We start from the raw sequence: 72,089 nt of genomic DNA on the forward strand, positions 1-72,089 counted from the left end.
CAGAATCGACTTAGTGCCAGGAGCTACCCCCGTAGCCAAATCTCCTTATCGTCTAGCGCTGGCCGAGATGCAGGAACTTTCCAGTCAACTTAACAAACTTCTCAAGAAGGGATTCATTAGGCCAAGTTTCTCACCATGGGGAGCACCGGTCTTGTTCGTCAAGAAGAAAGATTGATCGTTTCGCATGTGCATCGACTATAGAGAACTCAACAAGCTTACCATTAAAAATCGTTATCCTTTGCCCCGCATTGACGATTTATTTGATCAACTTCAAGGAGCCAACTACTTCTCGAAGATAGATCTACGATCCGGATATCACCAACTACGAGTGTTAGAGGAGGATGTTCCCAAAACAGCCTTCCGAACTCGTTATGGGCACTACGAGTTTGTAGTGATGTCGTTCGGATTAACCAACGCGCCCGCAGTATTCATGGATCTGATGAATAGGGTGTGTCGTCCTTACTTGAATCAGTTTGTTATTGTCTTCATAGATGACATACTTATCTACTCTCGAAGTAAGGAGGAACATAGTCAACATCTCCGTAGAGTCTTAGAAACATTGCGATCGGAGAAGCTTTATGCGAAGTTCTCCAAGTGCAAATTTTGGATCCGATGAGTTGAATTTTTGGGCCATGTTGTTAGCGAAGAAGGAATACACATGGACCCTTCCAAAATCAAGGTCATTGAGAACTGGTCAGCACTGAAGACACCTACAGAAATTCGTCAATTTCTAGTTCTAGCTGGCTACTATCGCAGGTTCATTCAGAACTTCTCCCGCATAGCGAAACCTCTTACAACACTGACCCAGAAGGGCGTAGCCTTTGACTAGGAGGAGAAACAAGAAAGAGCGTTCCAAACGCTCAAGCGAGCCTTGTGCACTGCACCAATACTATCCCTCCCCGAAGGGATAGAAGACTTCGTTGTCTATTGCGATGCATCAAATCAAGGACTCAGATGTGTTCTGATGCAACGAGGTAAAGTCATAGCCTATGCCTCGAGACAACTGAAGACACATGAGGTTAACTACACCACCCATGATCTTGAGCTAGGAGCAGTTGTGTTTGCTCTGAAGATCTGAGACACTACCTGTATGGTACAAAAAGCATGATCTTTACAGACCACAAGAGTCTACAACACATTTTCGACCAGAATGAGCTCAACATGAGACAACGACGGTGGGTCGAGCTACTCAGTGATTACGAGTGCGATATTCGTTATCATCCGGGTAAAGCCAATGTAGTAGCCGACGCCCTAAGTCGGAAAGAATATGCTGGTCGTAGAGTCAAATCTTTGACTCTAACTATCCATTCACACTTGTCCACGCAAATTAAGGAGGCTCAGCTCGACGCTTTGAAACCTGAAAACATGGCGGGTGAATCCCTTAGAGGGATGGATAAGAACTTGGAAGTCAAGAGTGGCGGAGCCTTATACCTCATGGATCGGATCTGGACACCGAAACACGGTGGCTTCATAGACTTGGTCATGACCGAAGCTCACAACACTTGGTATTCCGTCCACCCGGGTTCAGATAAGATGTATCTGGATCTTAAGAAGTTATACTGGTGGCCTAACATGAAAACAGATATTGCTAGCTTCGTAAGTAAATGCCTTACTTGCGCGAAGGTGAAGGTAGAATACCAGAAACCCTCCGGTCTCCTACAACAACCGGAGATACCATAATGGAAGTGGGAGCGGATCACTATGGGCTTCATAACCAAGTTTCCCAAGACGACGGGTGGACTTGATTCCATATGGGTCATCGTCGATAGACTGACCAAGTCTACACACTTCCTGTCGATCAACGAAACAAACAAGATGGAGAAACTTACAAGAACTTACATTAGGGAAATTGTAAGACTGCACGGTGTTCCTATATCCATTATCTCAGAAAGAGATAGTATCGAGGTTCTGGCAGTCGTCACAAAGTTATCTAGGAACTAGGCTGGACATGAGTACAACCTACCATCCACAGACCGACGGGCAAAGTGAGAGAACTATCCAAACCTTAGAAGATATATTGCGTGCCTGTGTGATTGACTTTGGAAAAGCTTGGGATACCCATTTACCCCTCGTCGAATTTTCCTACAACAATAGTTATCACACGAGCATAAAGGCAGCTCCATTCTAGTCCCTCTATGGCCGAAAGTGCAGATCCTCTCTATGCTGGGCTGAGGTGGGTGATACCCAGTTAGCTAAGGGACGAGTTCCCGAAAGCACTCTCACGGGTCCGGAGATCATTCGGGAAACGACAGAGAAGATCGTTCAAATCCGTGAACGATTGAAAGCCTCTAGAGACTGACAGAAAAGCTACGCTGACAAGCGAAGGAAACCGTTGGAATTCCAGGTGGGCGACCGAGTTCTACTGAAGGTCTCACCCTAGAAGGGCTTGATACGCTTTGGAAAGCGTGGGAAGCTCAATCCAAGATACATAGGGCCTTTCGAGATTCTCACGAGAATCGGCTCTGCAACTTACAAACTTAACCTACCCCAGGAACTCAGTAACGTACATCCTACCTTCCACGTCTCGAACTTGAAAAAGTGTCTGTCCGACGAGACTCTTGTTAATACACTCGACGAGATCGAGATCAATGAGAGCCTCAACTTCATGGAGGAACCAGTAGAGATCATGGACCGAGAGGTCAAGCAAACAAAGCAGAGCCGTATCCCGATAGTGAAGGTTCGCTGGAACGCAAAGCGTGGACCTGAATTCACTTGGGAACGAGAGGATCAGATGAAACTGAAATACCTTCATCTTTTCGCTTAATTATGTGTAATTTCTGATTTGCTTAAATTCTAATTTCGGGACGAAATTCCTTCTAACGGGGGGATGATGTGACAACCCAAATTATATTCTGTACAAACAATATCACTTCAATAGAAGTTATAACAGGCACAGTAAATTTTCAGACTTTTTCGTATAAGTTTGAGTAATTCAGGGTTTACACTTCAGGAGATATCAGGAGAGTGGATGCACTAGGGTTTTGTGCAACACTGTTATTCCAACACTCTATTATATTAGAGATCATTCTGAGAATAAAATATTTTCTGCCAAAAATCTCAGGACTATAAATAGAAATCTGAACCATATTCATTCATTAGTTACATTTCCATCTAGAGAAAAGCCATTTTCTCTCTCAAGGATCTTCGGGTTTTTATCCTAAATCGTGAGTACCTCTCTCTAGTAGTGTTATATAGCTCTTAATGTGTTTATAACACAGATTAGATAGCTAAACAACTAGATTTAGGAGTTTACTCCCCAAGGTGTTCTTGGGCGATAAACTCCCGAAACAATGCCTAGCCTTTCCCCCGTGATATGTTACTACCTTAGGCTTGTATATAGGTGTAATTGGGACAAGAAAAAATCAATGAAACGCCAAAGTTTGGGTGTTCACGGCCCAAGAAGATCTTGGACCGTGAACTCCAAAAACATGGACCAAAGAGTGCTTTTGGTACTCCTAAAGTCTAGGACAATTACCTAGGTTTACTTCCACTTGAATCAAGGACTTTAACACATCAAAAACCCCTATTTTTGGGAGATTACGGCCCTAAGATTGTGCTTGGGTCGTGAACATCAAACTAGGGCACCAAAGTGTGCCTAAGGCCTTCGTTTGCTTTAGGTAAAAGTCTAGAACCTATCCTACATGTGTATGAGACTAGAAAGCATCAAAAACACCCTTCCATGTGAGTTTACGGCAGTAAAATCCAAAGGAATTGGCCTTGGGGCCGTAAACTCCTCAAAGGAGTGTATCTATGCCCTAAACCCTTCCATGAATTAACCCACCAAGTTGGAATGCTTCTAGGAATCATTTAGCACCTCAAAACAACAAAGGACATTAAGCTTAGGAGCTCACAGCCATAAACTCAAGAGTTTACGACTGTAAACTCCTTGTGTGATGTTATATGGAGAGTAAACTCATGTATAGGGTTCTTTGGAACCCTAAACCCAAGTGCCTTGTCCCACAATAACTTAGATGCAATCCTTAGGGCTTATAACACTTATATAAAGTGTTTATTATGTTCTAGGATGTCTTAACATTATCAATTAGTAATTTAAGACTAATTGGTTACATATATGTGTGATTATATGTTCATTAGGATCATAGTGAAAGTATAAGTCCTCACTTGACACCTAACAATCCTACACCATTCAGTTCATCCAAACCACCACCTACAGGTGAGTTCATACCCCTTAATCAATGTTTTAAATGATTTAAAATGCTTTAGTGGGGGGGGGGGGGGGGGAATATAAGTAGAAAACATTATGTTATTAAATCAATCTTATGTATTTTATAACTGTGTTTTCACCCAGTAGATTCCACGTACTTCAAAATGTGACACATGAAATGGTTTTCTATCTTAAAATACCTTGATAACAAAAGTATTAGTTTTGAAATGTTTATGACATTAAGTCACTCTTAATTATTGTTCAAAACTCTTAGATATCTTACAAAACCATTAATTTTACCTTCTTGAACAAAACTATACTTATACACTTATATTCATATATATGTTTGAGATTATAGTTTTCATCCTTCATTTAGTTTCCTACACTCTTGGGTAGCAAGGGTGTATAAACCTACATGAACAACCAATTACCTTTCAGTTAACTATCATAGGGATAGTTAGAAGATATCAACATTATTCCTATTACAAGGAATCACACAAGAGTCAGTTCATTCATGAGTCTATACCAGTTCATTATCTGATACATGAGTACGTTTACATATGCTTACATGATACATGAATACCTTACATTAGTACCTTTACGTAGATACATTTACCTGTGTATACTTACATGAATACTTGTATCTCGATTTGCGAGGATGATTTATTAGTACCTTCTGTATAAATTTTCCCGCCTATCCCTAGTACCTCGGGATATCTAGACGGGACCTTATCCCTAGTACCTCGGGATATCTAGACGGGACCCTATCCCCAGTACCTCGGGATATTTAGACGGGACTATCCATTTCGAATCCCAGCTGATTAGCACCAGTGGGTGATGAACATCTACGGATGTCTAAGGTTATTACTTATACTAGGAGTACCTGTACGGGACTAACCCTTCCTCCGCCTTGCTGCTGCTATAGAGGACAATTGGACAATCTTCGGATGTTCATTAGGTTATATATGTCGTGTTAGCCCTAGTACCTCGGGATAACATTTACATATGTCGTGTTAGCCCCAGTACCTCGGGATAACACCTACTTTAGTACATTTTCCTATTTACTTTATTTTGTGATAGGTTATACATTTCGCTTTACGTGATGGCGTGTTAGCCCTAGTACCTTGGGATAACACTTACATTAGTACTTTTTCCTATTTACTTTATTTTGTGATATATTCACATAAACGAAGAGTTAGACTAAGTACTTTTAGTATTAGTCAATAGAAAGGAAAAACTATCATTTTACTTACAAAACATCCGGGTCTTGGTTGAAGACTACATTTACTAATAATAGAAAATAAGGGATTTTCTAGGGCTTTTCATACTTATATCAACATTTTCATTTAAAGGTTTACATGGCTTTCGTAACAGCTTTTCAAAGCAAGACAATGACACTTAAATACTTATGAATTCACCAGCTTTAAGCTGATACTCGCTTTCAAAATAACTTGTATTCTCAGGTCATTAGTTGACAGGTACGGTGGCCAGGTTTTGAGAAGACGGAGCACAGACCAGTCTCGTCTTTTATTTTGATTGTATATTTTTGGTGTCTTATTACATAAAGAACACACATGTATTAAAACTTTAGTTATAATGCAGTGGATGATGTTGTTGCTTGTTTACTATTTTACACTGTTGTGATATTGTACATGACGTCCTCCACCCCGGAACGTTTCCACCGTTCTTGGTTTTGGGGTGTGACAGATAAGCACCACCCGAGGTTATCAGTCAGATGAGCACAGACGAGTTGGATGTTGGGATTCGTGAGATCCTGCATGATGAGGTTACTGTTATGTTCCGGGCCAAGTTGTCGGAACTGTTTGGGTCGATCAAGACCGCTATGGTCGAGTATTTTGATGAGCGCTATGCAGCTCTTACAGAGACGGCTGCCGCGGCGGCTACAACGCCTGTAGCAGCGGCAGAGGGAGGAGCCAATAGAGGTTTTCAGTATCGGGATTTCAATAAAATGAATCCCCCTAATTTTGATGGAGTTTAGGATCCGATTGTTGCTATGCGATGGTTGTCCGATGTGGAGGGATGTTTCTTCACATGTTCATGCCCTGCTGATCAGAGGGTGAGGTGTGCCCTGAACCTGTTGAGGCTCGGGGTGAAGGATTGGTGGAGGTTGACTACGGGGTCATATTCGGATGCGCAGTGGGCTGCGGTTTCTTGGGATCAGTTTCGAGAGATGTTCAACACTCATTATGTTCCACGAGTTGAGAGAGAGAGGCTGGCTCAGGAGTTCCTGGAGCTGAAGCAGGATTCAGAGTCGATGACGGAGATCACTAGAATGTTCACTGAGAGGGCGGTGTTTTGCCCAGAGTTTGCTTCGGAGCATGCTCAGATGTCTCAATATCTAAGTATGCTCAAGAGGGATATCAGGCAGTTTGTGTCTACGCAGAGGTGCGAGACCTTGCTGGAGTTGCAGGAGACCGCTCGACGGCGTGAGTTGGAGATTGAGTTGCAGTTGAGAGAGCAGAGGCAGGCCCCGGCGCAGTCGCAACCGGCGCCGAAACGGTCCAAGACCGTTGATTCTATGTTGGGAGATCAGAGCAGCCGCACTTGTGGGAAGTGTGGGAAGGGTCACACCGGAGTTTGTAGGCCCGGTGATGCGTGCCGCAAGTGTGGGAGAGAGGGGCATTATGCGAGGGATTGCCGTCAGTCAGCCCCAGTTCAGGATATGAGGATTTGTTATCAGTGCCATCAGGTTGGTCACATGAGGGCTAACTGTCCACAACTTACTGCAGGACCGGTGCAGGCTCCAGCACCAGCCACTTTGAGGATTACGGGTGGAGGTCAGGGTGGAGCAGAGCCCCCGAGGGCTCAGGGGCGTGCCTTTTAGCTTATAGCAGAGGAGGTCAGGGCAGAGCCGGATTCAGCTGCGGGTATGTTTCCTTCTTGATATCTTGTTATCTTATGGTTGTTATGGAGTATTATATCTGGTAATCTTGTTTGCTTAATTCATGGTATTGTATTCGTTCGGTCTTTCGGGTTTATGGTATTATTGAGGGGTCGGTAGTTAGGGGATTGGAATCAGTTAGCATCCAAGGAAATTGATGGTCAGCATTTGGTTGTATGGTCATGTTGTCGGGTATATCAATTGTGTTTTGAGAAGTGTTCAGCAGGGAGTCGAACTCCCTTAGAGTTCGAGATGTGCGATGTCATAACGTGTTTTTGTGGAGGTTGCTCTTTTAAAACCAGTTCAAGTATAAGAGAATTTATTGAGTAAGTGATACCGGTTGGGTCATCAGTGGTTGGTAGTCAGTGCTCTAAGTGGGTAGAATTGGAAAATTCTCAGGAGGATCGACAGGTATTTGAGGTTGATTAGCTGTTTGGGATTCAGCATTGTTTCAGTCAGCCAAGAGTGTGGGTTGGCATGAGTAAGTAACAGATGAGTGGGGCAGGATACAGACCAAGGTTGGGCCTAGGGATAGGCCGGGATTCGAGTATAAGGAATGGAATTAGAGTTCGGAACCCAAGTGGGCTAGAACAGTATGTACGGGAGAGATTTCCAAAAGGAATGGTTCAAGGTGACGTAAGACAGTTTCGAGCGGTCCGGACAGACTGAAGGCTTATGGGCGTACCAATAAAGCCGAAGGCTTGGGGAACGGTCCAGATAGGCTGAAGGCCTAGGAGGGTGGTCCAGACATGCTGAAGGTTCCGAGAGTGGTCCAGATAGGCTGAAGGCCTGGTAAGGCGGTCCAGCCATGCTGAAGACTCTGTATGGGTTAGTGGATCGGTTCGAGGAGAGTGAGAAAAGGCGTCACCATGGGATGATAATTAATATGGTCTGGCCCCAAGTATTGATCATGTTAGTGGAAGGCAGTGCATGGACCCGAGAGTCCTTGCAAGCAGAATCAGAGTTTATGGAAGTTCGAGAATAGCAGTTACTCTATATGGATAATGTAGAGTGAAGTTAGCTCAGTGGCACGTGCAGGTGCAGTAAGGGTTGTTGAGTGGATTTCCTGGAAGGAAAGGCATGTAGCTCCGGAAGGAGCGTGGGTACTCCAAAAAGGGAGGAAGTGGAGTAAGTGGATTATCGGCAGTACTTCATCTATTGGTAGTAAGTACTGGTATGGTACCAGTGGTATGGGAACACATCCGGGTTGGGTGTCTGTTGAGGTTGCGGAAGGATTTCCGGTAGTGTACAACCAGAAGAGTTCGGAGGGGATGCAAGGATGGAGCCTTGGATTTTCCAGTATGCTTGTGATCAGGAAGTTATGTATGTAGCGGTAATTCTTCATGGGGATGTGTGAAGGTATCGGCAGTGTGTTGGGTTTCCAGCCCGAGGATGTTAGAGCAGGTTCGGCATGCATATATGTCTGCAAGGGAGAGCTCATGGGAGTTGCTTAGGAGCTGAAGGATGTGTCATCCTGTCAGATCGGAAAGAAACGAGTTGGTTTTAGAAAGGAAAGCGAGATGAGTCCCAAAAGTGAATTTGATAAAGATTATGCTAGTCGAGGAAAGGGATAACAGCTTGGTACCGGGACAGGACCCGGTGGTCCAGGGTGATGTCTAGATTTGTAAGGGTCAAGTGATTGTTGTGAGTTGGGGCGATGGAAGTATCATCGGGCGATCATTGGTTAATGAGGGTTGTTATCAGGGAAAGAAGCCGGTGGCCGGCTTGAATCAGTTGTCGAAACTCTAGGAGAGAAGAGCTGGACTTTATAGAGGTTCGATAGCAGCGATCGGAGGAACCTGGGTCGGTCGATACCAGGAGATGCATTGTGGGGGTATTATCGGGAATTGTGAGCTGCAGCAGTGTCACACCCCAAAACCAAGAACGACGGAAACATTCTGGGGCGGAGGACGTCATGTATAGTATCACAACAATGAAAAGTAGTAAACAAGCAACAACATCATCCATTGCATTAATAATATAATTATTATACAAGTGTGTTCTGTCAAATTTTGATAAACACTAAAGCATAAATCAAAATGAAAGATGAGTCTTCAACGAGCTCCATCTTCCCTAATCCTTGCATCGGTGCCTGTCTATGATGACCTGAGGATACAAGTAATTTTGAAAGCGAGTATCAGCTTTGAAGCTGGTGAGATCATAAGTATTTTAGTGTCTTAATTTGTATGTAATTTAATTGTAAGTATTGAAAATGTATACAAACTGTAAATGTAAAAATGTTTGTAAAACAACTGTAAACGTTTGAAAAACCCTAGAAATCCCTATGATTCCTACTATTATATGAAGTGTGTCTTCTACCAAGACCTAACTGTTCTCAATGTAGTCTTCTACCAAGACTTAACTGTTCTAAATGTTCGTTTCATGTAAAAGTGTATAATTTTCCCAAGTGTAACTATCATTAACAAAATATAGTTTTTACATCAAATGTTTAAGTGAAATGATCACTAAATATATGTACAGGGAAAATTAATGTAGTACTAAAATGTAGCGCTATAAGAACTACTGTTGTACTAACTACCTTAAACCGGATTTATATTAAGGCATCATGTGATTAATTGTACCATACTATCGACTGGTAACAACGATATAAGAATGGTCGTAAAACGGAATGACGTTTGGCACCTGCAGACCTGCAGGTCCGGCTGTAGCTAGCAGCAAGGTGTAGGATAGTCAATCCAGTATAGATCTATTCGCAAACTCACGCTCTCCCTTCAAGAGACTCTGGCTACAACTCGGGCCATGTCATTTAAGTCATGCTTCGATTCATATCACAATAATTAACGTATTCATGTATATGTAATGTAATGAACTGTTCTAGTATAGTTGTATGTGTTCTCCTTCTAGTATAGTTGTATATGTTCTTCCTCTAGTATAGTTGTATATGTTCTTCCTCTAGTATAGTTGTATATGTACTCATAGTAATGAAATGTTCTAGCTGTAATGTATGTGCTCTCTATCTAGCAAGTATTGACTCATGAATGAACTGACTAATTATATGATATCGCGTTCTAGTAATAGTTCTAGTATCTTCCTAAACCACTCCAATGGTAGTTTACTAGTAATCTAACTGGTAAGTATAAACATGGATGTATACCCATGCTACCTAAGGGCATTGGATGAACTGGAAGGGCCTTTATGACTATATATGTACATATGTTATATAACTAATATTGAAACGACCTTCCGACAAGTACCCGATATCCCACCAGACCACATCTCAAGCGCGAAAAGGAAATAGGGTGGATAGCCTTCCTAAGTTTTTAAACATTTATTATATAACTATACATATAGAGGCATGCAATTTATAATATAAAAGCATAAATAAGTTTTGTAAAACCTTTAAACATATAAAACATTTAAGAAAATCATTTGAAGAACCTGTTTGGTAAAGCGGTTACTGTGTAGTAAATCATTTGAATGTTGCATATTAATCACATTTGATTGATATAATAACTAGCATAATTCTACTTATTAATCACATGTGATTGATATAATAACTAGCAGGATTCTACTTGTATCCCCCCATAAAACATTTAAAAGTAGTTTAAAACATTATTTAAGGGGTATGAACTCACCTGCAGTAAGTGACTGGAATTGAACGGACTGTTATCGTAAGGAAGGATCGGACAAGTGCTTGGTGTCAAGTGAAGACTTTAGACACACACAATGATCCTAATTACATATGAAGACATATGTATATAAATAATTAGTGATTAAAACACTAATTATACAAGTATAAACATTTTAACGCGAGGAAAACACTTTTGGTCAAGTGCTAGGAGGCTAATGGGTTGCAACAAAGGAGTGCAAGGCCCCTAATGGGAGTTTATGATCTAATGACCATATGCTTTGGAGTTTACGGCCCAGGGGAGTAAGCTCCTGGCTGTAAACTCTCCACAAGGTCTCTAAATGAAGCCTATCAATTAAACAACTAGTTTGGTGAATTGTTTCAAGGCTAAATCAAGTGTTTGGGTGACATTTGCCCCCTTTATAGGGGTTTACGGCCCTGGGACCATATCCCATGGAGATTACGGCCATAATCTCCTTTGGAGGAAGGTTTATGGTGCTTTCAAACCTCTAATTTAACAAGTAATGCATCAAGGCAATTGTTCAAGGCTTTAGGGGGATTTATGGCACCATTTGGCACCATTTAATGGAGTTCACAGCCCTGGAACATCTTGGGCTGTGAACACTTTTTTCTTGGTGTTTTAATGGTGTTTTCTTGCTCCAAACACACTAGGGTACTTGTCCTAATTCAAGCCTAAGCCTTAGGAAGTGTTTCAAGGCATTTTGACACCTAAACATGGAGTTCACGGCCCAAGAACCTCCTTGGCCATGAACTCACTTTCATCATTGATTTTAATTGCTTTTGGTTTCCTAAACATGCAATGGTGGGTTCTAGTTCGAGTTCTAAAGCTTTGAGGGTCATTGGGACACTTTTGGCCCTTAAAATGGAGTTTACTCCCCAAGTGTTCTTGGGCGGTAAACTCCCAAATCTTGGTGTCTTGTTCCGATTTTGATGTTTTCTAGTCATATACACACTAGCATACAAGTCTAAGGTAGTTACAAATCACAGGGAAAGGACTAGGTAGCATTTAAGCCACATCTTGGAGTTTACTCTCCAAGAACGTTCTTGGGCGGTAAACTCCCGAATCTCACAGATTTGATATGTAATTGATGTTTCTAAACACAATCTAAGCTATATAACATAACTAGATCGAAGTACTCACGATTTGGGATAAAAACCCGGAGATCCGTGAGAGAGAATTTTGGCTTTTCTCTAATTGGAAATGTAAATAATGAATTATTTGGTTCAGTTTTCTATATATAGTCCTGAGATATTTTTGGCAGAAAATATTTTTATTCCCGAAATGAACTCTACTATCCTAGAGTATTGGAATAATAGTGTTGCACTAAACCCTAGTGCATCCACTCTCCTGATATCTCCTTAAGTGTAAATCTTGAAAAACTGCCAAACTTATACTTGAAGTCTGGAATTTCACTGTAACTGTTCTAACTTCTATTGGATTGATATGGTTTGTTCAGAATGGAAATTTCGGGTTGTCACAAGCAGGCTTCGAGGACGAAGCCTAATTTAAGTGGGGGAGAATTGTAACACCCCGAGTTAAGAAGTGCAAGTTCTGGGTTCTTAGTGTAAATGAGGAAGGTCGACTCGACGAGTCGATAGACAGACTCGGTGAGTCGAGTCGCGTTTCTGGCCACGCGTTAAGTGACCAACTCGGCAATTCGGAGGCTGGACTCCGCGAGTTGGTGCTGGAATGAGAAAAACCCTAATCCGGAGTTTGTGCCATATATAAAGAACATAATACCCTCTCTTCAGCCTCTCTGCATTCCCTTTGAGTCCCAAAAACCCTAATAGCCGTGAGTGAGAGCTTGGAGAGTGTTTGGAGCTTTGAGAAGTGAATTTGGTGAAGGAGACTTGAAGAGCAAGAGGCAACCATCAAGGATTTCGTGTGGATCCAGAACCCACTCCAGTTTAGGACACATTTGTGAGGTATTAAGCTGTTACCTTGACCTTTTCTTCTAGAATCATTCATATGTGGAGGCTAGGGTTTTCCTTGGTTAAAGGAGATGTTAAAGAAGCTAGATCTGAAGCTGAAACTTCAGATCTAAACCTCTTTTGAGTCCTAAGTGCATAAAGTTTCAGTCCTTGGATGATTGGTGAAGCCCTTTTTGTCTAAAACCCAAGCCCTAGTATGTTTTGAGTTTATATCTCCTTGATATCACGTAAAGTTTGCAACTTTATGTAAGGGATAGCTTGAAGAAGGATAGATATATGGATTTGAGCCCCAGTATAGCTTAGAAAGCCATTGCATGGGTTAAGAGCTGGAGATACTCGGCGAGTCGCATAGGTGGACTCGGCGAGTTGGATGAAGATAGGCAAGAACTTGACGAGTTGGAAGAACAACTCAACGAGTATGTTGAATGTTGCCTTGGACTCGACGAGTTTGTTCTTGGACTCGGCGAGTCTGGTCCTGAAGTCCTGACCTTTTTGGTTGAGCTGTGAATCTGTGAGTCGAGGGACGACTCGGTGAGTTGAGCGAGGAAGGACTCAGAGTTTGTTGGACTCGGTGAGTCTTGGGGTGACCCGACGAGTTGAGTCGTGGATTGGGAGTTTCTGAGTATAGGGACTCGACGAGTCAGCAGGTTGACTCGGCGAGTAGAGTCAGTCAGGAAGGTTGACTTTGACTTTGACTTTGACCAAGGGTTGACCAATTGACTTCCAGGGGTATTTTTGTAATTATTTGTATTTATTGAGTTCAGTCTTTTGGTATTGATCAGTGGTGGAGTTCGTGTCGGAGGTTGGAGCAGCGTGATCTTATCTTTTCAGTCAGCAGTTGCGAGGTGAGTTATCCTCACTATATCAACAGGGTCTAAGGCACCAAGATCGGCCCTTTATTGGATGGAAATCCGGGTAGTGGTTTGTTATCTTATTGCTTTATTATGTTTGCATCCTGGTAGTTAGGATGGTGTATGTTAGAGACCTGGTAGGGTCGGTATCCTGGTTTATAGGATGATGCTATGCTAGTGACCGGTTAGGTCGGAATCCTGGTAGGGATGTGCTATGTATGTGATCTGCTAAGATCGGTTTGATTAGTTGTGAATTGATATATGATTATATGTTTATGTGCAAATGGTTGTTGGACTGGGGTTGGGTTGAGGCAGCTCCTGCTTTGTGCTGTAGGCCAACATACCCAGGGCGGACCGGTTATCCCGAAGGCCCAGTGAGCGGTCTAGATAGACTGTAGGCCCCAAGAGGGCGGACTAGACGTGCCAAGGCTCGGGGAGTGGACCAGGCCGACTGAAGGCCCGGTGCCGGCGGACCAGTCATACTGTAGACTCAAAGAGTGGACCATGTGAATTGAAGGCCCGGTGCGGGCGGACCAATCACATTGTAGACTCGATGTACATGGCTAGACTTGGAGGGTGGACCGGGTGGACTGTAGGCCCGGTGCGGGGGACCAGTCACACAGTAGACCCGAAGTGCATGGTTGTTCTGTTCTGTCATGTTGTGATATGTTATGTGAATGGTATATGTGGTTGGTATTTTGGGGGTATCTCACTAAGCTTTCAGGCTTACAGTTGTGGTTTAATGTTTCAGGTACTTCAGGAGACCGTGGCAAGGCAAAGGTGTGATCTTACCGCTTCTCATGTCTATGTTTTATGATATGGTTCTGGGAATACTCTGAATATAAATGTATTGAAAACCTTTTTGTAATAACTTGATGATATTGGGTTGTTTTTGAAAAGTTTAAATTGGTTGGAATTTTTAGAGCATTACAATTTAGGTGCGATTAGGGCTCGAAAACCCTCAAGTGGAGCAACAATGATAGGATACCTGCAAATCGAAATTTAGATGACATGAATAGTGTACCTCTCCTCCTAAACCTAATATTGTCGGCGGCTTCAACCTCTCATTGTCATTCTTACGTAGTAGCAGCAGCATCAAGATAACAGAGGTGGTCGATGGTGGAGACCAAGAGCAGCTCTATGGTGGCAGGAGGCTGCCCGACAGCCTATCTGCTGCTTCCTTTTTGCTTATGTCGGCAGTGATCGTCGGAGGGGAAGAGGGAAGAGGTAAGGCAGCAAATTGGAGGGTTGCTTGGGGGTTGTTGTGTCACTGGAAGAAGAAGGGATAAAGGGTTGTGAAATGGTGGTACACGATGGCAGAAGGTGGCAGTGGGGTGACGAGTGGTGGCTGCCACGTTTTCCTTTGTGTTTCTTGGAAGAAAAAGGACGAGAAAAAGGATGGAAAGGAGTGAAGAAGGTCTGAGGTATGTTGGTGGAGTGGTTTTCGATCCAGTGAGAGAGAGAGAGAGAGAGAGAGAGAGAGAGAGATTTCATTTTTATTTTTTTATTTTGTTATAAAAAATTATAAAAATAAAATAGAAAATGAAATTTATATTTTTTATTTTTTCTTTTAATCAAAATAAATATTTAAATAATAAAAAACTGAAAAAGAAAAAATAATGGCAAAATAGTCATTATGAAAAGGTTTATAAAAAACTGGACCAAACTCGCAGCAAAATAAAAACTTTGGACCTGTGGTAGTCAAATTTTTTTTGGACCAAAGTGACAATTTTGAGCAAACCACAGGGACCATTTGTACGGTTTTGTCTTTTATTTTCGGTAAAGGTTTTCCAAAGCTTTAAGGTGTAACTAAAATAAAAAAGATTAAGGATATAAGAGTAAACGTTGGATTCATTAATAATTAAATAGCTTTAGTCATTTATCTAATTAACTTTTGTTATTTTCATATGCATATATAATGATCAAATTATGAATTTCTTTTTTCCTTTCTTCTTTTTACCAATTTATACCGAATCCCCCAAATTTGCACTATAGTAAAACCAATGATAATAATGTAAATAAGCCATCACCATTCATGGTAATGGTAAATAAACCTATAAAAACTAGTAAAATCAAAAAGATATTGGTGGGTGGTTGTGATTGTGTTGTCGCGCCGCTACCAAATATCATCCCGAAGTAGTCATCGTCATCATGGCCGCTGTTCTCACCATTATTCCTGCTTTCACCGCCGGTAGTGATGGGACCATCACCATATGACACAGTTCCAACGTCATCCCTATATGACACAGAGTTATTAAAAATATAATAAAATGGTACTTTCGTTAAAGAACATATATAAAAAATAGCATATGAAAACTATATGCTATATTGGTATGTAGCAAAGAATATATGTATAAATGGTTAATATATAACTTATTTTGGCAGAATTGTTATCTTTTTAGTATTTGACATATACAATGTTTAATCGCTCGTGTCCAATGTGAAACACAATATGATGTTCTTTTTTTATTGTAGCCTTTAAGATGATGCCATTGGGGACCCGTAAAGCAAAGGGTATATATCCCTTTTCGAAGGAAAAAAAGACACTAGATAATAGATACCCTTTTTGTTTAACTTCCAACACATTCTTTTAATGTTACCTTCCGAAGATGGAAACAGGGACATTTTGGACATTATAATAGTGGGTCGCTTGATTATTTTTAAAATATGATACAATAATACGAATAAAAAGGCCATAACAACTTAATGATATTAATAAAATTTTGTTTTATATAACAATAATCATATAATCAAATAGAATAATCGAATAGGCCAAAAGTGGGTGAAAATAATCAAAATAGAATTATTCTCCTAACCACTAGCTAGGCAAAGGCAATTGATACTTTGTGGTGGTAGGGGACGTTTTGAATTGAAATTACCATAATGACCATGTGAACTGAAAATAGAATTCCTGTGGTTTTTAAAGGCAATTAATAGAGTTCCTGTGGTTTTTAAAGGCAACTAATATTGTGTGGTGGTAACTGAAAATAGAGTTCCTACGGTTTTTAAAATATCAAAAACGTAAGTTGCACTATAACTTTGAAAATAGTTAATATGGTTGTATTTATAGTTTAAAAACGTTGTATAATTGGTCTTTTCGGCTAACTCCGTTAGAAATCAATATTTGAGTCTAGAAAAATGACCAAAATGCCCTTTTAAGTTAAGAAAATTTGTCAAAAAAAAAATATTTTTCATAAACCATACAAGATATATACCTCATACCACCGAAGACACCCGCATTCATAGTGAGTTGGTCTACAAGGAAGGCGGACTTAGGGTCAGTACTAGTCGCTTTAGCATACATAGTGCTGAAGGCATCGCCCGAGGGTACAAAAAATGCACCATTTTCCATCAAGTCACCATCTGTCCTCCAGTTCCACCCCACCCACTTCTTTTCGCTTGCTTCCACTCGTTTTGTAACCTATGATGTACATTTTGTATAAAAACAAACATATGTTAGTTTACATCAACAAAATCCATACATTTTATAATAGTTGATTTACTATTTAATTTTCAAAACCCTAAATATTGAAGCTAAACCATAACATGACTATCTAAGATGAGAACGATGACAAGTTTCGCTTTCTACCGTCTCAATACAACATTATTCTTTTAAATGACATTTTTGGGTAGCATATTTAGTTATTGGATAGTATATTGGTAGACATTGAAGATTATATGAGTCTTAGTAGTTCTAATATGCAAGTTTCAGTTTCATTGTGGATTGAGCTTTTACATCGTGATTCTTTCATAGTTATAATATAAATGATTTATTTCTCACATAATATTTTTTTTGAAAAAATTAATGTTTTAGTGACTTGTTAATTACCCCACGACCAAGCTTCCCCAAAATAGAAGTACACCACAAGTCAAATATAGGATTTGGTTGATCTTTAAATACATAAGTTCTTTTGCCTTGCTTGTTAACATAAATTTGAACCCTTGATTCTTTTCTTTTGCTTGCAACACCAAGTCTACACTTGCCAAAAATGGAAACTATGACACGTTTTATGGCAAATGTTTCTAGAAATAGGAAAACAACATTCTGACATGGACCTTAAGAACACGAATTTAATGCAAGTCTACGTGAGATAGTTGATAAGTGTCTCCAAAAAGGCAAAAACATTCATCTAACGTTTTTTTTACCAAGTAAAAAAAAACCTATTAACAATTGTAACTTTTTATTCACCTAAAAAGAAAAACAGCACAAAACAAAACAAGTATATAACTTTTGACACATGATGATTGGTGAAAATTGAGTTGCAAATTTACCTCTTTTGCGTTAGGATCCGGTGGCGCAATATAGCGGTTACCCTGACTATTGATCGTAGGATTCGCACTTCCACCAATGGCGTACATCTTCCATTCGGTGAAATCATTGTTTACCACATGAAAATATCCATGTCGACATCTTGGCATTCTTTGTATCAACCCTTTCCCAAAATGATTAAACGCAAATGTAACCTATAAATAGAAAAAAAACACACACACACATAAACACCAAGAACACACTACATTAATCAAGATTAAAGTTCATTGAACCTGACATGAACGTAAACATGAAATTAAAGTATTTAAATTATTTCACCTGCATCCCTTTATCCGGCAAGTATGCATCGTCGTGACCCATGAGCATAACTTCGTTATGATGAGTGAAATAACTGTTTGAAATAGTAATGGCGGTGGACCCAAGAATTGCATCAATCAAGCCGTCTGTACAATGAGAAAGAGAACAGTGATCGATCCATATGTTTCTTGAACCGGAAATTGAAATCCCGTCGCCGTCGGATAATCCTCTCCGGCCGACATGCGTTGGACTTGACCTTATGTCGGCGTTCCCGGAGGGTTTACAGTCGAAGACGCGTATATTGTGGATGATGACGTTGGTGACGTACTGGAGGGTGATACAACCGCCGCCGGTGATTGCGACGTTGACGCCACGGCCGTCGATGGTTTTGTAGCTGTTGAAGATGAGTTCGTGTTTGAGTTTGATGAGCATGCTGGATGCAAAGATGATCCATAGGGGTTCGGATAGTAAGACGCCGTATCGGAGGGTTCCCGGAGTTGGGTTGATGACGTCGTTGTCGGAGGAGTCGGTGACGATGTAATATTGGCCGCCTTTTCCGCCTAATGCAAACCGGCCGAACCCAATGCCGCAGTCGGCTAGGCGTTGCCGGTCGTTTCCCCAGTTCGGATCGCACTTCCAGCAATCGTCGATTGGGTTTCCGGTGAGACAGCCGCCGCCGATGTCCAGCATTTCTCTTCTATATATCGATACATTTACTCTCCTATGTCGAGGAAAACAAAAAAGAATCAAACTTTAGATCAGAAAGAGATAGAAAATTTTCGTTAAATTTTAATCAAACTTAAAGTAAGATTAACAGGGAAGAAGGTGTGCATTTCTCAAGACTTCCATTGACGTTTCTTGAAAAGGAAAGACACCCAGAAGATTAAACGTCGTAACGAACAAAATCCATATGGGAATTTGTGCAAATCAAGCTCCAATTCAACAACTCATAAAGTAAAGATAAAAAAGATTGCTTTTTTAAGTGCAAATGAAAATATTGATAATATTTCCACTTTCCCCCGACTGCCATTAACGTTTCTTGAAAACGAAAGATACCCACAACACTAAATGATGTAATGAGCAAATCCCAGATGGGAATTCCATTGAATTTTCTGTCCGAAGCTCAAACTGAAGAAATAAAGTCTTGTTTTTGTCTAAAAATGGAGAAAATGAAATCCGGTTGGGATTTGCAGGTTTTTTATTTTTTATTTTTTTATTTACCTCTGTACTTCTTGAACAACAGCTTCAGGATTAGGGTGTTGATAAGGAAGTGTGAGGTTAAGAGTGGCCCTGATGATAGATAAGAGAGAAGTTAAAAGGCAAAACAATAGAATGTTGGTGTTTGGAAGATGCATTTTGTGAAATTAATGGGATGGAAGAGGGGTTTAAACTCTTAATGTTTGAAACATAAGAGTAGGCTTCAACCACAATCTTCCTCTGTTTTAGAGGGAAAGAAGGTGCAAATCATGAAAAAATAAGATTCTTTCATTCATATGATAAAATAATAATGATGATGTGATTGAAATTTTGTATTTGAATAATTGCAATTTGGTGGTTAAGTGAAATGGGTTAGGGGGCGGAAATTGGTTATTGAATAATTGAAGGGGAAGTAAAGAGAGGGGCGTTTCGCAAGTTTTTGTTTTCCTCAATAACTTTACATTCCAATCTTGTTTATAAATCATTCTATTTACAAATAAACAAGAAACCCAACCAGATAATTCCATATATCCACTTACAAAAATAAGAGATAAAAAGAAAAGAAATTTATGAGGGAAAAAAGGGGCAAAAAAGTTGTCTTTTGGGTGATCAATGGAATTTTTGGAATTTGGGATGGGATGTGGGGGTTGTGGTCTTGTAGATATGCCAGAGAGTTGATGTTCAAGTTATTTGTATTATTAGGGTTTTCTCCTTTTCTATTTTGAATATATATGCATTATGTGTTTAAATATCTTCATGGTGGCTGATATGTAGGGTTGCTTGTTAGCTAGCTTTGATTAGATCTCAATTGTTTGAAGTTTGAACAATATAGAAACTATATAATTTATAGATATGTTTGATTAAAAATATAATATTCTTTCTTAATAAATGAAGGTTTTTTTTAATATAAATCTTTTATTAGTTTTGACACTTGTCATTTTGTGGTATTTTTGAAATAAATATTATCTATTTATCAATTTTTGATTTGTTTTAATTTTTAAAATTAAAGTCATATACTTATATATATAAAGTATTAAATATCATATATATGATATTAAATTACAATAAATACGTTTTATTCTTTTCTTATTTTACAAGTGATACATTAAAAAATATTTTCTATTTATACTTTAATTTAGTGTTTAATCTTTTTTTTAAATCAACATGTGTAATACACGGATATCACACCTAGTTTATAACTGATAACAAGAAATTATAGCTTTTATTTGGAGTCGGAAGTTATAAATTTTTTATAAAAATGCTAAACAAAAGTAATATAAAATTTTAAAAAGTATAAAATTATATAAAAGGATATATGAATAATAGATACATGGTTTACTACTAATTTTATTATCATACATGTTATTTCATATTTGAAATAGCTTTTACTTTTTTTATTGCATATTGAAAAGCTTTAAACTTGCATTTCTAAACAATTTTTTTCTTTTAGTTATATGTGTCTTGTTAAAAGCCTAAAAGCTCAACCATTTTTAATTTGGTCAAGAAGTTTGGCATTTAACTGTAAGCTAGATTATAATCTGCATTAAACACGGGGAACACATAAAAAACATACAAATGTCTATAGATATCACATAATAATTAATTTTTTTATGGCTATTGGTATTATTGAAATGTGTAGAAGATACATTGAAATCGATAAATATCTACAATCATTGAAGGACCTCTTTGTAGACAACTTGAAACGACCCCATAAATACCACCCAAAAATTTCGATTTTTATTATAACAAAACCACAAGACTGAGTATCACATAATAAAACCATATGCTGCGTGTTTCGAAAATCATAATAAAATACTGTGGGAAAAACTGTATCACAACTGTTATCCAAACATATCAAGAAAACTAAATCAACTCCCAGGACAAGACTGAAGCTGTGGTGTGTGCGATGCCATCATCCCGAGCTCTTCCCTTTGCTTGCGGAAGTACCTGAAACCAAAACTGAAACTGTAAGCACGAAGCTTAGTGAGCTCCCCCAAACTACCATATACCATACAATACATATAAAGCACATACTGGGCCTTGCCCACTGCATCAGACCGAAGTCTGGAACTAGCTGCATCGGACCGAAGTCCGGAACTGTCTGGGACCTTGTCCCCTGCATCGGACCAGAGCCCGGAACTAACTGCATCGGACTGAAGTCCGTAACTGACTGCATCGGACCGAAGTCCGGAACTAGCTGCATCGGACCGAAATCTGGAATTGATTGGGACCTTGTCCCCTGCATCGGACCGAAGTCCGGAACTGGCTGATCATGGGATAGCATAACACATATCAACTATTATAATCATATATACTGCATACTGCATCGGAACAGAGTCCGGAACACATAACACAAACATGCTTGAATCACAAAGACATCAAGCATTCTAGCTACTGCATCGGACCAAAGTCCGGGACTACTGCTAACTAAACGGGTCGGCATTGTGGCCGTAGACCCGTTCCTACTAAAAGGAGACTCACCTCGTGAACTGGCTGCTGCGTGAATGGCTCTGGAAGCTAACTGGTGCTGCTCCGGTATCTCCCCGGCTACAAGTCCATAAACACACTCAATCAAATACTAAACATTGCACTGGGTAAAACAACTCTTTTACCCTTGGTCAAAATCAATTCTCTCGGTCAAAGTCAACCCACAGTTGACCTGACTCGCCGAGTTGGGCCACCAACTCGCCGAGTCTTTAGTCTCACTTCTCAACCCTACTTGTGGCTACTCGTCGAGTTTGGCATCGACTCGACGAGTACCCTCTTGATCCAAGAACTCAGACAATCTTCATTCGACTCGTCGAGTCATATGAACAACTCGACGAGTTGTTCTTGAGCTTAAGAAGATTGCCTTGGACTCGCCGAGTTGTATGAACAACTCGTCGAGTCCCTCCATTACTGAGTCTGACCTCGAAATCGCTGAGTCCACTCTACTACTCACTGGCTTCCACTCGTCATCACTCCAAAGGGGAAAAAAACGGGGACTCGCGACTCGACTCGCCGAGTCGTTCTTCCGACTCGTCGAGTTGCTTGCATGCAGCAACTCAAAACTCGATTCTGCTTGAATCCAGTGTATAAAACTTATAGATCTGGACTCCCTTAACTCGATTAGCACGTAAAGATTCTATCTTTACGTGCCCATATGCATCCATGAAGCTAAAATGGCTCAAAAAGCATAATAAAGGCTAGATCTAGGGTTTTCATGCAAGGTAACTTCAAAAAGGCAACAGATCTGGGCTCTACAACTCCTAAATGAACAGATCTAAGGATATCTCGACATAGTAGGGTATCCATACAATCATAAGGCTTGAGGAAAGCATCAAACTAGATCTAGAAGAGTTCTAATGGAGGTTAAAAGCATAAAATAGGAGGGAATCCGAAGAATACCTCAAAGAACTCTGATTTTCCCTTGGACCTTTGCTCTACACCTCTTGTCCTTGCTCCTTTCTTCTTCTCCTTCTTCAAGCCTTCAAAATTTAACACAAGAACACTTAGATCACTCAAGGATGGATTAGGGTTTTCTCATAGCTTTCTGAGGGTGAAGGAGGCGAGATTGGGGGCTATAAGGTGGTTTAAATAGTGAACAACCCGGGTATTTAGGGTTTCTTCCAGGCAGGCAGACTCGCCGAGTCCCGAATATGGACTCGCCGAGTCGCCGACTAACACGTGCTCGAAAATCCCGTCCCTACTCGGCGAGTCAGGCTATGAACTCGCCGAGTCCCTCTTGCAAACTTCTAATTAAATACTATGGAATCATCGTACCGGAAACGGGTCGTTACACAATATTTATTGTTTTATTAGTTGAACGACCTTCTGCATCATATATGAGTACCTTAAAACATTTTTTACTTGTGACATGTGAAACAGCTACGTATAATTGACCATGAGTGAAAACGGGTCTACACAAGTATAATCCAACATTTGATAATGACTGTCCTTGACTTTTTTTAATGGTCATAGCGAAACAAACAACTATAGGAAATTGCCTCCGCTGAAAACGGGATAGAATTTTTTTTATCAGACAGGGTTAACTTCATACAAGGTATATAAGTAGTCTCATTGAAAAATCTGCTAGATATGATTTGGGCTTCAATGACGTGTCTTCCAAGCCTTACGATCTATAATATAGTACCATTGCATAATCCTTTGGTTTGATCGATATTACGAAGTAACATGACTGGAACATCTTTTTTTAGTATAAGTTTCGGAATTCCGGAAGCCTTAAAACCATTCAAGACATCTGGAGAGTATAACGATCCCTCAATAAAAATCTTGTACCTCAGTTTCACATAAAGAATCTGAACTCATATACGTTTTCCCTTCATCTTTCATCAATTCTAACATGTAGTCGTTGATAGCACCGACTTCTTCATTTGTAGGGACCAAAATAGCTTTATCTTGAAAATACGATGGATCATCAAGATGGTTCTGAAAGGATAAATAAATGGTGGATACAATTGAATGAATATGGTCACACGTAGAGGGAACGATAACATCTTCTGGAAATTCAACTTCAACTTCACCATCATTATGGCCACCAATAGTACCTTAACCAATTTTAAGAATCCATTCAGCAATTGATTTTGTCTCTTTGAAATCATTATTAGCACTGCCGACCTGAAGCATCATGTTTACATTCAAACGTAAAACTATACATTCACGCCATAATCTTGATGAATGTAATGATGCCTAAACAATATGTGAACGATTTCCTCTTTGTATTACTGGAAGAATACGTCGAAAGTCGCCTCAAAATACAATGGTCTTGCCTTCAAACGGTTTATTCTCGTCCGATGAAAGGATAATGTCTCTAAGTGTCCTATCAACTGCTTCGAAACAATAACAGTGCATCATCGAGACTTCATCACATATGATAAGTTTAGCTTTATTCAACACTTCAGCTACATCGTTAGCTGGCATAATAGAACAAAATGAATCCTCATTCAAGTTTATTGGTATATGATATTTTGAATGGGTTGTCCTACCACCAGAGAGCAAGAGTGCTGCAATTCCGCTTAAAGCAATGTTGATAACAATTCCACCTTTAGATCTAATAGCAGCAGACAATGCCTTCCAAACAAATATTTTTCTCGTTCCTCCATAACCATACAGGAAAAAGGCACCACCTTTTTTGTTGTTAACAACATTGATAATTGTATCATAAACCTTTTTTGGCTCGACATTCAACTTGGAATGCAGTTGTTGATGTTCGACTTAAAGACTAGACGAATCATAATTAAGCACATCTTGAATTAACATATTGCAAAAATCTTGAATTTATTTGTGATCAGGTAATGGCATATTGAGTATTTGCTTAAGACTCAGTACATAACTCAATAAAAATTTCTCAATGTATGACAACGTAAGGTGGAAAATTGCTTTCGGTTTTCGCTTTAAGCATGAAAATAAAAAAAATATGAAGTTGTTTATTTGTAGTAACAATTAATTTTAGAACATTTTTTTTGTGTAAATGAGTTAAATTATTTGAAAATGTACCTCTTACGCCGATTTCTTGTTCACGAATGTGAACCACATCATCAGAAAGATAATTATAGGTCTCTTTAAAAACATGATGAGGTCGGATAGACTGTCTGATGTAATCAACATAACAAATAGAGACCTGCAGAATGAAGCAATGGCACAATGATGTGTTTTTTGTATAGAAAATATGTACTCTCTATGATCGTCCAATAAACCAAGAGCATAGCAAACATCTTTGTAAGATTCATAAACGGTCCCGTTAACTGTCCTAAAACATATCATAAATAACATTAAAATCATATTATTTTTAAAACAGAGGAAAAACAAATAAACATATATAATAATTATAATTCGTATATTATATAAATTATTTAAATGATATAATATAAATGTATATAAAAAATGATGTATGAATAGTTTATGTGACTTAAACTTGATTTATATAAACTTCAATGTTGCATTATATTTAATGCAATTTGTTTAGCGATATTATGTATTAAAACATATAACATATATTTCATATAAAAGAAGCAATTTATACATAATTAAATATACATATGAATAAAAATTGAATTTTTATACCTGTTGTCCAAAGAGACCGTTTTTCACGACATTGTTTCCATTGTTGCGTCTTCTGTAAACCGGATAACCATCGTCATCAATATACGTATAATCTTTATAGTCTTTCAGAAATCCTTTAGAACATTAACCTTTTTTCATACATGACATAACTAGAAATTCATTGTCGTATGGTCCATGTATCGTGTTGTCACAAACAATTTGATACAATTTTTGTTTAAGCTCCTTGTGTCACACCCCGAACCAGACGAAGGAAACGTCTGAGGGCTCGTGTGACTTAAATTGAATATCATCACAATGAATATACATGAAACATAACATAAACTTCACCATGCATTAATATATTACAACTGACATTGTTCACATCAAGTACATTATCTAAATATTACATATTCATATCATAAATTGTTTGAAAGTTTTCAAAAGCATAACACCCTAACATACTTGGTACTACTCCTCAACTTACTTGTTACCTAAGAATACAAGTTATTTTGAAAAACGTCAACATATGGAATGTTGGTAAGTTCATAAGTGTAGATGTAAAATTGTAAAAGTCGAATATAGTGTTTTGTATAGTTTCACATTTTATGTTATTTTACTAAGTCATCTTTATGCGAAGTGAAATGTCTAGACTTAGTATATTTTTTGTACACTCATGTTCCCTATAAATAGGGACTGAGGTTAGAAGTAGAGAGGGACTTTCGTAACAGATATCTCTTTTCTGCTTATTTTGTAATCAGTCTTTATCAATATGAGATCTGATTAATATTTACTCTTCGTGTTCTAAATCTTCAATTACTCAAATCAAACTTTACTTTCTCAAATCTCGATAACAATTCTCATCAATTGGTATCAGAGCAGGATTCAAACTGCTTCGATCTGATTTTCGTGTTAGAATCATTTGCTTTTTGAGTTGCAACTTTACTCAAAATTTTCCGCGCATTTTGGTTTTAAAATCACATTTGATCTTCAGATTTGAATTGATTCTGTATTTGAATTGTTAAGTCGAGTAATCGATTAGTGTTTTGTGATCAATTCAATTGATCAAATTCTGTATTTCATCAAGTTTTTCAAGCTTTCTGAAAATTTCTGTGTTCATCAATGGCGAACTTCAACATGAATACAATGACTTCCTTCTCTCACTTGCTTGGTTCTTCAACCAAAATTCCGATGTTAATTCCAGAATACTATGATCAGTGGGCTGATAGAATGGAAGATTACTTAAATGGAATTGATGAAGAACTTTGGAATTGTATCGATGGAACAGTGCAAGCTCCTTAAATGTTCAACCAATTGGACCATCTACTGCATCTGCTGAAGTTGCTGATCAACAAAAACGGCTGAAGAATAATGAAAAGAGGTGCATGAGGGAACTAAGAGGTGCTCTACCTCCTGTGGTTTACAATTAAATCCGTAATTGTAAAACAGCCAAGGAGATCTGGAACACTCTAAAAGAGAAGTATCAAGGTAGCGAAAAGACGAAGATCAACTCTGTGAAGCAATGTCTAGTTGAACTGAAGGAATTCAGACAAAAGGATGCAGAAACTCTTGAAAACTACTATGATCATTTGAATGAGCTTATGTTTCGCTGCAATAGGTATGGAATCACTAGGTCTCTCATGGAGTTCAATTTAACTTTCATTATGGGTCTTCACAAGGAATGGCGAAGTGTGAGCATGATGATTAAGAATCAACAGAGTTTTGATACAACTAAATTGAATGATCTCTACAATCAACTGAAAACACATGAATGTGAGGTTTCAGAAATGTATGAAGAATCAAAACAGAGTATTGGAGGTCCTTTGGCTCTTGTTTCAAAGGTATCAGAAACTGATGTTAATGAAAAAGATGGTTCAGATGAAGAAGGATTTTTGATGAACTTTGATGATGAAGCTGTGGCATTCTATTCAAACAACAGAGTTAAGAAGTTTTTCAAAAAGCCTTTTAATCCAAAAGGAAAGGCTAGTGATGTGAAGAATGCAGTCATAAGAACTGGAGGGGAGAAGAGGAAGAAATTGTAGAAAGCTGATGAGAAACAAAAAGATGCGAAAGAAGAAAAGAAGCTGAAAGGTGATTCAGGAATTTACTGTCACTACTGCAACGGTGCGAATCACTTCGCAGCCGATTGCATGCTGCGAAAGAAAGAAGAGAAGAAGGAAAAAGTTAAAGATTAAGCATACTACTCTGAAAAGATTGAAGAGATACGTGCTAAGACCAAAGGAGTGTCTTTAGTTGCGAAGGGTGAATCTGCTGATGAAGAGAGTGGAACGTATCAGATCTGGTCATCAGGATCTGATGACGAGGAAATGAGGCATCCCACACATGGAGCAATGTTCGCAAGTTTTGAAGATTGCGAAAAGGACATTTCAGGGAGATGCTTCGTATCTAAATCCACGGACAAATCACCCATGACAACCAAGGTACGCGCAATACTTGAATCTTTTAATATTCCTTTATCTGCTTATGATGCTGAAATTGTTTCATTTGATGATATTGTGGCTTATTTTGATTATGTTATTGTGTCTACTAGTACTGAAGCTCAAAAATTAAATTTTCAACTAGGTGAGACACGGAGAGAATTAGAAATAAAGAGGAGCAGAGTAGAAAAACTTGAAATGCAGATCAAAAATATAGATTGTGATAGGAATAATCTTACAAATGATGTTAGGTTGTTACTAGCACAAAGGAACATATATTGTAATTCTGCCAAACGATTGTATGCAAAATTAACTGCTTTACATCATTCTTCTGACATTAGCAAAGAACAACATAGGAAACTTTTACCTTTTCGTGAGTATGAACGTGAAAAAGTTGATGTTGTTTCTTATGATTGCGAAAGTACAATTGCTCAAATTGACAAAATACCTGATGATAGATATCCATACGGTATTGTCAAAATTGATGAATTTCTGAATGCTGATGAGTTGGTTAACATTGTCAATGAAAGTTTGACAAAGAGTGAACAAGTGAAAATCTTAAAGAAAACAGAAAATTCAACTCTTGCCTCACAATTCAATTATGTTGATATTGATGAAAATTCAGATAATGTGAGTGAAATCAGTGAGATAGAAGAGGAAGAAGAGGTTGATTGTTCTCAATTGTTAATCATTAATATCACATCTAAGATCAAAGGTAAAGAAATAATAGTTGATTCGATAGTAGAGGATGAAATTGATAAACCTTCAACTTCACAACATTGTAAGTTTGATAATGTGGAAGTTGAAAGCTGGAAATCTGATGATACTGATGAGAACAAAGAAGAAAAGAAAGATTCAAATGAAACACCTCAACGAGTTGTGTTTGATCAAGTGTTTGAGAATACAAAAGAATTTGACAAAATTTTAAATGACAAAGGCGCACATTATTTGGAAACTAACATTGTGGTATATCCAAATTTTGTATGCACTGATAAAACTATTTTTCCAAATCAAGTTTTTGTCACTACTAGAAATGCTGAGAAAGTTCATCCTGAATTCAACAAAATGATTGAAAAAGATAATCTAAAGTCAACCACAAAAGGTTTTTTCGCAAATCAAATCACAGAAGCAAACAATTTAACTCAAAATTCTTATGTGTTTCAAAAACAAAAATCATTACAAAAATGGGTGGTTAAAGGTGAAAAACCAAACAAAATTTCTGAAAAATTTGAAAAATCAAAGGCTGAAGTGAAATTAAATTCTCATGAATTCAAATTGATGGTTGGAAATTATTCAACAGAAAATAATGTTTCAAAAAGAAAAGCAAGAAAATCAATTTTCTGGCAAGTTGTGTCTAATGACAAACCAAGAGCTGAAAAAGAACAAATTTCAAAAACAACATCATCAAAATTTCAAAGCAAAAATAAACAAACAGATTCAAGTTTTCATAAACCAATAAATTTTGTTGACAAAATTCCGTATGTTCGCAAATATGACAACAATCGAAAATTTGAGAATTCGCAAAGATTTGTAAATAATCAAAAGTTTCAAAATGTTGGCAAATTTACGAATACTTCATCAAGTTTGAAAAATTCAACTCAAGCAAAAGTGAAATTTTCACCAAAACAACCAAATTTTCCAAATCCTTCAGTCTCAAAACCGACCAAAGTTTCATATACAAAAGGAAAATCTGATGTAAGTACGATCAATCGTTGGTTTGAAGGGAAAGGAAGAAAATATCAAAGTGGGAAGTTTTCAGAGCAACAAATCAAGAATGCATTTGATAAGTTCGCAAATAACTCTTCCACTGCTAGTTCAACATCTCATAATTCGCAAGTTCCGGTTCAAAAATGGAAACCAGTTATCAAAAATGCGAATGTTGTGAAGGATAAGATTACAATCAATGGAAATCCAAAACTATTGAATGACTATATCTCAATATCTAGATCTGATGATGTTGATATAATGGATTCTGTCACAAACAAAGTGAAAACATGGTTTTTAAATTCCAAGAATTTGTTTAATTCTACTAATGATGGACCCAACAAGTCTTGGGTTCCTAAATTCTTTCAATAAATGCAGGTGATGTGTGACGAGCAATATGATACAAAAGGGTATATTGATAGTGGTTGCTCTCGTCATATGACTGGAAGAAAGGAAAACCTGCGAGATTATAGAAGCTTGGAAAATGCTGGAGTAGTCAAATTTGGAAATAATCACAAGTGTCAAGTGAAAGGCTATGGGAAAGTCACAAATGGAAAATTCACTTTGAACAGAGTTGGTTATGTTGAAGGACTTCAACATTATTTGATAAGCATGTCACAACTTGTTGTTGGTACTGGAAATCAAGTTGTATTTAATGAAGAAGGAAGTATCATTTCAAATGCGAAGTCAAATGAAATACTTCTCAAATCCAAAAGATATGGTGATATGTTTACACTGGACATCAAACCAATTGTGGGAAAACCTGTTGTGTGTTTACTATCAAAAGCATCTAATGATCTCAGCTGGCTTTGGCATAGAAGATTGTCACACTTCAACTTTCGGAATATTAATAAACTTGTCACTGAAGATTTAGTTCGAGGGTTACCAGTACTAAAATTTGACAATGATTCTTTATGTGCAGCTTGCGAACTAGGAAAACAACATCGAAAAGGTCATCCGATTGTAACAGATTCAAAAATCGTAGAACCATTGGAACTTCTTCACATTGACTTATGTGGACCGTCGACTGTTGCAACAATCAATAAAAAGCGGTATATTTTAGTTGTTGTAGATGATTTCTCTCGATTCACATGGGTGTTTTTTCTCAGGTTGAAATCTAAAGTTGCTTAGACGATGATTGATTTTATCAAAAAGATTGAACTTAGTCTGAAGAAGAATGTACGAAAAAATAAAAGTGATAATGGTTCTGAGTTTAAAAATCAAACTCTTGATATTTTTCTCACAAGCAAAGGAATTTCGCATAATTTCTCATCACCATATACTCCACAACAAAATGGTGTTGTTGAAAGAAGAAATTGATCTCTATGCGAAGCAGCCAAGACCATGTTAATATATACGAATCTACCTCAATATCTTTGGGCTGAAGCAGTGTCCACTGCATGTTTTACTCGGAATCGATCATTCATTCATCGAAGATTCAATGTTACTCCATATGAAATAATCAATAATCGGAAACCTAATGTAAAATTCTTTCATGTTTGTGGTTGCAGGTGCTTTATCATGAATCTCAAAGATAATTTGTCCAAGTTCCAAGCTAAAGCTGATGAAGGCATATTCTTAGGATATTCACAAAATTCAGTTGCATACAGAGTGCTTAATAAAAGAACAAGAAAAGTTGAAGAAACTTTCAATTTAACGTTTGATGATTACTATCTTAAACAAATGGATAGTAAATTTGAAAATAAATCAATACTTGTGGATTCAAATACTCAAATTGATAATTCTGAAATCAATGATTTTGATTATGACTTAATTTTCGGAATTCCTGACAGGGCAATTGATGCAGAAAATAATGCTCCTGATAATCAAACATCAGAATCCTCAAAACATACTGATGATTCGACAATAACTACAACATCAATAACTTGTTAAAGTACGCCTGATATTCGTATGGAGGAGGAACATACGAGTAGTCATGAAAATAGTCAGCCAACTTTCGAGGGGGAGAATGAAATTAGGAATCATCAAGTTGAGGGGAGCATTCGCAGAATCAACAGTAACATCATTTTGAGCGGGAGCATCAAGATAAAGATCATGTTGAGGGGGAGCATGATGAAACAGAGAAAATTAATCTTGATGAAAATGATGAGTTTCATGAACTAAATGATAACTTTTCTGTTACAGGATTTGAAAATGAAGATATGTATGAAGATGCACCATTAGAATTTGATCCTAATTTTCCACGACTTGAGAAATGGACAAGAAATCATCCAAAAGAACAGGTAATTGGTAATCCACAAGACGGTGTGTTGACTAGAGCTCAAATTCGTGCGAAAAATGAGGTACTGAATGCGAACCAAGAACTATGTATGTTTAATGTTTTTATTTCGAAAATAGAGCCAAAGATAGTAAAGGATGCTATGGAACACTCAGATTAGGTTGTTGCTATGCAATCTGAACTGGCTGAATTTGAATGAAACAAGGTTTGGAGATTAGTTTCTAAACCTTCTGATGTTTCAATTGTCGGATTAAAATGGATTTTTAAAAACAAAATCGACAAAGATGGCAATATTATTCGAAATAAAGCTAGACTAGTGGTTAAAGGTTATTTGCAACAAGAAGGGATAGACTATGAAGAAACATTTGCACCTGTTGCAAGACTTGAAGCAGTTCGCATATTTTTAGCCTATGCAGCTCACAAAGACTTTGATGTTTATCAAATGGATGTTAAATGTGCATTCTTAAATGGAGAACTAGAAGAAACAATGTATGTTGAACAACCACCAGGATTTATAAGCAATGAAAATCCTAATCATGTTTACATCCTAGAAAAGGCTGTATATGGATTAAAACAAGCACCAAGAGCCTGGTACGCAACAGTTACAAATTTCTCGAAACAATCTAAATTTAAACAAGGATCAGTTAACCCCACATTATTTCGCAAGAAAGTTGGGTGTCATCTAATGCTTGTTCAAATTTATGTTGATGATATTATCTTTGGCTCAACTGATCCAGCATTGTCAATTGAATTTGAAAATCTAATGAAAAGTCAGTTTGAAATGAGCATGATGGGAAAAAATAATAATTTTCTTGGCTTAAACATAAGACATAACAGGGATGGAATCTTAATCAATCAAGAAAAATATACGAAGAATTTGCTTGAAAAGTTTGGAATGTCTAATAGCACGAAACTCAGAGTACCAATGGCAGTAGGATCAAGAGTAACTCCTTCGTTAGATGCTCCTGCTATTGATTTAACACTTTATCGAAGCATGATAGGGTCTTTATTGTACTTAACTGCAAGTAGACCTGATATTATGTTTTCGGTTTGCAATTGTGTTAGATATCAAGCTAATCCCAGAGAACCTGTCACACCCCAAAACCACGAACGGCGGAAACGTTCAGGGGTGGAGGACGTCATGTACAGTATCACAACAGTGTAATATAATAAACAAGCAACAACATCATCCATTGCACTATAAGTAAAGTTTAATACATGTGTGTTCTTTCATTGTAATAAGACACCAAAATATACAATCAAAATAAAAGACGAGACTTGTCTGCTCCGTCTTCTCAAAACCTGGCCTCCGTACCTGTCTACTGACGACCTGAGAATACAAGTTATTTTGAAAGCGAGTATCAGCTTTAAAGCTGGTGAATTCATAAGTATATAAGTGTCATTGCCTTGTTTGTGAAAATCTGTTATGAAAGCCATGTAAACCTTTAAATGAAAATGTTGAGGTAAGTATGAAATCCCTAGAAAAACCCTTATTTTCTATAAGTATGAAATGTAGCCTTCTATCAAGACCCGAATGTTCTGTATGTATGAAGTGTAGTCTTTTACCAAGACCCGAATGTTTTCTAAGTATGAAGTATAGTCTTCTACCAAGACCCGAATGTTCTGTACGTATGAAGTGTAGTCTTCTACCAAGACCCGAATGTTTTGTAAGTATGAAGTGTAGTCTTCTACCAAGACCCGAATGTTCTGTACGTATGAAGCGTAGTCTTCTACCAAGACCCGAATTTTTTGTAAGTATGAAGTGTAGTGTTCTACCAAGACCCGAATGTTCTGTTTGTAAAATGATAGTTTTTCCTTTGTGTTGACTAGTACTAAAAGTGCTTAGTCTAACTCATCGTTTATGTGAATGTATCACAAAATAAAGTAAACAGGAAAAATGTAATACTGTAAGTGTTGTCACTGGGTACTAGGACCAACACAACATCACATTAAGAGAAATATGTAACCTAATGAACATCTGAAGATTGTCCAAAACAAGTATTAATGTAAGTGTCATCGTTGGGTACTAGGAGTAACACAATCATCGCAATAAGCGAAAGGTATAACCTAATGAACATCCGAAGATTGTCCAATTGTCCTCTGTAGTAGCAGCAGGTGGGTGGAAGGGTTAGTCCCAAATCGATCTACCTAATATAAATAGTAACCTTAGACCTCCGAAGATGGTCATCGACCACTGGTGCTAATCAGTGGGGTTCGGAATGGTAAGTCCCACCTAGCTATCCCCTTGACCCGAGATAGGAAAGACAATTTACACAGTAAATACAAATAAATCATCTTCGTAGTTCTAAGTACAAGTATCCAGGTAAGTGAATACAGGATAACGCACCTATGTAAAAGTGTTCCTTTATGGTATTCATGTATGTGTGTCCATGTAACAGGTAAGTCTATGTAAACATATTCATGTATCAGGTAAACATCTGTAAGTACTCATGTATCAGGTAATGTACTAGTATAGACTCATGAATGAACTGACTCTTGTATGATTCCTTGTAATAGAAGTAATGTTTGATATCTTCAAATTATCCCTATGATAACTTACTGTAATATAACTGGTTGATCATGTAGGTTTATACACTCTTACTACTCAAGGGTTTGGGAAACTAAATGAAAGATGTAAACTATAACATCAATATATATAAGAATATAAGTGTATATGCATAGTTTAGTTCAATAATGAAAAATGGTTTTTGTAAGACATCTTATGGGTTTTGAACAATAATTAACAATGACTTGATGTCATTTTAATAAACATTTCAAAGGTAAAACATTTGGTAACAATGTGTTTTTGAGATGTAAAACCATTTCATGCATCACATTTTGTAGCATGTGAAATCTGTTAAATGACAAACACAGTTATAAAATACATATCAATGATTTAATAACATGTTTGTTTCTACTTGTATTCCCCCCCCCCCCATTAAAGCATTTAAAATCATTTAAAACATTGATTAGGGGTATGAACTCACCTGTAGTTGGTGATTGGAATGAACTGAACGGTATAGGATGGCTAGGTGTCAAGCGAGGACTTATGCACACACTACGATCCTAATGAACATATAATCACACATATATGCACTCAATTAGACTCAATGACTAATTGATAATGTTTAAGACATCCTAGACATAATTAACACTTTATATAAGTGTTTTAAGCCTTAAGGATTTCATCTAAGCTATTGTGGGACAGGGTATTTGTGTTTAGGGTTTCCAAAGGACCCTATATGAGAGTTTACTCCCCATTAACCATCATACATGGAGTTTACGGTTGTAAACTCTTGAGTTTACGGCCGTAAACTCCCAAACATGTGTGTTTGGTGTGTTTTGAAGTCCCAAATGCTTTCTAGAATTATCCTAACTTAGTGGTTAAGTCCTTGGAAGGGTTTAAGGTCTAGAAGTACTCCAAATAGGAGTTTACGGCCTCAAGGCCATTCCCCTTGGAGTTTACGGCCGTAAACTCCTTTGGTGTGTTGTTTTTTTTGCTTTCAAGCCTCTTGCACTTGTGGGATATGTTCTAGACTTTTATTCCTAGCATATGAAGGCATTAGGCACACCTTGGTGCCCATTTTAGGAGTTTACGGCCCAAGAACCATGTCTTGGCCGTAAACTCACTTGGTTAAGTGATTTTGATGTGGTTTGGTCCTTCATTTTAAGTGGAACAATTTCTTGTAAATGTCTAGGGCTTTAGGTGTCATGAAAACACCCCTTATGTCCATTTATATGGAGTTTACGACCTAAGATACACTTGGGCCATAAATTCACATTTGTTTGTGTCATTTGATGTGTTTAAGACCTTATACTACTTGGGAAAATAGCCTAGATACAAGCCTTAAGTCCTTAAGTCCTCAAATCACCATTTTGTGTTTGATTTTGGAGTTTACGGACTAGGATTATCTAGGGCCGTAAACTCCCAAACTTGGGTGGATTTGGCTTGTTCTTGTCCCTAACATGCATACATAAAGAGTCTAAGGCCTTATCATAACACAAGTTTCGGTTTTGGCTTCGTTTCGGGAGTTTATCGCCCAAGAACACCTTGGGGTGTAAACTCCTAGATCTAATGATTTAGCCATCTAAATCATGTTATAAGCATCTAATAAGCATTCAAATCAATACTAGAAATAGTTACTCACGTTTTGGTATAAAAACCCGAAGATCCGTCAGAGAGAAAATGACTTTTCTCTAGTTGGAAATGTGAATAATGAATAAATTTGGTTCAGAAAACTATTTATAGTCCTGAAATATTTTGACAGAAAATATTTTTATTCTCGAACTTGGACTGTAACATTATGAAACTTGGACTGTTCAAATTTCACAAACCCAGGAGCATCCACTCTCCTGATATCTCCTTAAACGTAAACCCTAATGTACACAAACTTGTTCGGAAAAGTATGAAAATCACTGAAACTGGACTGACTTCTATTGAATAGATATTGTTCGTACAAATGGAAATTTCGGGTTGTCACATCATCCCCCCGTTAGAAGGAATTTCGTCCCGAAATTAGAATTTAGTCCCGAAATTAGAATTTAGTCAAGGAAGTATGCACGAATGATGGAGTCGTGAGGAGGAAACTTCTTAATTTATTTGATCTAGCGCACTTAAGTGAAATCGGGTTCTCGGTTGGAATCCCAACGAACCTTCACTATTGGTCGATGGCGCTGCTTCGTCCGCTTGACCTCTCGGTCGAGGGTCACTACGGTTCTAATACGAAGGCGAGGATTTCGACGAGTGGACTTGCAAGAGTCCTAACGGAAAGGTATGGTTTCACGATCGAGACGCGAAGAGTAGGATGTATGTTACTGAGTTCGCAGAGTAGGTCTAGTTTGTGCGAGGCACAGGACCGATTCTGATAAGAATCTCGGAGGTCCTAACTATATCGGATTTTTAGCTTTCCACGCTTTACGAAGCGTATTAAGCCATTCCCAGAGTGAGGTTTCCTAACGAATTCTTGCCTCTCACTTGGAAATCCAAATGTTCTTTCTCTCGCTTACCTCCCAGTCAAGGGCCATCCCTTGCTGGGTCAAAGTCGAAAGGGTTTCTGAAATTTGTGGGGAGTTCCGAATGGACTATGATAGCAGGTCTATAAGACCTGGAATTTGGCAAATTTTCTGTCAGTGGCTACGGTGCTGACAAATTCCCAGCGGTTTTGGATAATTTGACAAAGTACTCAAGAATTCCCACAACACTAAAAGTGTGTCTCAGGAAATTTTGACTCTAAATTCCAAAACTCTTGTTCAGAGAACTTTGCAGAAGTATCTCCGAGGGTAATGTTTCTATGGGTTCTTTCTTACTACGAGGGTGGATAAGTAGTCATTTTATGGAGAAATGACGAACTGATCCCAGTAAGAAAGGCGTACTCTACTTATTCAGCTCATGAATACTATGGGCGTATTGGTCCTATCCGAGGGGTATCACTACGGACTCGAAGTGTCCGCATCGAGTTTGGAGGGTAGTCTTTAGGACATCCTTCCCTAACACTCGAACTGGTGATATTCGGAATCTCAGGTCCATTTCTGAAGTAATTCTTTCCCTGTGGTTGCTCAATCGGTTCTTCTAAGCGAGGCAGAGATAACGATTTCTAAAGGAAATCTAAACGAAGTCTCTGGTCGCCGAGGTACATATGACGCACTCCGTCGACTTGTGGTAAGAATAAGACCGGAGCCCTCAAGGGTGAGAAGCTTGGTCTTCTAATTCTATGGTTGAGTAGTTCGTTGTATTGTCCAGGTTGTTCTTGTATCTTCCGTAGGTGTTTAGACTGAAAGCGGTCTGGTTCTAAGAGTCATACTGATTCTAAGTTTGTTCCTATGCCAATGCAATTACTCGTACTCCTGGACAGTCTCCATCCTGAAGTTCATATTAGAATTCATGCGTGATTGAATAATCACAAGTTCGTGTATACGAGTCGTATAAAATTAAGACTGAAAAGGTAGTCGAATAACTGATTCTTCCTTAATCTCACATCCCATCGAGGGAAAAGAAGTTAAAGTGGAATCATCAATTCTAAACCTGTAGAACATTGGTTATATATCACTCTCATGTATACATTCTTCAGTGATAGATCATCCGTATGAATCCTGGAATTGAACTTGACGTACTGCATGAGCAATAATGTGGAGATTCCTTCGGAAAGGAAAAGAACTATAAGGTATTCCTTGTATGAGTACTTCGGTGTCCTGATATGACGGCTTTGCTAAAAGACGTTCACTGAGAAAGATATGTACTTATGAAGCTGGTATTGCGAGGATCGAATTGAATCGAGTCGTATGATAAAGTCGGAAACATATGAAAACTAAAGACATTAGATTTAAACATAAGGCGTTACAGACAAAACACAATAGTGCAACCATTAACAGAGTTACTGAACTTAGGATTTACTACAAGACTATTGCTGCGAACTAGGTATACTACAAAAGACAAGTATACGCAGCACGAGCATCCTTAAACGGACGGGATCTCGCAAAAGATAAGATTCTGGTTGCACTAGTTTTGGGATGGTGCATAAGTCTGTTACAACGAAATGCCTAAGTTACATTAACGTGGGTCCGGAGTAGACTCTCCTGCGGCGATGGTTGGTAGTAGACTTTCGTCTGTGCCAGCAATTTCTGCCCTTGGGCAGTTCCTTTTGTAGTGACCTACCTTGCTACAACCATAGCAAACCTGGTCCACACTGGTGTTTGGCACTTGAGTGGCCTGAGCTGTCGGCGTCTTGCAGTAACGGGTTGTATGCCCCTTCCTGTGGCAGTGTGAGCACTACATCTCCTTACAATTTCCATAGTGGTGAAAACTGCATTTATTGCATTTTGGGAGAATTCCAGCATAGAGTTTGGCTGGTTTGGGGACCATTGGGACACCCGAAGGAATGGTCATAGGAGGTGCAGATGTTGTAGCTGTGTTCTTACTCGCCCCTCGAAGCGATTTGTTCTTCCTTTTGGCCCAAAACTTCCGGCTGTTACTCTTGGCCTCGGCACTCGGGGTACCGTGGTAGTTTGTTGGTCGTTGCGGGGCTGGGTTGTTACTTGGATTGGAATGATTGATAGCGATCCTGCTAACACTTGCGTTGTTAGCGTTCAGGTGGGTCATAACAACTGACACGGCAGCCGAGACTGCAACTTGAAAGGTAGCTGCATCAATCTGAAGAGTTGGTGTTTGGTTGATGGGCTGATCGTTTTTCTTGGGATTCATGATTCTGATACACCGAAAGAAAAATGAATTTGTGAGCGAAAATGGTCGAATCTAAACATAGTTTGATTGCTCATGTAAAAAATATAAGTATGTTCTCTAAGGTTCGACCTACATCCCTATGATGCAGTCCTAGCAAAGATCGGAAGTAAGTTCATGCAATGGTCTCAAGATGTTTGTTGTTCTTGCTGAGGTATCGGTGGTTGGTGAATAACGTGATCCAACCATTGAAAGAGACTTGGAGATGTCTCTGAAGTTAAATTGCTATAGTCCGATGACTTTGACTAGGGCATGTTTCAAATAGACTCTAATGAAAGTACTATAAGAGTATTCGAATAGAGAACGACACAGAAGTTAGCCGACTGTCAAAACCTTTGATATTCATGACGTACAAGTTCGGGAAAAATGTCCTAGCAGTAGGCCTTACATCAACCAAGATGGAAAATTTTGATAGAATTAAGACTAGATCAAGACCTTAACAGGTCTAAGATTTATACAGATAGGAAAATTAGACCAAAGTTTTACATAAACTAGGTTATATCAAAAAGATGTGTCGATGAGATTCTATCGGCGACGAGAACTGCTAGCATGAGTCCTTGATCCCGACAGTAGACGTTCGATGTCCCTTATACGCCTGTCCGACCTTGCTTGTTGAGCTCGAAGTTCTCTAACTTCAGCCCGTGTTTCAGCAAGTTCCCTTTGCAAATTTGCATTGTGGACCAGAGTCCTTTCATGAGCAGACTCTAGTTGGCGAATGTGGACAGTGTTAACACCAGAGTTGGCGTCAATTTCCAAAACTTGATTGATAGTCGCCTGAGCTATTATCGAGTTCCGAGAAATCCTACGCACCATGATTGGTAGGACTCTATCAGCAGAACCTCCTTCAGTGAGGTTGTAGAAACTTCGGTCTCCATTGTAGGGAATGGGCTGACCCTGTTCATGACTCCATGAAATCAAGTTAGTGGCTCACAGAGGTGTGGGTCCTTGAAACACAGGGCGAGGGTTCAGGTTTGGGTTTTGAGCAGCTGGGGGTAGGTTGTTGACTTCTGGCTCTGAGTCAGAACTATCAGAAAAACCTTCAGCATGGTGATCATCCAAAGGAATTGGGTGATCATCTTCTGGTTCAACCTCTAGCCAACCAGCATTGCCTTGGTTCGGGAAGTACGGATCGCCATGGTGAAATCTAGCCATTTTAATCTACGCGAGAAAAGGGATATAAGAAATAGCTAAAATAGACGAACTAACTAAGATAATTACAGTAAGACCAAATACCCATATGGTATTTCTTTATGGTTGTGTTGGTAAGTTTTTAGACTTGTTGCCCTATCACAACCATTCTTGGGCATATTCTAATCACTCCTCGGACCAGCATAGTTGATCAGGCTATGCCATTCCCAAGACTGACCATATATCCCCAGGCTTACTTGTGACATTCAACAATCGTAATACTTTTGTTCTTGTCATTGTGACACTGATTTTAGTATGAATGCAGGCACGTATACTTACTTAAATATTTCATTATTTAAAGTATAAACTCTTAGACAGAGTGTTTTAATCCCATGTATTTATAGTTAGTATATCTTTTATGGGTTGATATACTTAATTCACTATAAACAATGCTCTGATACCAATCTGTCACACCCCAAAACCACGAACGGCAGAAACATTCAGGGGTGGAGGACGTCATGTACAGTATCACAACAGTGTAATATAATAAACAAGCAACAACATCATCCATTGCATTATAAGTAAAGTTTAATACATGTGTGTTCTTTCATTGTAATAAGACACCAAAAATATACAATGAAAATAAAAGACGAGACTTGTCTGCTCCGTCTTCTCAAAACCTGGCCTCCGTACCTGTCTACTGACGACCTGAGAATACAAGTTATTTTGAAAGCGAGTATCAGCTTTAAAGCTGGTGAATTCATAAGTATATAAGTGTCATTGCCTTGTTTGTGAAAATCTGTTATGAAAGCCATGTAAACCTTTAAATGAAAATGTTGAGGTAAGTATGAAATCCCTAGAAAAACCCTTATTTTCTATAAGTATGAAATGTAGCCTTCTACCAAGACCCGAATGTTCTGTATGTATGAAGTGTAGTCTTTTACCAAGACCCAAATGTTTTCTAAGTATGAAGTGTAGTCTTCTACCAAGACCTGAATGTTCTGTACATATGAAGTGTAGTCTTCTACCAAGACCCGAATGTTTTGTAAGTATGAAGTGTAGTCTTCTACCAAGAACCGAATGTTCTGTACATATGAAGTGTAGTCTTCTAGCAAGACCTGAATGTTTTGTAAGTATGAAGTGTAGTCTTCTACCAAGACCCGAATGTTCTGTTTGTAAAATGATAGTTTTTCCTTTGTGTTGACTAGTACTAAAAGTGCTTAGTCTAACTCATCGTTTATGTGAATGTATCACAAAATAAAGTAAACAGGAAAAATGTAATACTGTAGGTGTTGTCACTGGGTACTAGGACCAACACAACATCACATTAAGCGAAATATGTAACCTAATGAACATCTGAAGATTGTCCAAAACAAGTATTAATGTAAGTGTCATCGTTGGGTACTAGGAGTAACACAATCATCGCAATAAGCGAAAGGTATAACCTAATGAACATCCGAAGATTGTCCAAATGCCCTCTGTAGCAGCAGCAGGTGGGAGGAAGGGTTAGTCCCAAATTGATCTACCTAATATAAATAGTAACCTTAGACCTCCGAAGATGGTCATCGACCACTGGTGCTAATCAGTGGGGTTCGGAATGGTAAGTCCCGCCTAGCTATCCCCTTGACCTGAGATAGGAAAGACAATTTACACAGTAAATACTAATAAATCATCTTCGTAGTTCTAAGTACAAGTATCCAGGTAAGTGAATACAGGATAATGCACCTATGTAAAAGTGTTCCTGTATGGTATTCATGTATGTGTGTCCATGTAACAGGTAAGTCTATGTAAACATATTCATGTATCAGGTAAACATCTGTAAGTACTCATGTATCAGGTAATGTACTAGTATAGACTCATGAATGAACTGACTCTTGTATGATTCCTTGTAATAGAAGTAATGTTTGATATCTTCAAATTATCCCTATGATAACTTACTGTAATATAATTGGTTGATCATGTAGGTTTATACACTCTTACTACTCAAGGGTGTGGGAAACTAAATGAAAGATGTAAACTATAACATCAATATATATAAGAATATAAGTGTATATGCATAGTTTAGTTCAATAATGAAAAATGGTTTTTGTAAGACACCTTATGGGTTTTGAACAATAATTAACAATGACTTGATGTCATTTTAATAAACATTTCAAAGGTAAAACATTTGGTAACAATGTGTTTTTGAGATGTAAAACCATTTCATGCATCACATTTTGTAGCATGTGAAATCTGTTAAATGACAAACACAGTTATAAAATACATATCAATGATTTAATAGCATGTTTGTTTCTACTTGTATTCCCCCCCCCCCCATTAAAGCATTTAAAATCATTTAAAACATTGATTAGGGGTATGAACGCACCTGTAGTTGGTGATTGGAATGAACTGAACGGTATAGGATGGCTAGGTGTCAAGCGAGGACTTATGCACACACTACGATCCTAATGAACATATAATCACACATATATGCACTCAATTAGACTCAATGACTAATTGATAATGTTTAAGACATCCTAGACATAATTAACACTTTATATAAGTGTTTTAAGCCTTAAGGATTTCATCTAAGCTATTGTGGGACAGGGTATTTGTGTTTAGGGTTTCCAAAGGACCCTATATGAGAGTTTACTCCCCATTAACCATCACACATGGAGTTTACGGTTGTAAACTCTTGAGTTTACGGCCGTAAACTCCGAAACATGTGTGTTTGGTGTGTTTTGAAGTCCCAAATGCTTTCTAGAATTATCCTAACTTAGTGGTTAAGTCCTTGGAAGGGTTTAAGGTCTAGAAGTACTCCAAATAGGAGTTTACGGCCTCAAGGCCATTCCCCTTGGAGTTTACGGCCGTAAACTCCTTTGGTGTGTTGTTTTTTTTGCTTTCAAGCCTCTTGCACTTGTGGGATATGTTCTAGACTTTTATTCCTAGCATATGAAGTTATTAGGCACACCTTGGTGCCCATTTTAGGAGTTTACGGCCCAAGAACCATGTCTTGGCCGTAAACTCACTTGGTTAAGTGATTTTGATGTGGTTTGGTCCTTCATTTTAAGTGGAACAATTTCTTGTAAATGTCTAGGGCTTTAGGTGTCATGAAAACACCCCTTATGTCCATTTATATGGAGTTTACGGCCTAAGATACACTTGGGCCGTAAACTCACATTTGTTTGTGTCATTTGATGTGTTTAAGACCTTATACTACTTGGGAAAATAGCCTAGATACAAGCCTTAAGTCCTTAAGTCCTCAAATCACCATTTTGTGTTTGATTTTGGAGTTTACGGACTAGGATTATCTAGGGCCGTAAACTCCCAAACTTGGGTGGATTTGGCTTGTTCTTGTCCCTAACATGCATACATAAAGAGTCTAAGGCCTTATCATAACACAAGTTTCGGTTTTGGCTTCGTTTCGGGAGTTTACCGCCCAAGAACACCTTGGGGTGTAAACTCCTAGATCTAATGATTTAGCCATCTAAATCATGTTATAAGCATCTAATAAGCATTCAAATCAATACTAGAAAGAGTTACTCACGTTTTGGTATAAAAACCCGAAGATCCGTCAGAGAGAAAATGACTTTTTTCTAGTTGGAAATGTGAATAATGAATAAATTTGGTTCAGAAAACTATTTATAGTCCTGAAATATTTTGACAGAAAATATTTTTATTCTCGAACTTGGACTGTAACATTATGAAACTTGGACTGTTCAAATTTCACAAACCCAGGAGCATCCACTCTCCTGATATCTCCTTAAACGTAAACCCTAATGTACACAAACTTGTTCGGAAAAGTCTGAAAATCACTGAAACTGGACTGGCTTCTATTGAATAGATATTGTTTGTACAAATGGAAATTTCGGGTTGTCACAGAACCTCATTTGACTGCAGTGAAAAATATTTTTCGCTATCTTAAGGGAACAGTTTCTTTAGGACTTTGGTATCCTACGAAAACGGGGTTTTTCATTCAAGCTTTTTCAGATTCTGATCTAGGAGGATGTACTTTGGATAGGAAAAGTACGAGTGGTGGATGTCAACTATTGGATGGGAAGTTGGTGAGTTGGCAATCAAAGAAACAAACTTGTGTGGCAATATCAACCGCTGAGGCAGAATACATTGCTTCTGTTGCTTGCAATTCGCAAATTATTTGGATTCAGAGTCAACTTCGTGACTATGCAATAAACATGAAAAAGATTCCTTTGTATTGTGATTCGCAAAGTGCAATTCGCATTTGTCATAATCCAGTACAACATTCAAAGACAAAACACATTGCTCTTCGATATCATTTTATCAAAGATCATGTGGAAGATGGGAATATTGAAATTCATTTTGTTAAAACAATTGACCAACTTGCTGATATTTTTACAAAACCACTTGATGAAAAATCATCTGTTAGAATTTTAGCAAGTTTGGGGATGATTAATGCGAATTTCATTTCAAACACTCATGCCTAAAAGTCTGGTTCATCAGTTATGAGTCAAATTTGTTCAGAGGTTACTGTTCATTCAGAGGCTTCGTATGGCTTCACATCCACATATTTTCGCATCTGCGATCATAACAACTAAGGTAAGCTTTACGATTAATTTTGAATTTTTGTTAACTTTTGAAAAATCAAAAATCCAAAAAGATTTTATTTTGTTATGTTCTTAATTTTGAAAAAATTAAAAATCCAAAAGGATTTTATTTTGTTATGTTTTTAATTTTGAAAAATTCAAAAATCACAAAAATATTTTTGTTTTCTTTGTTCTTTAACCTTTGTGTGCTGAGAATTTAGTACATGGCTAAAATACGAAGATGTCATACTTATGTGTTTCTACGGGAAGGTATTAAATTTCTTTAAAAAAAAAAAACTAGTTAGGATGTCCCTAGAAGCATGCTGCTGTATGTAGACCAAAAGCCTCAACAAGACTCTATGTGTGAAAAGAAAGCCTTAATGAAATTATCACATGAAAATTTCTTCCCAAAAAGGCTTATATTCGCATTAGTCAACAGAGCTACCTTACTCTTCTTAAATGAGTTACGAGTTTTCTGTTTTGTCCATTATAACAAAGGTACACTTCAGTTCTTATCCCATCTTTTTATACCAAACAATTCTTACACTCCAAATTTTTGAAGAGATTTGTCCTTGAGGTCTTTGATTAAAACAATCAAAACCTAGACAAATCACAAGTTTGTGTTTATGATCTAACATCATGAGTCCGTGATGGAAGTGAAACCCAAAAATCATAAACCTTAAGGAATTGACGGGGAACTTTGTTCCAGATTTTTACGAAACCTTAGTTTCAGTATCAAAAATTTCGAAACTTCAAATCATATTCAATTCGCATGTGTGGTCTTGATCAAATATTCAAAACCAACAATGTTTGTTACCCAACAAGATCCAGAACAAATTTTCTTTTGAATATGATTTCTGTGTAAGTTTCATTCGCAAATCCTAGTCATGATAAATATTTTCACAAGCCAACTTGTCACTGACTACACTGGTCAAACAAGTAATTTCATTTACAATTTCTCACCTTATGTTAAGGCTGATATGTAATGAAATTTAAAACCAACCCAAATGTCTTTCAAAAGAAGCCCTTCGATACTTCTCTACAAGTATTCGATTGTAATTCACGGGAAACTACACAAGCTGTTGATTATCTCTCTTGATGATTAACGACGCAACCTTTGCCTGGGGTTTCACTGCATTCATGTCAAATTAAATTTTTTGACATCACAAAATTCCAAATTTTTTGTTTCTCATCTTATTCTTTTGACACAATGCACACACGAAATCCTTGAGGTTCTGAGTAAAACCAACTCAGACTGATGATTTCGCAAATCTGGCATATGACTTCACTTTATATCCCAAAAGTGAAAGAGCCTTGACTCCATGCGAAGGGTTTTAAACGGTTCAGATTCTATAACGGGAAACTTCACAGGCTGTGTACTCAAAATGGTTGGTATTCTATCCGGTTTTCAAGGAGATGTGACAATCACTTTTTGAAGCATGGTTATCTTTTGTAGTCATGATCCGATTTTCAAGGTGCCACATCGGATAACATTAAATGCATCCCGCTTTAATTTCAAATCAATTTGAGTAACCTATAAAAGGAGGATCAAGAACACTATATACGGTTACGCAAACAGAACTCTCACAAACCTCCAAAGTTTCAACCTTGATCAAACTTCATCTTTTTCAAACCCTAAAAATGGCAGCCACTCAATCCAACACTGATGAAGTTCTTTCTCAATCCCTGATGAAAATCCAAAGCACAAACTATCAAGTTGATCCAAATGTATCTTCTTATCCTGAAGGCTTGAAGATGCTTATCGTTGCCCTGAAACGATCACCTCTGTCAACTGCCATGTTTAGTTCCTTCTCTGTTCCGATGACATGGTTATCCTTGGCAGCTTCAACGGCATCATACAATCATACAGCGGATGTGATAACATTCAACTTAATCAACAACAAACGGGTCAAACTGTCCAAGAAGATGTTTGTTGAATTCTTGCAGATTCCAAACAACCCTCCATTTGCCAAACCTGTTAACTCTCAAATCATTCACATGTTCAACGAGATGGGTCATCAACCAGAGCTTGAGAAGATCAGTGACTTTCGAAAGTCTTGGTTGCCGTGCATCTGGAATTTCTTATTTGGAATTTTTCTTAGATGCCTAACAGGAAGATCAGTTGGACTGGATAGAGGACGAATGGAAGTATATGCCATGGTTATGGGCATATACTATGATATAAACGTTGATTATGCAACCCAATTTTGGAAGGAATTTATTAAAAGTCTTGAAAACACAAATTCGTAAAAGGGGATCTCGTGTGCAAGATATTGGAGCTTGATTTTGGAGAAGGTCTATGAAAAAGAAGCAATTCCAGTAATGGAGGATATTGAAGTTGCAGAATTTTCTTTGTATCAGTTTCCAAAGGCAGTAGAAGATGATGAAGCAATCTTTACTCATGTGGCTCGCATTCCAGATGCGATGCTTTGCAAGGTATCTCAAACTCACAAAGTCTTGGTGAGATATTTGCGAACAATTGATCAATTAGAGCAGACTGGAGTATTATTGGATGTTGCTGCTTCGTCAAAGAAGAAGAAGCTCATAAAGAAGGATGCGAAGGGTTCATCTTCACAACAAGTTCAAGATGAAGATATTCAGATTGAAGAAACTTCATCGAAATCAAAGAAAGAAATAATACCTTCTAAGTCTGGGGTATTGAAGAAAATTCGCAAAGCTGAGGTGAGTAGTAAAGGCGTTACTATTCGCAGTATTCCAGCTCCGGTTTCTCTAGGGAAGAAAAGACAAAGAGCTGAAGATGTTGCTAAAAACATGCAACGTACTCTTATCAAAAGAAGAAAGATGGTGATTCGCAATGAATCATCTGATGAAGAAATAGTACCAGAAACTCCACCAGTAACATCTACGGTAAATGTTTCATTACCTATCATCCATACTTCGCAAATCTCTACCACCTTACCACTCACCAAACCACTCGAAATAGTCACTACCAAATCAGTTTCTGAGGAGGTACCTATTTCTGATACGGTTGTCAATGTATCTGATACGGGGGCACCTATCATGAGTGTTGAAACCACAATCCCAATCTCCTTACCTATTTCATTACCAATTGTTTCAATTCCAGTTACAACTTTATCCACCACTTCATCAATTTTTGATCATGCTCTTCAAAACCCATTTACAACCCTTTTTCCATCTCAATCACCCGAAAATCCTCAACCTTCGCAACCTTTATCTGATAATGAAGCTGAAGGAGGTGCCTTTGGAGGGCTAATTGAAGATATTCATTTTGATTCAGAGGAGGAGGATATTCATGATCATATGCTTATGACAGGAAAACAATTTAAAATCCTGAATCAGAAGTTGAATGCTATTATTCAGTCGTAAGCTGATTCCGGCAGGATGTCTTCTATTTCAGCTATGGAGGTTGATGCAATGATCAAAGGTGCTGAGAAGCGTATTATGGAGAAGGTTGATCAATCTGAAAAGAATAATGAGCTTCGCATTCAAGCACAAGGGAGAAATTTTTCTTCAGTGGTCAAGGATTTGAAAGCTGCTGCAAAAGAACGTCATGTTCTTTTTGTACAAGATGTGAAGAAAGTTCGGGAGGATGTCAACTATAAGCTTCAAGAGTTGAAATCTGAAATTGCGAAGGAGCTTCAGGATATTCATACTCAAAATGCTGAAGTTCAAAAGCAGATTGCGGAGGTTTCTTCAAGAGTACAAAAGTTTGTTGATGTTCCTATTCTTGAAGCCCATAACGAAGAAACAAAGGAGAAGCTTGATCAGCTAACCAAGTTGGTGTCTGAGCTTAAAATGGTGGTTTCGCAATCTTCAACTACACAAATTCTCACTCCTGAGTTCTTGTCTCTAAAGATTAATACTTTAGAACAAGCAATTCAGAAAGATCTTGCTCCACTTCCCAATTTTACTTCTTTACTACCAAAGGGTGCCCCACCTGCTTTCACAGGGGTGCAAGGGGGAGAGAAAAGCTTAAGTAAAGAAGAGGATGCGAAGACAGTTGGGAAAGTTATATCTACTCAGCTTATAAATACTCTTCCCATACTTACGAAGCCAATTTCCTCAACCACAGTAACCACAAAAACGATTGCCAAAGGAATCGTTATTGGAGAAAAAGAAGGAGGTTCAAGTTCAAAACCTCAAACAGATATGGTGGGAAAAGGAAAAGGGATTTTATATGAAAAATCAAAGGAGGAGAAGAAAGCTGAGGCAGAAGCAGAGTTGGAAAGGATGAGGCAAGCACAAAGCATCATGAGGCAGAGGGCAAGTGATCCTCCCACAATGAACAAAGGAGATCCTGCGAAGCTTTACTCTTACGAAACTATAGAGTCAAAAGTTGTCGGAAGGGAAATGTATGAATTCGAGAAGAAGCCAAAAAGAAGTTATGATATTCCGAATTCAGACAATTGTCAGCTGGATTTTCCAATCAATGAAATGCTATTCATCACTGCTCAGTACAAGATTAGTGAGAAGTTTGATAATCCTGATGATTATACACACATGAAAATCAGATTTCATGTTGTCTTGGGGAAGAATCCAGATGAAGTTTGGTCATTAATGAAGATCAAACAGGTGCTGACAATCAAGAACAATGTATTGTTTGAAGACATGCTTCAAAATTTTCGTTATTTTGTTATCTGAGCAGACAACAAGCAGTATGACTTCACGGTAGCTGATTTTCCTTTGATGAACTGCAATGATTTAATTCAAGTGGCTCTAATTTTGAAGCATATGGAAGAAAATAATCTCAAAGGCTCTGAGACTGAAGTGTTCAAGATAGGTTTCGCACATGTGAAGACATACATTGACAACTACTTCGATTGTTTGGCCCTTACAGATGAAGAACTGGCTAATATGTTGGGAAGAGAAGTGAACGTTCCTTGGGAACAAACTTTATCTCAATCAGCATTATCGAAATATGTTGTTGGGGAAATATGCCTGAAATCGTTCAGCATGGTGTTTTCTGGAAGAGATACAAAAGGGAAACCTAAGAAGTTCTTGTTTAAAGTCTCAGAGATTGAAAGATATAATTCTTCGCAATATACGCACTTTATTGTTCGTATGAACAATTGCAAGAAGAACAATGAAGGAGAAAAGAAAGATCTCAAGAAAGTGATCTCCTGGTATGGTGAAGTGCGAAAGACAATCCACTCAGCTGTTCAAAAGCTTATGGGATGAATAGCTTCGACTGTTTACAAAGGGGGAGAATGTAGATGTAAAATTGTAAAAGTCGAATATAGTGTTTTGTATAGTTTCGTATTTTATGTTATTTTACTAAGTCATCTTTATGCGAAGTGAAATGTCTAGACTTAGTATATTTTTTGTACACTCATGTTCCCTATAAATAAGGACTGAGGTTAGAAGTAGAGAGGGACTTTCGTAACAGATATCTCTTTTCTGCTTATTTTGTAATCAGTCTTTATCAATATGAGATCTGATTAATATTTACTCTTCATGTTCTAAATCTTCAATTACTCAAATCAAACTTTACTTTCTCAAATCTCGATAACAATTCTCATCAATAAGCAGAGTTGTTTTGAAAATGTTTGTATAGTTTATAAAACCCAGAAAATCCGATATTTTCTGAAAAGACAATTGTTTATACCAAAGTGTGAAGATCCATAGTTTTGTACGTGAGTGATTTCAAAGTGTGTATAAATGAGAAGTTTTGCATGATAGTTATTGAAAAGTACGAGCGAATGGTGTTGATCTCCTCGAAAAACCTGATGTTTTCCGATAACATAATATAATATAATTGTTTCGAATTGTTATGCCATTACAACGAATGATTATGATTTTCCTTGATTACACAGATAGTATTGGCTTTATTTATGTGAGTCGTTATAATCATGCATGATAATGACTAGTTTGTATGTCCTAACCTTCTAACGAACGTCAGAATTGATCTTAAGATTTTATCACCCTAGACTGGCCGAGTCTAACTGTAGCGAACAGCTGAGGTGTGGGGGAGTCACCCCCGTATAGATCTATACACAAATTTTCGCTCTCCCTCTAGGAGACTTTGATTATAACTACAGACCACAAACGACCCATAAAGGTACCGTTCGTTATTACTCACTGAAACCAAATTGAATTTGATTACCATTGATTAACGACCTGTATTTGTCTACTGAATTGAAGGTAAGCCTAACAAACGAGGAGAAGAGGATTACAAGGTCCTGCTAATTCCGTGTATTATTTAAGGCTGTTGGGTATACGAAGGACATGTTGGCCCATTTCGTATTGATTTATTTGGACCTTACTAGCAATGCTAATGGGCCACTGAGGCCCAATAGCACTTGAAAGCCATTGATGGTCCCTTAAGCATGTAATTGGGTCACAGGAGGCCCAATAAACATTTATTTTTATCGTTGGGCTCAAAAGTTATGTTAATGGGTCACGAAGGACCAATAAGCATGATTCGAGACTTTCAAGCACAAAGATTTGAATATTTACTTGTTTTAGGTATAGTATAATTGTTGGAAAGTTTGATTTAACGATTTTTAATTCCGTATCGGCACGAGGCCGGTCAGTTGTTTATAACGATATTTGGAATTATACGTATATTCATCTTTCTATTTTCATGAGTTGTAGTTTGGTATTTTTGACTCAAATATCTTAATAATAAAATAATTGGTTCAAAATATTGATTTGACCTTTTCAGCCCTTCTTTAATAAAAATGACAATTTTAGTCCCTTATTTAAAAAAAAAGACCTTTTAGACCCTTAAACCATTTTCTTGACATTTTTGACCCATAGACTTGTTTAAGTGATGTTTTTAGTTCAAAATTTACTCTTTGGCAGTTTCAGCCCCTCCAGTAAAGAGTTTTTCAGTTAAAGTCGAAACTTTTTGCAACTTTTACAATTTTGGCCTAAAATCCAAAAAGTTTACATTTTTTATCCTTGTTTGGAAAAAATCATTTTAACCCCTGAATTAGTTTTGTTTACCCTTTTACTCCCTGTTTTGATAAGTTTACCATTTCAATCTCTTGAAAATCATATTTTTCGCAATTTTTGGCTCTATGGGCCGAAAAGCCCAAAAATTGGCCTATTAAGCTACAAATTACATTTCTAGCCCTTTAAAGAGTATGATATTTATAAAAACATATATTTTTACTGTTTTGACTCTTTTAGTCCTGAAGAAAACCTTGAATGACAACTTTCAACTCAACTTTTGTTTATTTGACAAATTAAGCCCAAAAATGAGTTTTATGTTGCATTATGTTTATTATCACCTTAGAGGGTAATTTTTATTGATTTGTTTAGTGTAATATATCTTAGATCATGTTTATCTTCCTCCTAGAGCCATAGATCTCGAGATTTCTTTCCTTTTTGTTACATATTTACCACATAAACACATGAAATCACACATAACATACACATATACATAGATCTACACATTTTTACTTGTATTCTCCCCCATAAAACTTGTGAAAACTGTAAAGACAGGGGTATGAACTCACCTTTGCTTGTTGTTTTTGATTTGAAGAAGAAAAGGAAGAGTGTGTTGCTATTTTTCGGCCCTAGCAAGCTTTCTTGGGTTGATTTCAAACTTAAGAAGCTTCTAAGGAGTAGATCATGAAAATTGTGTGAGTTAGGAAGAAGTTTTGATGAAATAAAGAGACTAGGTTATGGATCTACATAATACCTTACCAATTATGATGATCCTTATGGAATAACCTCCTTGTATTGCCCTAAATCTCGAAAAAAAATTATGAAGAAGAGGAGATATGATGGTGTTCTTTAGAGAAAACTTAAGTGATTTGTGTGTGGGCGTTCTTTCTTTTGGGCCGAGAATTAAGAAGAGAAGGAGAAGAGAGAGGTGAAGGGATGGGGCATGGAGACATGTGAGGTTTTGCATGGAGATCCATAATGTAATAAGGAGGTGGCTAACCCTCCTTATCTCTTTGATTTTTCATTTTTTTTGCACTTGGGCCGAGAATAGGTAGAAGAAAGAATAGTTTGGGCCTTTGTGTTATTGAGTCCATATTATGGGCCCATTTTGATGATCTTCGACCCAATGGGTCCTTAAGAGGTTTTACGGCCCAATTAGGTTAATTAGATTTGTTATGGCCTAATAAGGGTATTTTATTGCATTCTGGGCCCATTATGGCCCAAAAGTTAAAAATAAATGAAAGTGGGTCCAATTTGAGCCCATTTAAGAGTTCAAAGCCCAAAATAGTCAAATTGGAAGCTTATTGTTCCATTAGGTCCAATAAGAAAATCCTAGTCCAAAATGGACTTAAACCGGGATTTTTAGGGTTTCCAACTTTTGTTGACTAGTTGAATGCTTGTATAAGGTATTTGATGGAATTTTGTTATCATTGAATAAACACCATACATGTTTTCCAGTTTTAGCTACAATGTCGTTCTTTGTTAAGTGTTTACAACGTATCAGAATTCCTAGTTGTGACATCATCCCCCCGTTAGAGGGATTTTCGTCTCGAAATTCTTTTTAAAGCTAGATTCGAGAATGCGAGAATAGGTGAGGGTACTTCTGCTTCATCTGGTCTTCGCGTTCCCATATGAATTCTGGTCCACGTTTCGCGTTCCATCGAACTTTCACAATCGGAATGCGACTTTGATTAGTACGCTTCACTTCCCTGTCCATGATTTCTACTGGGTCTTCGATGAACAGGAGATTCTCGTTGATTTCAATGTATTCTAATGGAATGTCGAGAGTTTCGTCGGATAAGCACTTCTTTAAATTGGAAACATGGAACACGGGGTGTACACTACTGAGCTCAATGGGTAGCTACAGTCTATAAGCCACTGGACCGACTCGGCCAAGAATCTCGAAGGGTCCAATGTATCGTGGGTTTAGTTTTCCCTGTTTCCCAAAACAAATCACCCCTTTCTAGGGGGAAACTTTTAACAACACTCGATCCCCGACTTGAAATTCCAAGGGCTTTCGTCGTTTATCAGCATAGCTTTTCTGACTGTCTCATGATGCTTGTAGTTGGGCTCTAATCTAGTGACATCCCCTTTTTCACGGCCAAAAAAGACCGATTTGTTTATGCTTTATTTTTAAAATAAGAGTAATCGTTTAAAGAAAACAGTTGCGGAATTTGTTCCCAAAAAAAATGTGATAAGAATTTATCAAAGCATTTCTTTAAAGAAATGTATTTTCATTAAATAACAAAATCTTGGGATGTCATGTTCCGATACAGACCAAAAGCATAAACAATATAAAATAGACCTCACAACAGTTATTTATAACTACTAATGTATAATCCAAAATCTCTCGTCAAATCCACCAACTTATACTCTTGTGCCATTACCTGTAATGCAAAGAAAACTAAGTGGGTCAGGCTTGGGAGCCTGTTAAGCGTATAGGGTTTTCAACCCACAATAATATTATATTTAATCATCAAACAATCAACCCAATTACCCATCCCCATTATCTTCGTTTAATCTTCCCAAAAGATATTATCCTAAGGGTCATCTCCTATATCATGTTTACCTCTCATCTCCTTACATCTTATTTCCTAATATGTTTGTTCCTAAGAACTTTTCCTAACGATCATCGCCTACATCGCATAGACAATACTAATTCGGGGATCACTCCCTCAATATGTGTCTTGTAAGGGTTAGGGTATCATCGCATGATTACGCAGCCACAACATCGCCTGGACTCATAAATCATAATAAGGTTTAGAGTATCATTGCATGAATATGCAGCCACAACATCATCTGGACTCGTAATTCATAATAAGGGTTAGACTATCATCGCATGAATACGCAGCCACAACATCGCCTGGACTCGTAATTCATCACCTATCAATCATCGCCTAATTATCATCACCATTATATCCTCACCTATCTCTTATCACATTATTTCAACACACATCAACTATTTCATCTACCCATGTTCTACCTAACATATTTGTAGATATAAATTACATATATAGTTTAAATCATTTAACACGCGTATAAAAACATCAATCCAAGCCCATCTCAAATAGACAAATAATATATACCACATAGCACGTATTTCATAGCTAATACTTTATATTTATGTGTTAGAAGAAAGTAACCACACACTCACTTGATCAGAAGATGATCGGACAACACTACGACTTGTAGAAGTAGAATTCTTCGGTAGATCTGGAAGATCTTCACAAAAATTGGCTTCTTGGGGGCAGAGTTTCGGCTCAGGAATTGCACCTCTCGGGATCCTCAGGGCTTCGGAACTTGTTTCGTGGCTCGGGAATGATATCGGGGCTTCGTAATATTTCTTGCACGAAAATCGAGGCAAAACGGGAGAGAGAGAAGAGAATTTGAGCAAAAGAATCGGTTGCCCTCGACTTCCTTTTATAGGGGATGGAAACCTAGATTACGTTGGGTGTAATCTTGGTTACGCTAGGCGTACTTCGACGTCATGGCATGCGTAATGCTCGAGAGACGTTATTGCATGCGTAGCTAAGACGGTTCTGAGTACGCTGGGCATACTCCAAAATTACGTTGGGCGTACTCGATTAAGTAGACTTCAAACTTGCGTAACTTTCGCATACGAGCTCCATTTTTTACGTTTTTTATATCCACACATAGGTGAGACTATGCTCTACAACTTTGGTTTAGACTCCATCGGCTGATTTCGACTTTATTTTTATTATATTATTTTTAGTAGGCCGGGACAGGAAAACTCCGTTATAAATTTATAACTTCTTCATCCAACGTCCGTTTTCGTCTGTATTTTCACCGTTGGACTACTATCAACGAGATATTCAATTCTCGTTTAGATTGTTTCGGCTAAAAACCGCTCGATCTCAAATTGAGTATTTAAGCTGCATATCGCTAAGCTGAAACTTCGGAAAATCATAACTTCTTCATACGAAGTCAGATTTGGGCGTTCTTTTTATGCACGCTCTCGGTTTAACGAACTCTACAACTTTCGTTTAGATCACTAAGGCTAAAAAGCACTTTATCGTAAATTCACTTTTTACGTCACACAGCGTTGTGTCGATTCTGTCGCGAAACTTCGACAGGTCATAACTTCTTCGTTATAACTCGGATTTCAACGTTCTTTATATGTATGGAATCCTTATAACATATACAACAACTTAGTTAAGATTATTCAATATAAATAATCTTCTATCGAAAAGTCATTTTTGAAGCTTATCGTCTCTAAATTGACTAGCCCTAATGTACGTGCGTTACAATTATCTCCCCCTTAGGATGATAACATCCCAGAATCATCAACGAAATAGGACTTGAATAATGATTCCACACGTTATTTCTTCATCCTAGGTAATAACCTTAACTTCTATGTTTCCTTGAAAGAGTATTTAACACTATGGCTTTCTTGACTGCAGATGATGCCCAAATCTTGCATCTACTTTTCGTACTATGTTGTACTTTCAATCATAACTTCCGAGTTACCAAATAAGTCCTTATTGTGGACTCCTTCTTCTTATATGATAAATACTTTCCTTTATCTATTGTCACAGACCGATGGGTCGTGTCCCGATGACCTCTCATCGTAGTCGGACTCAATTTGATATGACCACTAGGGTCGGAATAACAACCATCTTACTAGTCATTACCGAAACAATGGTAATGACATACTTGAATAAAACGGAATCAATTACTAGCTTCTTGGTAACCTTGCGACTTTCCCTGATCCAAGTGCGTGTCTTGTGCTTCCGGTAGTATAGATCTCTACTACCATTCACACCTACTCATACTCGTCCCAAGTGTTGTCTCGCAGTCAAAAAAGTCACCATCTATAAATCATATAATCAATCAACACATAAGATAACAAAATCAGGGTTTATATTAGTTCTTGAAATTATTACACAAAAGTTCAAGTTCACCCTATACTATGCCTCTAATAGGCTACATGATAAGTTACTATTCACACTGCTACTTCATAACTTGATCCTTGGATATAAAATCCTCATCCTTGATTCGCTTCATCGAGGATCATGTGGAATGCCCTTGGCTGTGGCGGTACGTTTTTCTTTGTAGCTTTGTCCTTCTTTGGGCAGTTCTTCGAAATATGACCACCATCTCCACATTCGTAACACTTCCTATTGTCGAACGAACAATCTCTGGAATAGTGATCGGTCCTACCACACTTATAGCAAGTCACTTCCCTATCGCATCTTCCGAAGTGCTTCTTCTTGCATTTTTCACACCACTTGGTTTCATCTCTTCCTTTCGATTTTGAGAGTTTGGTTTCTTTGTCGATCATTGAATATCCCTCATGTTTCCTTTTCCCTCCAACTTCATCTCTCTCCAGACCCTTTTCTTTTATTTTGGTCTCAACATTTTTGGCTGCCAAGATGGCGGCTTTCAGAATGGTTGCTTGCTTGACTATCAGACCAAATTCCGCTGGTAATCCATTGGCAAACTTGTTGACCCTGGAAAGTTCAGTTAGAATTAGGTATGGAATAAGCTTTATCTTCTCCGTAAAGCTTGTAGCGTATTCAGTGACACTCAATTTCCCCTTCTTCAGATTCTGTAACTCATTGCTGATTTCCAGAAGATCCTGCTCAGAGCAGTATTACATTTTTAGTTGCTCCACGAACTCTTCCCAAGACATCTTGCTAGCTTCCCCCTTGGGCATCGAACCGACCAGTAACTTCCACCAGCTCAGTACTCCAGATTTTAACAAAGGAATTGCAAGAGCAGTCTTCTATCTGTTGCTACATTCGTAGCTTTCAAACATTGTTTCCATCTCGTAGATCCAGTCCATGACTTGCACAGATGTCGGGCTCCCAGAAAGACACGGTGGTTTGGATGCCATGAAATCCTTGTACTTGCATCCACGTCCGACATTTCCTCCATCCAGGTTGTTTCGTCGAACTATTGGTGGGTTGGCTTGACCAACGATCCCACTGTAGTTCCCTCCTTCCAAATTCCCTCCATTTACTTCGGGCTCTTCCACTTGAATTGACAGTTCTTCACGATTCTGTCGAAGCAACCACCTGGTCTCCTCCATTTGACGATCCAACATCGCCTGCATCATTGCTTGTACACCAGCCATCGTCATTGGCTCAGGTGTTGCAGCTACAATGGGTATTTGCTCAATCACCGGTGGTTGATTCCTGTTCTCATTTGTGTTTCCAACTCCGCTTCTAGTTCTTGCCATTCTTGATCTATACACCGAATAAGGTGAATTTAGATCCTTATTCACGATAGATTTATATATCATCCTTATCACTCCGTAACGTTTACATGCTAGTTCTAATATCGTAGTCGTACGCTTAGAAGCCTAAACACATAAGGTTTCCAAACCCAGTCGGAATCAGACCATAGATCCGAACAAACAATATCATATATGGCAACATATAACGTTTAGCACATAAAAGAATTTTTTTTAGGCAAATCTCCTAAAATTAAATAGTGCTCGTGTCTAAAATATGGTAGAAACTCATCTCACAATCATCGCTAAGCATTCTAAGTTTAAGTCTAGAAATCCTACAAATTCCTAGTTCGCTTAAGCGTTCTTTTTATGCACGCTCTTGGTTTAACGAACTCTACAAATTTCATTTAGACCACTAAGGCTAAAAAGCACTTTATCATAAATTCACTTTTTACGTCACACAGTGTTGTGTCGGTTCTGTCGCGAAACTTCGACAGGTCATAACATCTTTGTTATAACTCAGATTTCAACGTTCTTTATATGTACGGAATCCTTATAACATATACAAAAAATTAGTTAAGATTACTCAATCCAAATAATCTTCTATCAAAAATTCATTTTTTGACGCTTATCGTCTCTAAATTAACTAGCCTTGATATACGGGCGTTACATATCTGAATTCGAGTTAATTCGAAGATGCTATGTCTGGTGTCGTTAATGCATTGCCTGGTGTCTGTCCTCTTGCTAGCTGAGTGTCACCTACCTCAGCCCAACACAACGACGATCTACATTTACGCCCATACAATGCCTCGAATGGGGCAACTTTGATACTTGATTGATAACTGTTGTTATACGAGAATTTGATCAAAGGCAAGTGGGTATCCCACGACCTTCCAAAGTCTATCACACAAGCACGAAACATATCTTCAAGCGTTTGAATGGTTCGCTCGCTTTAACCATCCGTTTATGGGTGGTAGGCAGTGCTCATGTCCAGTTGTGTTCCCATAGCTTTCTGAAGCGATTGCCAAAAACGTGAAGTAAACCTACTATCTCTATCTGAGATGATAGATAGTGGCACTCCGTGGAGTCTCACGATTTCCTTGATATAGGTCCTTGTCAATCGTTCCATCTTTTATGACTCTTTTATTGGCAGGAAATGAGTGGATTTTGTTAACCTGTCAACTATTACCCATATAGTATCCAAACCATCAGTTGTCTTGGGTAGTTTGGTCACCAAGTCCATAGTAATCCTTTCCCATTTCCAATCGGAAATTACTGGTTGTTGTAGTAATCCCGAGGGCTTTTGATATTCCACCTTTACTTTAGCACACATGAGGCACTTGCTAACGTAAGTGGCAATTTCTGCCTTCATGTTAGGCCACCAATAATGTTGCTTGATATCCAAGTACATTTTATCTGAACCCGGATGGATAGATTATCATGTCTTACGGGCTTCATTCATGACTACTTCTCTGAATCCCCCAAGTTTAGGGATCCAAATGCGGTTCATGAAATAATATGTTCCGTCCTCCTTCACTTCGAAATTCTTTTCCATTCCACGTAACGCTTCGCTTGTTTTGTTTTCTGCCTTCATGGCATTGAACTGGGTAGCTCTGATTTGCGAGGTCAGGTGGGATTGAATGGTTATGGAGAGAGTCTTCACACGACGATTTGAGTATTCTTTCCGAATGAAGGCATCAGCTACCACGTTAGCCTTACCTGGGTGGTACTTGATTTCGCACTCATAGTCGTTTAGCAGTTCAACCCATCTTCGTTGCCTCATGTTCAACTCTTTCTGATTTAAAATGTGTTGGAGACTCTTATGGTCCATGAAAATGGTGCACTTGGTACCATAAAGGTAGTGCCTCCAAATTTTCAAGGCGAAAACCACAGCTCCCAATTTGAGATCATGGGTTGTGTAATTCACCTCATGTGTCTTTAGTTGTCGGGACGCATAAGCACACCGCCTAAACCTTGATTCGACGCATCGCAGTAGACTACGAAGTACTCTGTTCCCTCAGGTAGTGATAGTACCGGTGCACTGCAGAGTGCTTGCTTTAGAGTTCGGAATGCAGCTTCTTGCTTATCCTTCCATTCAAAGGGTACACCCTTTTGCGTAAGCAAGGTAAGTGGCTTGGCTGTTTTGGAGAAGTTCTAAAGGAACCTCCTGTAATAGCCTGGGAGACCTAAAAATTGACGAATTTCTGTGGGTGTCGTTGGGATCGTCCATCCTTCAATGGCTTCGACCTTAGAAAGATCCACATGTATCCCTTATTGACTAACAACATGACCCAAAAAGTTCACACTACGGATCCAGAACTCACACTTAGAGAGTTTTGCATATAGCTTTTCGGTTCTTAGGGTTTCTAAGATTTGCCGAAGATGTCGGCCATGCTCCTCTTCTCTTCGAGAATAGACTAGAATATCATCGATAAAAACAATGACAAAATTATCGAGGAATGGTCGGCAGATTCGATTCATTAGGTCCATGAATGCGGCAGGGGCATTCGTTAGACCGAAGGGCATTACGACAAATTCATAATGTCCATAACAAGTTCCGAAAGCGCTTTTGGGGATATCTCTTCCCGGACTTTGAGTTGATGGTATCCGGATTGCAGATCTATCTTAGATAAGTAGCTTGCTCCTTGGAGTTGGTCAAATAGATCGTCGATTTGCGGAAGTGGATTGTAACGACGTGAAAGTCTAAAACAAAATTTTCATTTTAAAAATGCATACTTTTCATAACACTTGTAAAACAATCTCATTTGTTCAATTTTCAAAACATAACTCCATATTTGAATAATTAATAATCCAGGATCCTCAAAAAGTAACTCTTCCTCTGGTGTGTACAATCAAGTCGGTGCCGTCCCGCTAACCTGAAAACCTGAAACACATAACACTGTAAGCACGAAGGTTAGTGAGTTCCCCAAAATACCACATATAACACATATTAGCCACTCGAGGCTATAACTCTGTGGACCCTCCGGTCTTAACTCTGTGGGCCCTTTGGCCCTAACTCTATGGACCCTCCGGTCCGGTCTCCTTAAGCCTTCCGGCCTCATAAAATGTTGGACCCTTCAGTCCGGTCTATAAACTCCGCATAGCATAAATCACAAAGACATAATGCATAGCATGTCACATACAACAGGATAACATAATACTCAATGTAAGCACATAAGACCTTCCGATCACACATAACTACCACTTAAGGTAAAGTATAGTGAGAAGACTCACCTTGGATGAAGAACAGCTCCTATAAACATTGTTGCTATGTACCGGCCTCTAACTCTTCAAATGGTACTCTAGCCCCAAGAAAGCTCAGATCCAAAGCCTATTCTTCAACTTCACTCCCTTCCATGATCCTTTTTAACTCCCAAAATCCCAGAAGAACACAAACAAGCTCATCATGGCCACATACAAGCTCAAGAACGGATATTAGGGTTTGAGAGGGTTTATTAAATGAGGAAGGTGGCCAGAAATGAGACCATCTCTTTCTTTATATAGGGACACTTCACTTATTTAGGGTTTCCTTCTATTCCTAGTATGCCCACTGCGTACCCCCTTGGTACGCCCAGCGTACTAGGTGGCTCTTGCTTAAGGAACACGCGCATCTGTACGCTAAGCATACGCATACGTACGCCCAGCGTACTTCGCTGCCAAAATTATCAAATTTAGGGACTTATCTTGCCAACTTTCCAAACTTCCATAGCATCTTCAAATTGACTCGAATTCCAAAAATCCTCATACCTACAGAAAGGTAATGATATGTCCTACGTTTCTAGTAACTCGCCTCAACCTGAGACCTCCTAGCCCCCTACTCGTGGCCCATGAAACTTAATCATGGATAATCCGAAACCGGATGTTACATGGATAACAATTTTTGATAGTGAGATTATTTAGTCCTTTGTTGTCAATACACATCCTAAAGGAACCGTCTTTCTTTTTAACGAAGAGAACCGGAGCTCCCCAGGGTGAGAAACTGGGTCGGATGAATCCTTTGTCCAAAAGTTTGTTGAGTTGGCTGGACAACTCTTGCATCTCCCGCAGGAGCCAATCTATAGGGCGATTTGGCGATGGGTGTAGCTCCTGGCACGAGATCAATTCGGAACTCGACTTATCTTTCTGGGGGTATCCCCGGAAGATCTTCGGGAAAGACATCCGGAAACTCGCAAGCCACTGGGATGTCTCGAATATTGACCTCTTCTTTGGACTTATCCAGAATATGAGCCAGAAACGTCAAGTCCTTCTTTCGTAGATACTTCGATGCCTTGATGCACGAGATAAGTTGAAGGTTCGTGTTGGGTTTGTCTCCGTATATAATTAGGGTTTCACTATTTGGGAGGCGAAGGCGAACGACCTTCTCGTGACACATAATTTCTGCATGGTGGGGGCTTAACCAGTCCATGCCGATAATCACATCAAAACTCCTAATGGAAACAAGCATTAAGTTTATTTGAAAGACGTGTTGGTTCAAGGTTAGGGTACATCCGATGTAGATTTCCCCAGTGGATTCTATTTTCCCATTATCCATTTCCACCGTAAAGGTTTCATTGAGTTTCTGGGGTTGTTGTTTTAACAAGTTTTTGAACCTATTATTCACAAAGCTTCGTTCTGCCCCGGTATCAAATAGGATGCATGCATAAGTGTGATTTAGGAGAAACGTACCGGTGACAACAGCGGGATCCTGAACCGCTTCTCCCTGATCCACGGTCAACACTCTTCCTGTTCCTCCATTCCCAAGGTTGTTGTTGTTGTTTCCTTGCTGCTGGTTCTGGGGTGGATAGGTCCTGCAATATTTTGCCGTGTGACGCTTTCGATTGCAACTGGTACAATGCGTCTCCCTGCATTCGCCATTATGATGGAGACTGCACTTGTTGCACTTTGGGAGATTCCCGGAATACTACATAGGGGCACTAGGAGTAGCTGAGACTGGAGCATGTGGTGTGGAGGGAACTTGGGTGGTTGTAGCATTGACTGTCACTGTTTTTTGCTTCTTTGACGACTCTGAGCCTTGTCGTCCCTTTCTCTTGTTATTATTTCCTTTCTTGTTGTCACTTTCCTTCTTGCCTTCAGTTTCCCCTGGCTTCTCGTCCTTCTTGTTGTTGTGGTCGTACAGTTTCTTAGACAACCTCTTAGCACTGTCGAAGGTTTTAGGATTTGCAGCCATCACATTTCCTTGAATTGGGGAGGTTAATCCCCAGACGAATCGTTTGATTTTCTTTCCCTCTGAAGTAATCATGCCAGGGCACAACAGTGACAGTTCGCTAAACCTTGATATGTATACATCAATGTTTGAGTTTCGGACGGTGATATTCCATAACTCTTGCTCCATTTTCTGGATTTCGCCTCACGGGCAGTACTCGGCCATCAACATTTCTTTCAACTTTGCCCATGGCATGGCGTTAGCTACGGGAAGTGTCATGGCTTCTACGTGTCCATTCCACCAGGTGAGAGCTTGGTCAATGAATGTGCATGCGGAAAACTTCACTTTCATCTCCTCGGGGAATTCACATATCTCAAATACCAATTCCACCTTCTCGATCCATCTTTTTAGGGTTATCATTCCGCCCGTGCCATTAAAGGTTCGTGGCTTGATGTTGGTGAAATCTTTGTAAGAGAATGTCTTGGTAGGTCCTTGATTTATCCCGTTGTTCGAACTTCCAGCCCCTTGTCCATTGCCACCACCATTGTTCCCTTGGTGGATTTGCACTATGGCTGCGATGACCGCAGTAGATACAGCTGCTTGAAATGAAGCTGAGTTGATTTTTGGTGGGGTTGGCCCGGGGTTTCCGCGGGTTGGTCGTTGTGGCATCTTTCTGTCATGGAACGGAAAGATGTTGAGTGCCTAAGATTTTTGTGAGTTTGTGGTCCTATAAACTAGGTGTAGTGCATGTACTTAAGTTGTTTCACATGTTAACATACAAGAATGGATACACAACACATAACAGATAACAACATCACAATAGAACACATATATTTTCACTAATAATATCCGTACTTTGATACATGAAAATTTGCTCAAAATAGCATACATAAATGGTGCAAGTTCGGCAGCGTAACGACTCTATGAGTAGTGTAATCACTTCAACATAGAGTCGATGGTACATAGCATAGATCATAGTACTAGTAGGGTAAGGCTGGTCCTAACACTCTAAGGAGCGCCCGACGATGGAAGCGAGGTCATATACCAAAGTGTTGTGCTAACAACTGGGCCATCTCAGTCATTTCTCCAATGACTTCATCTCTTTCCTGTTCAGCCTGCACCGCTCGTGCTTCCATGGCGAATAGATGTTGCCGCAGAGCGGCAATCTCAGCTTCCGAAGAGCGATTCTCTCTTGCGGGATTTCCTGGTGGGGCGGGGTGCTCCTGCTGCGTCTCGCTGGTAGGTGATGTGGCGGAATCCTCGTCTGTGTCTTGTTCTTCCTCCATGTCGTCATCGATCCCATCAAACTCGTAGTCTGTGTCTGTGTACTCGTCAGGCTCAACGCAGTGTACTCCCCCCTGATCTCCCTCAGGCTCATCCTCGATCATCCCATGGGCTACTAAGACCTGATGAAACTGAACGCCCTGGTGCTCCCGTTCCATGGTGACTGAGAGGAGGTATATGAATAAACTATTATTACTCCTAAGATGTTTTAATGATTGTATAAATTGATTTGATGTTCTCTTCTTGCTAATAAAGGGGTATTTTTTAAGTTTACCGACCATCACGATTTCCTCAGGGCATGTGATAGTTGTACTTCGGAGGAAATGTAGTTGATCAGGCTACATTCACCCCTTAATACAACTATGAACAGTCCCAACTTAACCGAGATGCCAGTATCATCTTATTTGATTTGGTATTACATTCTTTTTCCTATTTCATACAAGTAGAGGTGTTTTATCGTTGTGTTTTATTTGTTTTGTTCAGAGTTGTTTTAGTCCCTCTTTGGTTTATAGTTGCATATCAATGTGTGGTTAGATATGTCAGTTCACTATAAACAGTGCTCCGATACCAACCTGTCACACTCCCGAACCAGACGGTAGAAACGTCCGAGGGCTTGCGTGACTTAAATTGAATATCATCACAATGAATATACATGAAACATAACATAAACTTCGCCATGCATTAATACATTACAACTGACATTGTTCACATCAAGTACATTGTCTAAATATTACATATTCATATCATAAATTGTTTGAAAGTTTTCAAAAGCATAACACCCTAACATACTTGGTACTACTCCTCAACTTACCTGTTACCTGAGAATACAAGTTCTTTTGAAAAACATCAACATATGGAATGTTGGTAAGTTCATAAGCAAGATTGTTTTGAAAATATTTGTATAGTTTATAAAACCCAGAAAATCCGATATTTTCTGAAAAGACAATTGTTTATACCAAAGTGTGAAGATCCATAGTTTTGTACGTGGGTGATTTCAAAGTGTGTATAAATGAGAAGTTTTGCATGATAGTTATTGAAAAGTACGAGCAAATGGTGTTGATCTCCTCGACAAACCCGATGTTTTCCGATAACATAATATAATATAATTGTTTCGAATTGTTATGACATTACAACGAATGATTATGATTTTCCTTGATTACTCGGATAGTATTGGATTTATTTATGTGAGTCGTTATAACCATGCATGATAATGACTAGTTCGTCTGTCTTGGCCTTCTAATAAACGCCGAAATTGATCTTAAGATTTTGTCACCCTAGACTGGCCGAGTCTAATGGTAGCAAACATTTGAGGTGTGGGGGAGTCACCCCCTTATAGATCTATACACAAACTCTCTCTCTCTCTCTCTCTCTCTCTCTCTCCCTCCAGGAAACTTTGATTATAACTACAGACTACAAATGACCCATAAAGGTACTCCCCGTTATTACTCACTAAATCCAAATTGAATTTGATTACCATTGATTAATGACCTGTATTTGTTTACTGAAATGCAGGTAAGTCTAACAAACTAGGAGAAGAGGATTACAAGGTCCTGCAAATTCCGTGTATTATTTAAGATTGTTGGGTATACGAAGGACACGTTGGCCCATTTCGCCATGATTTATTTGGACCTTACTAGCAATGCTAATGGGCCACTGAGGCCCAATAGCACTTGAAAGCCATTGAGGGTCCCTTAAGCATGTAATTGGGTCACAGGAGGCCCAATAAACATTTATTTTTATCGTTGGGCTCAAAAGTTATGTTAATGGGTCACGAAGGACCAATAAGCATGATTCGAGACTTTCAAGCACAAAGATTTGAATATTTACTTGTTTTAGGTATAGTATAATTGTTGGAAAGTTTGATTTAACGATTTTTAATTCTGTATCGGCACGAGGCCGGTTGGTTGTTTATAACGATATTTGGAATTATACGTATATTCATCTTTCTATTTTCATGAGTTGTAGTTTGGTATTTTTGACTCAAAAATCTTAATAATAAAATAATTTGTTCAAAATATTGGTTTGACCTTTTCAGCCCTTCTTTAATAAAAATGACACTTTTAGTCCCTTATTTAAAAAAAAGACCTTTTAGACCCTTAAACCATTTTCTTGACATTTTTGACCCATAGACTTGTTTAAGTGATGTTTTTAGTTCAAAATTTACTGTTTGGCAGTTTCAGCCCCTCCAGTAAAGAGTTTTTCAGTTAAAGTCGAAACTTTTTGCAACTTTTACAATTTTGGCCTAAAATCCAAAAAGTTTACATTTTTTATCCTTGTTTGGAAAAAATCATTTTAACCCCTGAATTAGTTTTGTTTACCCTTTTATTCCCTGTTTTGATAAGTTTACCATTTCAATCTCTTGAAAATCATATTTTTCGCAATTTTTGGCTCTATGGGCCGAAAAGCCCAAAAATTGGCCCATTAAGCTACAAATTACATTTCTAGCCCTTTAAAGAGTATGATATTCATAAAAACATTTATTTTTACTGTTTTGACTCTTTTAGTCCTTAAGAAAACCGTGAATGACAACTTTCAACTCAACTTTTGTTTATTTGACAAATTAAGCCAAAAATGAGTTTTATGTTGCATTATGTTTATTATCACCTTAGAGGGTAATTTTTATTGACTTGTTTAGTGTAATATATCTTAGATCATGTTTATCTTCCTCCTAGAGCCATAGATCTCGAGATTTCTTTCCTTTTTGTTACATATTTACCACATAAACATATGAAATCACACATAACATACACATATACATAGATCTACACATTTTTACTTGTATTCTACCCCATAAAACTTGTGAAAAACGTAAAGACAGGGGTATGAACTCACCTTTGCTTGTTGTTTTTGATTTGAAGAAGAAAAGGAAGAGTTTGTTGCTATTTTTCGGCCCTAGCAACCTTTCTTGGGTTGATTTCAAACTTAAGAAGCTTCTAAGGAGTAGATCATGAAAATTGTGTGAGTTAGGAAGAAGTTTTGATGAAATAAAGAGACTAGGTTATGGATCTACATAATACCTTACCAATTATGATGATCCTTTTGGAATAACCTCCTTGTATTGCCCTAAATCTCGAAAAAAATTTATGAAGAAGAGGAGATATGACGGTGTTTTGAGAGAAAACTTAAGTGATTTGTGTGTGGGCGTTCTTTCTTTTGGGCCGAGAATTAAGAAGAGAAGGAGAAGAGAGAGGTGAAGGGATGGCGTATGGAGACATGTGAGGTTTTGCATGGAGATCCATAATGTAATAAGGAGGTGGCTAACCCTCCTTATCTCTTTGATTTTCATTTTTTTTGTTTTGCACTTGGGCCGAGAAAATGGAGAAGAAAGAATAGTTTGGGCCTTTGTGTTCTTGAGTCCATATTATGGGCCCATTTTGATGATCTTCGGCCCAATGGGCCCTTAAGAGCTTTTACAGCCCAATTAGGTTAATTAGATTTGTTATGGCCCAATAAGGGTATTTTATTTCATTCTAGGCCCATTATGGCCCAAAATGTTAAAATAAATGAAAGTGGGTCCAATTAGAGCCCATTTAAGAGTTCTAGCCCAAAATAGTCAAATTGGAAGCTTATTGGTCCATTAGGCCCAATAAGAAAATCTTAGTCCAAAATGGACTTAAACCGGGATTTTTAGGGTTTCCAACTTTTGTTGACTATTTGAATGTTTGTATAAGGTATTTGATGGAATTTTGTTGTCATTGAATAAACACCATACATGTTTTCTACTTTTAGCTACAATGTCATTCTTTGTTAAGTATTTACAACGTATCAGAATTCCTAGTTGTGACACCTTGTCTGGCAATTCAGCACATATAACACGATCTATGTCTTCGAGATTTGGAAGTTTAGATTTTTTTTCTAAGAAGAGGCATATGTGACAATGTGGAAAACCTTTTTTTTGAAACTCGACGGTATATATAATTGTATGAGGCAATTAAGTTATTTGGTTAACACATAATATTATAAAATCATAAAAAAGATAATGAATAATGACATTTTAGATTTATACCTCCATTGACTTCACCAAAAAAAAATCATTCCTTTAGTTGACTGATTAATGAATCATGTTTTATTTTGAATATTCGTGTCAAAATATTGGGCTTGTCTTTTGGTTTAAGATTCTTAGATTCAACAAATCTAATTACTTTTGGCCATTTAGGATTACATGTAAGGGTTAAAAAAGATCTGGATAACCACACCACTTAACCAAAGTCATTGCATCAAGTAATTTTGTTGCATGTAACGGCTTCACTAGTAAAGGAAGATGGAATAATGATATGGTTTTCCATCATAGAAGCATCTTTAATTCCGTCTTGAGCGGCCTTGGCCAAGTTGCCATAAGGAGCCACGCGTAATGTTGGTTGGTTAAACTGTATATAATTAAGGTGGTTGTTTTCAATCATTGTATAGGAATCAACCAGAAATTGTTGGAAGAGTTTTCTGGAACGTAATATCAAGGATATTTCATTAGCTCTCTGTTGTATACGGTAAGCAAAAAAATCTTACATGGTCAGCTTTATTAGTCCTTTGGAGTCTGATTCTTCTACACCGCGATGTGATATATCCAGTCAAAATCCATCCTCGGCATAAGAGAACAACAAAGGATATTAAAGTGAAAGATACTGAGGATGAAACTCATTAATACTTTGAAGATGCCGACTCTGTGCTTCCAAAACAACATCTCGTTAATCGGAACCATCAATGCCACCTATAATGAGTGCAACCACCTCACTTGTGGTAGGAAGATTATACTGCCTACCATCCTTTTCTCTTGTCCCAATCAATTTAACCCGAATACGCTCTGTTGGATATGATCCAAATCGATCATGTGCCATTCTAAATTGCTTAACTAATGGATTAATAAAATCCAATAAACCCATCAACTCATGAACAACCAAGAACTCGAGTGAAAAAGGATTTGCCATTGAATTAGGAGATGTTGACTTTATCTTTTTTGAACTACATTAAGAAGGGTAAAAAATCATGGATACAATTATTATGCAATATAATACAATATATATATATATATATATATATATATATATATATATATATATATATATATATACACACGATAGAAGCTATTTACATACTCGTATGCATTAAATATGTTGTCGAATTCATGATTTGTATTATATATGTACAGCTGATAAAATTTTGGTAATTCACCATCCTCTGATAGTAAGTTGCCTGCAATATGATAATTGTTTCCATGCATTCGATAAACATAAGGACCACCTCCAGAGTTATTGGCATGATCATTCTTACCATCTATAGATGTAAATGCAAACATCATATTATATCAACGAATACTTTGTATAAAGTTTTGACTTTTTTCAGTAACACCACTATATAAATCAATCAACAGCTGAGGAGGGTGAGTAAGAGTGGGTAATTCTATTTTTCCATTCTAACAAAAAATGGAATAATAGGTTTTCTTTAAATCCTTATTTCCTCGAATTGCTTCTTTCATCCAAACCTTAGCTTTACATACCGAACAAACATATACCGCATCACTAGAATCCAAATAATCTCTAAAGAAACAAAAAGGCTCATCAATGTAGATATACTATATGCCTAATATAAAAAAGGGTAAAGAAAATTTTAAAGTATTTGTTTAATCGGATAACCAAAATCATAAATTTTAATTATAAAGAAACAATACATTTTCTTATTCCAAAATATTTAGTTTGATTATCACCCGCTACATCATTTTGAGCAATTGAAGTATATGTCACAAATGTTTGTTTGTTTTTTTAGAATGATTAATAGTAATGCTTGAATGCTCTATATAATCTTCATTCAAATAAAAAAAAAGGAATATCCTTTGTATTGAACGGTTTGCGTTTCCCTCTTGTAGATCTGATTGTGTTATTTTCTTGACATGTAGCACATTTGTTGGAAACAATTGAATCATTAGATAAGCTCAATGAATGTTTTGGAAATGTTTGTGGAGTAATTTTGAAAGCTGAGAAAAGGTATAAAGTGAAATATAATGAACGTAAATGTTTGATCAAATAAAAAATAATATTATTAATTAATAATGAAAGAATATGAAATCTATGACCATAGTTCAGATGGGTCTTGCGTGCATTTAAAGTTGTTGAATTTTGATGTTTTTGGTCATTTGAAGTTGGCAAGGTACTTCAACCGTTTACAACTGTTCATTGGTTGTTTTAAAAGTTAACAACTATTGAAATTATAAATGTTTTTATATGATTTACATTGTGGAGTTAACATATTATAAAAGTAATCATGAAATACTTACCCTGGCTGGTGATTTGTGAGAGTGGAGACCTTGATGAAATAAATGAATGATGCACATTTGGGTGTATAAGGTTATGAGAGGATGAGGTTGAAAGTGATTCAGTAACTTTCTGATTAACTCGACAATTAGACGGTATAAAGAAATTACTTTTTGGAAGAAAAAAAATTGTATTGTAAATGACAAGCAAAATATCAATATGTAATATTAAACTACATATATTGAAAGTAAATTTATCATCAATTAACAAAAAAGACATAATAAATAGTAATATAAGAATAGGAAAACTATTACCAAAGTGTGATGCGTCCTAATAGCCTTGAAACTTATGGCATTTTGATTTGTTCAGTCACCATTTACAACTGTTAGCTAGTTGTCATACCAATTAAAATAATTATAGTTGTTATATGATTTTCAATGGCAGGGTTAAAATAACATAAAAATTAATTCTTAAAAATTTACCGTGATTTTTTATTTGTGAAAGCGGCGACCTTGATGAAATTATTGTAGGTTGCACATTCGAGTGTATCAGGTGATGACTTTGAAGGTAATTCTGTACATTTTCGAGTAACTGGACAGTTATATGATATGTAGAAGTTGTTTTCTTAAAAAAATTGATTATGATAAAGTTGGAGGAATATATAAATAAAATTAATACGATAGAATTATATAATGATAATATTTAAATTAAAAGTTTACTGTTTGTGATGTCTGACAGTGGTGTGCATGGGGATGCTTTTGATTTGGTTCTTCTATTGTTCGAAGTCATATACGTTGGATTTTGTAAGACGTAAGATGAACTACGTTTAAACCATTATTTCCACCATCTTTTTAATTGTTTTAGTATTTTCTCAGTTGATAATGTATAAAAATTGCTTCTTTATTAGTCAATTTGAATTACATTTGTACTTTACGGCTATAAAGCATAAAATTGATACTTATACAACACTGTTATGTATTTTACCATTTTGATCTTGTTACTCCATTACTGTTTTGCAGCATAACCAAAACCATGAACTTGTATTATGAAAGGGTTGTTTGGTTTTAGCTAAATGGAGGGTAAAATGTTAAAAACCTGAAAGAATACTTTGCGGTTTTCTCATTCTTTCTTAGTTCTAAACAAAAAAAACATAAATTTTACTATGGTGATCAACTGAATACTATTAGATTATCACAAAAAAATAGGATGGTATTATCGAAAAAGTAATTTTACATTAATTATTCATCTGTTACTTGTCTTTTACTAAATCCAAATCAAAATTTTATGAGAGATTATGTTGTAAATACTTATAAAACTCTAATAATTAAAACAATAACTCTAACAAAAATCTAATCTAGTGATTAACATATGGAATAGAAACAGGAAGAACATGAAGAAGATGAATCACAGAAGTGAGAAAGGTGGGTTATCTTATGCGAATATATATGTAGTATTTCTATTGTAAATCATATGCAAATAATCTAAAAGGTTCAAAAGATACAGATTATTAGTTGGTAGGTTATATATTTAAGTTGATTACAGATTATTAGATGGATAATGTTATTTATAATTAATTCGATACACCAAATCCAGGTAATTTGGTTATATTTAAATTATTTCCATCATTATCCTTTTTAAATAGAAACATATTTCCCCTGTTTATGGTAAGTTGATCATTTTGATATCTATTCCTTTATTATTATCGTTATATACATTATTCTCTTTTTTTACTAATGTTAGATTATTTTTCCTTTAAGGAACGAAAAACCAAGTTAAAGTGTTAAAAAATAACTTGTCAATT

General features: G+C 37.7%; 2 protein-coding genes across 3 annotated transcripts; both read right to left on the bottom strand.

The window, feature by feature from the left end:
- Positions 1 to 15,376: 15,376 nt before the first annotated feature.
- On the bottom strand, positions 15,377 to 19,790 carry LOC111905586 (probable pectate lyase 5). Of its 2 annotated transcripts, none has more exons than XM_023901286.3 (5): positions 19,249 to 19,790; positions 18,049 to 18,748; positions 17,733 to 17,924; positions 16,676 to 16,881; positions 15,377 to 15,696 (listed from the first exon to the last, which is right to left on the bottom strand). In XM_023901286.3, the coding sequence occupies exons 1-5, from the start codon at positions 19,380 to 19,382 to the stop codon at positions 15,450 to 15,452; spliced, it is 1,479 nt and encodes a 492-aa protein (XP_023757054.1). In that variant the 5' UTR covers positions 19,383 to 19,790; the 3' UTR covers positions 15,377 to 15,449. The 2 variants fall into 2 exon arrangements, with proteins under 2 accessions (XP_023757054.1, XP_023757055.1); XM_023901287.3 differs by lacking the exon at positions 19,249 to 19,790 and adding an exon at positions 18,859 to 19,231.
- Positions 19,791 to 23,484: 3,694 nt separating this feature from the next.
- Positions 23,485 to 46,346, bottom strand: LOC111905605 (uncharacterized). Its single transcript, XM_052767765.1, has 5 exons — positions 46,331 to 46,346; positions 25,288 to 25,400; positions 24,721 to 24,844; positions 23,994 to 24,350; positions 23,485 to 23,771 (listed from the first exon to the last, which is right to left on the bottom strand). Exons 1-5 carry the CDS (start codon positions 46,344 to 46,346, stop codon positions 23,485 to 23,487), a joined length of 897 nt encoding a protein of 298 aa, XP_052623725.1.
- Positions 46,347 to 72,089: the final 25,743 nt, after the last annotated feature.

Source organism: Lactuca sativa, chromosome 9 (genome assembly GCF_002870075.4).
Source record: "Lactuca sativa cultivar Salinas chromosome 9, Lsat_Salinas_v11, whole genome shotgun sequence".
NCBI classification, from domain to species: Eukaryota; Viridiplantae; Streptophyta; class Magnoliopsida; order Asterales; family Asteraceae; genus Lactuca; species Lactuca sativa.

Bases quoted from the DNA above. Each gene is read 5' to 3' on its own strand.
- LOC111905586 (XM_023901286.3), bottom strand. From the start codon at position 19,382: ATGCATCTTCCAAACACCAACATTCTATTGTTTTGCCTTTTAACTTCT. The intron at 17,925-18,048 runs GTGAAATAATTT...TTCTATTTATAG, and splicing joins TGCCGGATAAAGGGATGCAG to GTTACATTTGCGTTTAATCA. The intron at 15,697-16,675 runs GTATATATCTTG...TGTGTCATATAG, and splicing joins GGTGTCTTCGGTGGTATGAG to GGATGACGTTGGAACTGTGT.
- LOC111905605 (XM_052767765.1), bottom strand. The intron at 24,845-25,287 runs GTATAAAAATTC...TTCATTCTGCAG, and splicing joins ACGGTCTCTTTGGACAACAG to GTCTCTATTTGTTATGTTGA. The intron at 23,772-23,993 runs GCAAGACCATTG...AAATTGGTTAAG, and splicing joins CGAGAATAAACCGTTTGAAG to GTACTATTGGTGGCCATAAT.